Source organism: Stegodyphus dumicola, chromosome 10, assembly GCF_044657685.1.
Source record: "Stegodyphus dumicola isolate Sdum_Otavi_A_Nest chromosome 10, ASM4465768v1".
Taxonomy (NCBI): domain Eukaryota; kingdom Metazoa; phylum Arthropoda; class Arachnida; order Araneae; family Eresidae; genus Stegodyphus; species Stegodyphus dumicola.
The window spans coordinates 75,887,180-75,959,268 of NC_140777.1; the positions used below are offsets into that span (position 1 = coordinate 75,887,180).

A 72,089-nucleotide genomic window follows, 5' to 3' on the forward strand; every position below is an offset into this window, starting at 1 on the left:
TGTATATAGGACTTTAATAACATGTAGATGTGCACCTCGTATTTTGGTTGCAATCGGCCGCACCAAACGTATATAAATATATTTATATATATATCCACTCTCTTACCCGGCTCAGTGATCTCAGTTTCTTTACTCTTATATGTTTGTAAATTGTACATTTTTTGCTTTAATAATGATTGAATTATGTTCTTCTTATCTTCCGGTTAAGGTGGTTTTTATGCCTTTAGTAAACCTGTATACAATATTTTTGAATTATAAAAAATTTTAAAGTTGTTTAAGTGCCGCTAAGCCTAATAATGTTTTTGATGGCGGTCATTGCTTGTTTACATTTGAAACAGCAGAGTAGTGGATTTGATGCCAATCTAGAGAAACGTAGCTTCGCAACAACAAAGATAACGCCTTCATTTATTATTGCGAATTAAATCATGCTTAATCTTTTCTGGAATTTTTTCGAAGAAATAAGTGTTTAAGATTTACTTCGTAATTTTTAATACAGATATTTTGACTTTTTATGTATTTTTGCATTGTCGCGAAGTGAGAACTGAATTAATTGAATGAGAAATACTCAATAGGTGAAAAACTATTTCTTTTTTGTTTTGTTTGCTTAACTTCTTTTATACATCGTTCTAGATTTATCATAGTATTTGAATAGAACATGTGGCAATGATTAGATAATTATTCAAATGATATAAATTTATATGTATTCTGAGTTACAATATGGACGAAATGTAATGCTGTTAAGTGAACCTAGCGCCAGAGTGCCGCAATGGTAAAGAAATAGAGTGAATATTTAAGAATGCATTTATTCTATTTTGGTTTATGCGCTGTCGGCGAAGTAGATTTAATTCAATCCAATAAGTTTAAACGAAATGCAAGAAAAAATTCGTATAATTTAATATTCCGTACAAGGAAGTCATGTGGTTTACACATCAGATTTTTTATTTTGAAAACGCTGGTATTATAATCTATTTCAAATTTAATACGTTTTAAAATAAGGACAATTAGTGGCGGAGCGGTAAAATCGCAGAGCAATGGTGGTTCTGACCTGGATTCGAATCCAGACAAACGGGCTGGCTGCATGGACGTTTTCGTGTTTTTCAACATGTATAGCGTGCATATGAGCGAGTTTCTCTTAGAACGTTCTCCACGAAGGCATCCTTAGGCAGATAACCGTACTATATTTTGCCATAATAAGCAAAATCAAACTGTGTTAAAATATTTCAGACGAAATAAGAAGATATCAATTAAATTATTCTTGATGATTTACTCGAGACAATTTCCATTTGTGTTATAAATATAGATAAAAACAGAGATAAATAGTAATAATTATGATCATAGATAAATATATAGATTAATAAAAACAATCCGAAATAAAATAAAAGGAAAGGTAAATAAAAATAAAAGTTTATTATATAGAAAAATTTAATTAGTATTTTTTCAAAATTTGTTTCGGTGACTGACCAGTTTTCTCTATATTTCCATAAATAAGAATGTAAAAATTTGAATGTACCATGCATGAGACAATTTTCATCAAACTTGATAACTTCGTACACCAACTTGCAATGCAAATAACCTCGCAGGGGTTTAATTAGCATAGCTATCATGCTTATTATCTATATTATGACTGAAATTTTAAACTTACAGTTTTATTTTGAATTGACAACAGTACATTTTTACTGCTGCACGTGTTTACCGATCTAAAAATATGAGGAGTAAAGAAATGTATATTGGAAATTCTTTTCGATTTCAAGGCAATATTCTAAAGGAGAATGAAATTTTATTTAAGTGAATATTGCCACTTGTTTCACTTTATCGACATATGTCTCGTTACTATTGATATCTTCCAACCGATCCACTTATTGTTGTCAAGTGTTGGAGTAGATAGGAGTTTCTGCCATTTTCCCAAAGGATAAAAATTTTTTTTCGCTTGTTACTATTCCACGTGACTGACGAGTGTTATCATTCTTCAAAGGGTGGTATATAGCATAAAAGCGTTTACTAATTTACTGCTTTCTGAACAAAACTTGCGTTAGTTCAGGTATGTAAATTTTTTGAACTTATTATTATTATTATTATTCAGTTTTATTGAAATTCACAACAGATATTTTAATGCATTTCTATTCATATAACATAGCATAAAGTATTTAAACGTCAAAAATTAGTTAATATTTGGTTTCTATTCTATATTTAGTGCTTTTGGCATACTTTATTGGGGCACATGTCAGTAGTTTTTAGATTTAAGAATATGTACTTCTAAATTAGATTTTAATAAACTTGTTTGTAACAACACAACTCTTTATTGTCCTGTAGGAAGTGTTTCGCTTTTCGCAAGAACACAATTATTGAGATTGATTTGATATATAAAAAATCAAGAAATGTATTTAGTATTTTCCCTCTTTTCGATGTATTCTTAGATGATACAAAAGTGTTCAAATGTTGAATTTATATTATTTGCTATTATTACAACTTCCCCTTTTCCAATAGTTAAGTCTATCTACTGAGGAGACGTAAGATTAGAACCCATTTTTATTCATATATATTTTTTGTTAACCTGTACGTATGACATATCAAAAAATCCTTGATGGCATTCCTTTAAAAGTTTGCTTATGGTTATTTACATACATTATCAGGACTTGTATTCCTCTTTACTTGCTTTGGAAACATGAACTGTCCTGACTCGGAACAGGGAGCTTGTGATGACTTCGTGGTTTAATAAGGCACCATTTAGCAAGACGAAACAAACATTTATTAAATATATAATTCAAAGCATAATATAATAGATACTTAGAGCAGTACGTCGCTCTTACCGCATAGTACAATCTACTACCTTCCTCTTCCGAGGCTAACATGCAACTCCTAATAAATACATTAACCCTTCTCGAAGGAGAGCTACCTGCGCCAAGCATGCTCTGTTGATCGCCAAACAGTCGCCAGATATCACACCCCCGTCGTAAGATTGTTGTTGATATTATTTACAAATCAATCAGCAATCTGGAAACTAAAATCTAGCAACTGTTTGCGATCAACGTGAAAAAGAAAAAAAAACTACATATACTTTTATACATTCTATCCTAATTTTCAAATCTCAATTACTATAGACATACCTCAATTTACTACATAAACATAGATAACACATTTTTATATATAAACATAGATAAATCATTTTTAACTTCACTTGTTCCGAACCTTATTATTATTGTAACAATTTATCAATTCTTAATTCAAAGAAACCAAGTTGATATTTTCTTTTATAAACATGTTAAAATATACCCTAGTATTATTCCAATGATGACAGTAAAATTATTAAGTTTCTTATATATATATACAAAATTATATTCTTAACATTCCTTTTAATTAATGATGCTGCAGCATGATTTAAATCCTTGGGAGACAAATATCTAAATTTACCACTTACCTCGAATATTTGTTATCCAATAATTTCTCTATCTATTTCAAATTACATAAACATCTTATTTGCACAAAATTGTAAAATGATTATGAAAAGCAAAGAAAACTATCTAATTATTAACTGTACAAAATGTTCGTGAAGATGAACAGTAAATTAATGTTCAAAGTTCACAAGTGGGAAGTCTGGATAATGCATCCGCGTTTGACAGTTTTTTTCCAGGGCAGTGTTCTATTTCGAGATTATATTTCTGCAAAGCTATGGCCCATCGTTGTAATTTGGACGATTGCGGAGCATTTCTCACTATAAAGGCTAGAGGATTATGATCAGTCACACTTTTCACCGATGAACCGAATATCCAAGGTTCAAACTTCTTCAATGCCCATACTATAGCATAAGCTTCACGCTCTATAGTCGGCCAGCTCTGTTGAGGTTTCGATAATTTCTTGCTCGCGTAGCAGATGGGAAATTGCTTCTCTCCCCTTTGCTGTGACAAACATGCACCTATTCCGATTTGGGATGCATCAGAATGAATGACAAACGGATCCTGCAGTGTTGGGGTGATCAGCTCCGTTGACATCGCTAATCGTTCCTTCAGTTGTTGAAATGTTGACTCATGAATTTCTTTCCATTCGAGTATTTCCGGTTGTTTATTTTTCGTGAGTTCTGTGAGTGGGTAGGCGATCTCTGCATACCCTGGGATATAATCGCGATAATAATTACATAGTCCTAACAGACTTTTAAGATCTCTTTTCGTTTTCGGCGTTTCCAGCTTCTTGATTGCCTCTATTTTCTCGGGATCTGGTTGATGTTTTCCTGATCCAATGATGTGTCCTAAATATTTAATTTGAGGTTTTGCAAACGAACATTTCTTCGAATTGATAGTAAATCCAAGTGACTCTAGTTTGGTAAAAACTTTATCCAGATGTCGGAGATGAGTGTCGAAATCCATGGAAAATATAGCTATGTCATCAATATAGGCTCTTGAAAATTGTTGAAATTCTTTCAGCGCGTTATTCATTACTCTCTGAAAAGTTGCTGCTGCGTTCCTTAATCCAAAGGGTAGCACTTTAAACTGATATTGACCTCGATGAGTTTTGAACGATGTGTACTCTTTACTTTGTTCCTCCATGGGAATTGCCCAATATCCTTTCAGCAAATCTAAAGTTGTTATGACGTTAGCTGTTCCTATACTGTACATTAAATCAATGGCATTTTGCATAGGAAAGTCATCTGGCTTCGTCACTGCATTCAAAGCTCGATAATCTAAGCACAATCTGATATCTCCATTTTTTTTGCTTACACAAACTACTGGATGAGCTATTTCTGCATTACTTTCTTCTATTAGTCCCGATTTCAATAATTCTTCTACTTCTTCATCGACCTTGGGTTTCAATGCTTCAGGAATCCTATAAATGTAAGGTTTCTTCCTCTCCATATTGGGTATTAATCTAATTTTATGAGCTTCAACTTTAGCTATTTTCAGCTTTCCGGTGAATAGTGCTCGGTGTTTGTTGATAAGAGCTATCAATTTTCTTCTCTGCTGCGGATTCAAATTTTCTAAATTCAGATTTGCATCTATTTTAAAATCTTCCAGGGGGGTCGAGAGATCTTTTCCTGGTAAAGTTATAATTTCTCCAAATTCTTCTTCATTTTCAAATATCACTCCAACTGCATTGACACTAGCTTGGAATTTTCTAATTTTATTTGCATGAACATGTTTGATCTTTCCATCAGGTAGTTTTACTTTATAGGAATGAGGTGGGCAATGATTCACGATTTCTCCTGGACCAGTCCATCGTGCATAGAGTTTGTTATTTGAATCTGGTATGAGTAAATAAACTTGTTCTCCGATTTTGAAATTTTTTGGTATTGATCTCCGATTAAAGTACTCAGCATATTTTTGTTGTTTATCACTTGCAATTAAATTGGCTTGTTCGGCTGCTTGTTCTAACCTTATTTTTAAAAGTTGTACGTAATCCACTGCCGATTCACTTAGATTAGGTGGTATAGGTATTTCTCCTGACCATGAAGACTTCAGTACTGCTAAAGGACCTCTTGGTTGTCTTCCATACATCAGCTGAAATGGTGAGACACCCGTGGTGCAGTTTGGTACTTCTCTGTATGCAAAGAGCAGGTATGGGATGTGCTTATCCCAATTCGAAGGATCAGTCCTGATGACATGATGTAACATTTGCTTGAAGGACTTGTTCCATCTTTCTACTAATCCATTTGAAGCACTGTAAGCAGGTGTAGAGAACCTAGGGTAAGAACCTAGTCTTTTCTGGAATTCTTTAGTTAATTTTGAAACGAAGTTACTTCCGTTGTCACTAGCTATTGTATTAGGGATTCCTGTTCTCACGAAAATCTCCAAAAGCGCGTCGCAAGTGGCTTTTGCTGTCAAGCTTCTCAGTGGAATGGCTTCTGGCCATCGGGAATGTTGATCTAACAGACATAACACATATTTATGTTTCCTAGCAGAGGAAGGTTCAATAGGTCCAATAATGTCGATGTTAACTGTTTCGAAAGGTAATCCTGGCCTTCTGACCGGTGTGATGGGAATCTTGTCAGATCGCTTTTCTGGACTTTTCAACTGACAATCTTTGCACGTTTTACAAAAGGTTTCAACATCTTGTGCTAATCCAGGCCAATAAAATGAATATCGTATTCGCTCCTTTGTTTTTCTTATCCCAAGATGTGCACCGAAAATGGAACTATGTGCTAATTCCAACACTTGTGCTCTTCTACTAAGTGGAAGCACTAACTGAAAAACATTCTGTCCTAATATTTTTTCTTGGTGATGTAAAAGATGATCAATAAATAAATAATTTCCTTTTTTTTATTGCTAGCTTCCATGCTTCTCTCAGTGAGGGACAGTTAACTTGCTCTTCGCGTAGGCGTTCAGCAGACGATAAGTTTGTGTTTACATAAACACTCGCCTTCTTCCCTTCCTCCTCTTCGTTTTTCTCCTCCATAAGCATTAGCGGGGGGGGGGGAATCGACGCTGTCGTTTGACTGTGCATTGGCGAATAAAGTTTGTAAGTTTTCGCTTCCGTAATTATTTCTTTCTGCGTTTGGTTCTTCTGCCGCAGGATTAATCAACAGTTCGTATATTTCTGGAGTTATTAGGCAAGGCACATTAAGCTTATCAGTCACTGCAATTAATGTATCCACAAAATTAAATATATTGCTTCCATGATCTTTATGGTAAATAGGTATACGGCAAACTTTTGCTTCAATTGGTTGTCCGAAAGCAGGTGTTAGCAATATTTTACCTCCTTCTCTCTCCTCTAAATTTGGAATGAGCGATGAATGTACGATCGTTATCTGCGTTCCAGAGTCTACGATAGCTTCGATTTTCTCAGAGTTAATAAAAATATCTACTTTTTGCAGTGGTTGAACGATGCGTTCTGCGAATTCAGATCGTAGATGGGATGAGTCTACTTTAGCTACGATGGCTTCTTCTTTTGATGTTCTGTTTGGATTTTTTGAGTTTTGGAAACATCCTTTCCCTTCTTATTTACTGCAGTTTCGTTCTTTCTTCTTTTGTCTGGACAATCTCTCGCGATGTGTTGATAATTTCCACAAATATAACATTCTTTTCTTCTCGCGTGAAATCTTTCGTGTTTTGAATATTCTTTTCTCATGGGTGGTGGAATATATTTGTCGTGTGCACATGTTGTATCCAGGAATCTCGGTGATCGCTTAATTCCATTTCGAACTTCGTCGAAAGATTTTCCTTTGGCCGTGAAATAAATATCACATTCTGTAGCTAATTCTTGAGGCTTCAGCCATTTATTTCCTTGGCGTATTGCGACGTGTGCAGCTGTTTCTGCATCTAATGCTTGGAATAATTTATCGGAAATAATTAACTCCTTGAGTGTTTCGAAATCCTGTGTTGTGATGACTTCGTGGTTTAATAAGGCACCATTTAGCAAGACGAAACAAACATTTATTAAATATATAATTCAAAGCATAATATAATAGATACTCAGAGCAGTACGTCGCTCCTACCGCATAGTACAATCTACTACCTTCCTCTTCCGAGGCTAACATGCAACTCCTAATAAATAAATTAACCCTTCTCGAAGAAGAGCTACCTGCGCCAAGCATGCTCTGTTGATCGCCAAACAGTCGCCAGATATCACAGAGCTTACGCAAGCTATGTTCAATAATTTGTGAAGTAGACAATAAACACAGGAAGGGTATACAAAACCCTTTATTTTTCTATCTTTACAGCGATTTCCGGAACTTCGGAATACAGAGACCAACCACTTGTGGTCTGAACGTAAGGATATAAAAAATATTAACTAAAACTCTAACTAAACTAACTTTCGATTAATATACAAGTGCCTAACTTTAAGATTGGCCGTTATTTAACAAAAAATCCGTATGTAGTACAGAGAGCTGCTAAAACTACGATACGTTTGAGATTATCAAGAGGACTAAACCTCTGGCCTTGAAGGCAACCAGCAAACGAGTAAAACTACTATGGCCAGCGGCCTGCTTCTAATAACTCCTTCCTCTCTCTTGCTTGGCAAAAAGCCACAACTTAAGTACTTGGCGTTAGCAAGACAAATTTGCATAAATAAGTTAAAGCTTTTAATTCTGGCCGGAAGTAGAAAATAAGAAGTGATAGTAAAGATTTAAAACAAAATAAACGTTAGTAAAACTTAGGATCCTTACAACATCTGAATGTTATATTTTCTTATTGTAACAGAATTTTACTTTCATTTCAGCCCGTGACTTAAAATTCCTCGAATTTATGTAAGAAAAGATTTAATTGATTAATTTTATATATTTATGGCTATAAAATTACTCAAACGTATCTTTGTTGCATTTATTTGCATGAGTATTTGACATGCATTATGGGAAAATAACAACGTATTCAGTTGATATGAATACATGATATACAAGTTGGTTAAATCATCGATCAAGAGGTTGTTTGAGTCGACAGCGTGTTTCTCATGTGTTACATTATTTTGCTCTTTTATTTGCTTGAATACGCAAAACACATCACAGCTATATCTCCCTAAGTAAACTGAGGAAAGTTGGTATGCATTTATTTACGTTGCACAAGAAGAAAACAATAAAAACCTATTTGTATACAGCCTCTTCACTGGAGTTTCGAGTCTAGTCAATGAATCTATGTTTGGCCGTTTTACTTATCGACAATAACATTATTAGATCATTCTTCCATGCTGTTCATGTATGTTCATGTTCGCAAAAGCATGAGCAGCTATGAACTATAGTAACGAAAAGGTGAAATTTCTTGTACTAAGAGTAATAGTTCTCATATGATTTCATTCCAATGACCTATAAGGTCTTTTCACTCTCCTTTCCATATGCCTTCGTGGCGTAACTGTAGCACACTTGGTGCGTATTCGAGAGGTCCAGGTTCGAGTCACGGCGAAGGCGTTGCTCATTTTTCCCGTCTCCAGCATCAAAAAATCTTAAAGACTCTTCAGTGGCACCCGAACTAAAAGGTGGTGGACGATAATTCGTCACCACCAGGATTTGATGATTGGGTCTCTAATCCCCAGTCGCCCTATAAAAGTGGAAGTATGTAAGAAATTTACCCTCCTTTCTGCATGCTTTCGTGGTGTTACAGTAACACGCCCGGCGCGTATTCGATAGGTCCAAGTTCAATTTCCAGTGAGGTCATTGATCATTCTTCGCACCACCAGCATTGAAAATCTTAATGACTCTAGAAAACAATGAGATCTGAAGTTAAACATCTTTAATCTGGCGGAGATTCTGAATAAAAGAAATCTATCTATTTCGAAGACGATCACACACAGATCCATCTTTTTTCGTGAGACAAAAATATTTTTTGAAAATAATTTTTTCGTTACCCTCGAAAGAAATATTTAGGTTTCGCTTATTGAAACCTATACAAAGGCAGTACTAAATGCTCACAGTGTCATACCTAGGCATTAAGGTGTTTATTTGTGAGCACAGTGTGTGCTTTCATCTGAAGGTCTGCTACTATAAAGACGAATGCAACCTATGTAGTCCCTTTAACATACCTTTCTTTGATTCCAATAGTCCCTTTAACATGCCTTTGATGATAACTAAGAACTGATTGTTTCAAGATTCTGTCTGTGCCGAATGATGTCAACTCAATTCAAGAAGTTGGTGGCAGGTGAAGAGGGGTGGAAGACTTACGGAGAATTCCCTCCGAAGTGCTCTCTTTCAAAATTTGTTACCGAACTTCAAAATTTGGGGCCAAAGTCGTACTCTCATCTATTTGGTGCTCAAGAGTTTTGCCAACATAGGCGAAATCTTGACTACTTGTCACGATGAATTTTGTGGACTTTCTGCGATATCAGACAAGCGAGATTAGTCTCAACAACAACAAAAGCAACTAACTGTTTAATACAGAAAGTGTCTTCATAAAGCAAATGTCCTGGAATATTACTCACTAGCTAAAAGTGTACATTACTAACTTAGGAAATAATATACTAGTTTAGAATGGCAATATTTGCTAGTTTAAAGTAGGTTATATGAGAGCCAATTGAAGTAGAATTCGAGTAAAGATTCATTTTTGTCTTGTAGTTAATCACATATATACACTGTGGCTATTAAAATGGTAACACCATGAAAGCAAATACAAGAAAGATATTTATTGCACGTAAACAACATCGCATGAAGATATAATGATTCAACTTATAAGCAGTTTGGAGGTTTAAGGGGCGCAAAATTAGCAGAAACAGCTGGCAGATGAAACGGCCCTTAACTTCTTTGCAGATAAAACGGCCCTTAACCCGTTAGGCATGGAGTCAAATTGGACTTGGATAACGAAAATGGGCAAATCATTCCATACTGTTTCAAATCTATGCCGCACTTCATCAACCGTATTAGCTGGAGAGGAGTGGTGGGCCAATCTCTCAGCAACCCATGACCAAATGTTTTCATTGGGTGACAGATCTGATGACCGTGCAGCAATCGAATACCCTGTGCATTGAGGAAGGTCAAAACACTACGTGCTACATGTGGTCTTGCATTATCTTGTTGTAAGTGTGGGTGCCTCGAAGATAAGGCACAACCACTGGACGTAAAATATCATAAATGTACTTATCTGCGTTCAAATTACCACCGATCCGAACTAAAGATGTGCGTGTCATGTACCCAGTGGCTGACTAAACGATCACATGCCCAAACTATCGATATCGGCATAGGTGCCCTGCACACACCATGTGCAGGCCCCTATGCCGATATCGAATGCGAGCAGGCGACGTGCGGTCTCCTCTGTCACTCCAGACATGTATACGGCCATAGGAATACTGCAAATAGAACCAGGACTCGTTTGAAAAAGCGACATTGTGCCACTCCTGTACCCAGCTTTGTCGTCTGGCGCAAGAGTCGCCGTCTCTCTCTTTGCTGTATTGTCAAGGTAAGCCGAAGTAATGGTTACCCTGCTGATAGTCCACGCTGTTACAAACGTAGACGCATCTTAACTAATGCTGGGCGTGCTGCAAACGTCGACGCACCTTACAAGCTGAATACTGGGCGTGCTGCAAACATTCCCATTTCCTGACTAATGGTCCGTGATGTGGTCGTACGGTTTTGCAGGGCTGACCTCACAATATGCCTGCCCTCTCTGGCGTCAGGCATGGAAGGTCGGTGAGTTCCTGCATGCGATTCAGCAATTTATTTATTCCATATTCGCATGACAGTGGCTGGATGTCGACCAGTATGATCGGCAATATCACAGAACGATAATCTACACTTTCGATAGGCAATGATCCTGCCTCCGAAAACTCGAATTCCGAAACTTGCTGGTAAGCATTTTCTCTTCTTATTCGAGGCATAACACGATATTCTGAGTAAACACCAACCTTACAAAGTGCTTTTTCCGAGAAATTCACTCAACAACTTTTCATTTATACAGTATTTCAGGTGCTGTTTCTTCCTCCTGCATCGTCTAAATGCGCTGATATACATTTACATATCCCAACTTCTTTTTCTATTCATGTGATTTTGACATTCGTCAGATCATTCCTTCCTGGTGTTGCAACTTTAATGAATAGTAGTCTATGTAAAATATGAAATAAGAAATGAAATCTTTAATAAACTGCTAATTTTATTAGCAACAACTATTTAAATTTCTTTTTAGATTTTTATATGTTCCCTTCTAGCATCAGCAATGCATCAAATTTCTATCGACTGCGGCATTTCTAGATCAGTCCGATTAACTCTGATGATGTAACTAATTCGGAATTTAAACCGAAACTTTCTCTAAATAAGCAACTTAAACCGAAACCTTTTCTTGGTGAGCTTCCGTATTAGACAACTGCGCACTTTCTTCTACCTGTTTTCTTGCTAAGACGCTGCTTCTCTACTCTCTTACTATTGCAACAATATCAAACATGTAAATTCTCTTGAATAGGGACGCCGAGTAAATTGTGGCTGCCCATGTCAATTGAAATAAAGATGAATATTAAACATCGCTCTAAACTACCACTTCTTCAATATGGACAAACATTACAGCATTATATACTGTCAATGTTTTACATCATTAAATTATGTGTCTGTCACAGAGGTCTCAGTTATACACTTTGGGTAACTCAAATTTTGGGATCAGGGATCTTTGATGATTTACGAATTATGAACAGCAGACGATTTCTCATTCAGTCATCTTACCACGTTGGAATGACTCTGGTATTTTAAGACGCAACTGAGCCGTAAACTTGATAACTAACTTATTACTGGTAAGTAACAGAGTTGCCAATCTAAAACTGTAAACTATTTAGGAACATGTTGAAAGTAAATATTAATGGTAAAGAATAATCTCAATCCTTGCAAGCGAGACGAAAGACTATAAAGATCCTAAGTTTTACTAACGTTTATTTTATTTTAAAACTTTACTATCCTCTCTTATTTCCCACTTCCGGCCAGAATAAACGCATTAGTCTATTTATGCAGATTATCCTTGCAAACTCTTAAGTATTTAAGTTGTGGCTTTTTGCCAAGTAGAGAGAGAAATTGAGACTTCTCGCCACTTTACATCACGCGCGTTTCAAGTCAGTTGCTGTCCAGGCTTTAAGACCAGAGGTTTAGTTCTCTTGATATTAACCCGGCGGAAGTCGCACCAAGAAAAGTTACTAGAGTGGGCGCCTGGGGTATCACATACCCCAATATTTAAAATACAATAAAAATAGTATTATTTAATTTTAAAACTGTTTTTTTTTTGTTCTCGTGTATTATAAATAGGTAAATAATAATTGGGTTTCAAAAAATTAATTTCCGAAATAATCTTAGAGTTAAAATTAAGATAAATGAAAATAATAAACATCATGCCTCTAAGTTCATTGCATCTCTAATACACCATGTTTATTTTATTTCTTCATACTTTCAACGAAATACATTCATGTGTTCTTGGCACAGAATGTTTTCACATTTTATACATTGCATTCACGTTCTTCTGTCCTTGGCGAGAGGGCAAAAATTTATCACATCCTTCATACCTAGTTGTTTCGAATTTCATGTAGTCGTTTTAATTCTTCATCGAAACTTCTGCTTTTGCTTTGCGTGCAGTACGTCAATTTCTTAAAAAAGTATTAATCTCTGATCTTTGTTCAATACTTTTATCATTAATTGTAATACGAAGTCCTTCAAAAACAGACTTCTGTTTCTTGTTGGTGGATTAGCAGTTGAATGTAATATAATTCAAGCATTTATTACAGCAACATTCAGTGCAGGAAAGAAAATTACCATTGGCCACCTCCTTGTTATTCTGGCAATTGAATAATTGGTTGACATTTCATCCCCCATATCCACTGCTCCATTAGTCATATTATTAAAACATATAATTCCTGACGTTTTATTTTCTCCAATAGTATCATCTATAGTATGATCGTTATATAATGTTGAAAGCATAAGAACAGTTTTTCCTTTTTTAGGAACATCAGGAATTAATGTTTTATCTTTTTCGAAACCAAAACATTGTAGAAAATATTCTTAGTTTCATCTTCAGTTTCCGAGATGCAATCGTCATCGCTTTCAAATATTTCTAATAAATCTCACATGAGTTGCATCTGCAGTTCATAGGGACTCATTCTTTTTACCATAATGCAGTTAGAAATTTTTAAGAATTTAATGTCAAGTACTTTAAAATCAGTTGCGAGTAGAAATATTTACTGGTACACTCTAGAAATAAATTTCTGAACTAAATATTCGGTTAGAAAAACACTTACACGGACAGGCGCGTGGGGTGTGTCATACCCCAGTTCCAACAAAATACCGATAAATATTTTTCTGAAACACACAGGCAAAGAAAAAGCGGTTCTGAAAGTCAACCACAACTAGAAACTCAGCTACTGAAAGCAGCACAGAATTTCAGTTTCACAAGTTAGGAATATTCCACTTTTATTTAGGGTTGGGGTATAATACACCCCAAGCGGTTTCCCGCGGGTTAAAGATGTATTGCAGAGTTCCCGCAGTTTGCGTACTACATACGTAAAAAATTTAAAAGGCCAATCTTAGTGTTACTAGTCCGTTTAAAGTATTCGAGTTTAGCTCTGTTTTAATTTTAGTTAGCTTGTAGTCCTTATTTTCTTACGTTCAGATCACAAGTAGTGGTCTTTGTATCCCGAAGTGCGAAAGCGGCTGTGAATTGTGAAGAATATAGAGTAGTTAAACCCTTCCTTTTCTTGTCATCTCTTCTACAGTTTAACAGAATATAGTTTAGGTAAACCCACTGTTCTACGCAGGACACTTACATGTTTCCAAAACAGATAAGGAGAAATAGTAGTCCTGATAAGACCTTTGGAATGCTTAATCCATGCTTAATCCATGCATCAAAATCCATGCTTAATGGTTTTCGAAGTTTATATGGACAGTTCATATTTTAATGATAAAAAGTAATCAGTTGATACAGTCTTCATATTAATTTCAAAATTATAATGAATAGATTTATTATGCAATAAGTTGAGAAATTATTAATGAGGTTTCTTTCTTAGGTTCTGTAGGTAAGGAAAATGATGCTGAAAGGTCTGATATTGTTGGTGGCTATCGCAGCAGTGGCTGATGCTATCGTTTGTCCCAAAGATTTCTGCAGTAAAGTCGAATGTGAAGACCTCACCGATTGCTTAGAGAGCAATGGACAAAGAGTTAGAGAAAAAGGAAGCTATTGCCAGTGCTGTGACATCTGCATAAAACTTTTAGGTAATAACCCACTATAATATTTGCAACTTTCATCTGAAATTAATTTTTACTTGAAACTTTCATTTTGCATTTGGCGTAACTTCTTGAATATCAGTTTCTCTTGCATGATTAGACTCTTGATACGTATGCAGAAGTAAGAAAACGAGCATTTAATAAGACAGTGTATTGAGGTGTACGGGCAATTAATGCACAACTAATGCATAAATTTTATCTCATGTGAAAATTCCATGTTAAAAATATCATTTTCTGATAAAATTTTATAAAAGGCAGCCCGTTTTAATCTAGACATTAAACTCTTGAATGTTTACTTCTTGTTGCTCAAGGATAAATCACTGATTGCGAAAAGGATCAGAACGCAAGCACAATTTCACAAGAATTGTATGCAGCTGATGGCAGGGTCTAAGTGACTGCCATGAGGTAACGATAAAATGATATTTGCATATAAGATCCACGCGTCAGCATGGAGTATCCGTTTAACATATGAATCACTATCTTTTTCGCATGTATACAAAAAAGAAGTTGAACTAAATTGATTCAACTTTGTGAATGGGCAGTGGACCAAAACTCCAAGCCAAGACGTTCAAAGATAGTGAAATAAATTGAATAATATTACTGAAATTAAAACCTAATTATTTTGTATGTAATTCAACGCGCTTTATATTTTGATATACATATTAAACACTAGACTTAATCAAATGAAAATGGAATAGTGGCCTAAAATTATCTCCAATGAAAGTCTAGAGTGTTCATTCATTTTCAAATATAGCTCTCAGTTTATCGAATATTATGGAAGAAAAGGAAATTCGTGTCATTAGGCAGTAAGAAAACAGCATATCTGAAATAATGGAATAAACAGTATAGTTTTGTTTCCAGTTCGTACAACAGATGTGTTTGATGAGTAAAATTTGAGAATTGCATTTCAACAGCGAATTTAATTCTACAATCCACTTTCATACATTTGTGCAGTTGTTTTGTAAGATGAGTTACGTCTTTTTATCTGAATGATTAGATTTGATTAGATTCGGCGTAATTTGGTTTGCCCATTCTCGCATTATGCAGTAAGTTTTCCTAATCTTGAAATGTTTTCTTCATATAAGGCGAGAAACTTCCTATAAATGTTGATAATCGTGTTGCTTTTGGCTAAAAAGAGAACATATCCAATTGTTGCTCAGCTGAAGAATTTAGAAGCTGAAACTTTTTTTTAGTCTCCAAACGGCATTTTAGCGTCGAATTCCTTTAAGCGTCCGAATCACTTTTCATACTGATGCCACTAAATATTATAACCCTGCATTACACTTAAAGAAAATAAATAATGGAGCATCTACATGAAAGCATGTATGTTTCTCGCATTGTTAAAAAAAGGGTACCTAGTATCATCAAATGTTGAATAGCATAGCCCTCCACCCGAACATGGGCATCTGTGAGCCCGGATTTGGAATATGTTTTATTGTATATTTGGTAAAACTTCACGAATTTTTTATTAAAAAACTCAACCATTTCAAAGCCAGCATAGGCAACACTGTAAGGAATTAAACGTTGTTATCTCCATCTCACGGGACTCTACATCGGAAATGCTTAAGATATGCTATTTTTACATATTTTGCGATATTGCTGTTGAACTGAATTTTATTTCATTTAAGTGCGAAGAACATGATACGTAATAAATAAAAATAACATATAAATCTGAAAGCCTTCAAATTTTACTTTTAAGAATATATTATTATTATTATTTAAAGAAGCACATTGTCAAGCACATGTATCATCCCCCTCTAGGCATAGCATTACAGCAAACTGCGTTACAACACATGTTCTTCCTAGATGTATGATGGCAAGAACCTGTTTCGCTTCCGTAACGTTCGATAAAGTGCAGATATTATTTGAAACTGAACGGTCATTCTATAACGTTACCTTGAAGGAAATTTTTAGCGTCATCTTCACCCTTTTAACTGTCCAAATCGTGCAGAAGTTATATTATTGCGTTAGACGTTTGTTAATATGGAGTTCAAGGCAATAAATTCAAACACAAGCACTCTAGCCATTCATACATTAAATGCAATAAATTGCTCACTAAAATTGCTTATTTAGCTAGATTTATTTGTACAAACAAAGATCATTTAGAGAATTTAGAGAATTCTACTACAAAACAGTAGGCCAAATGTCCTGGAGGTATACAGTATTAGAAGTTATTAAATGCTCTTGAATATATTTTATTCAAGTTAGGTTAAGAATAACTGTTAATACTATGCTAGCAAATTCTCAGCGTTGGAAATACATGTAGAAATTGAAAGGTGAAAACAATTTATCTCTGATTTCTCTGAAACAATCTACTAACATAATTATTAATCTTTATTTTTAATAATAATTCTTTCCATTCATATTTAAACTGTATAATAAGATTAAAATATTTGTTAACTATTAATTAAGTTATTGGAAAAATATGCTAATTTCGTAATAATCGGTAAAATAAGCAGCCAAAAAAAAAAAAAAAAAAAAAAAAAATCGAACGTCATACACAGTAAAAGATTGATTTTAGAATTAGAAAATCGGCTTAATACTGAGAATTTGTTAAAACGAATCTTTGCATAAAAATGTCTTGAGTCTATCTTGTAAGATAGATGTGCAATGTATTTTAATTTTCAGCTTTGCCTTATAAATTTAAAATTTGTTGTATTGCTTTAAAAATTCTTATTTTTTGTCTATAACTTTTCGGAAATTTGCAATTCAAATGTATATATACTTTAACAAATCACAATACTCGTTTTTTACGATCTGTAATAATAACCTATTGTACAAGAAAACATATTTATTCCCATAATTTCATTATGGAAACTGGATTATTGAAAATACAAGATTTGTTATATTCTAAATTGTTGACGAAACTTACCATTGCCAAAAAAAATCTATATGCTTTCACATATTTTTATACTTTAAAATACTGTACTTGATTACTTTCGTTTAAATTAAAAATATCAGAATTTGAATCCATTTGGGGATTTAATTCTCATTATGAATAAATAAATAAATATTAAATATTAAATTTATAAAATATTAAATTGTACTTATATCGTGTACTTCATATTCTAAGAACACGGGATTATTCATATGCATTATAAATGAATGCACCCAACTAATAATGACTCCAATCAACTATCAGATAAGAGTACATAATAAAACTATTCCAAGCAGTATTTTCTCACGCAAACGATTTTCATTATAAAAGTTATATGATTAGTAAGGATAAGAAGAGATAAAGCAATTACAACGACTCATCTTTAAATAAAAACTAGATTTTCTTTTTAAATGTAAAACAGAAAGAATATGTAATTAAGAGAAAGCAGATAAAATAAAATGGAATATGACGAATTTGCTACTTTCAAAAGAATGTTTCGTGCAGTATTCGTTTGTTTGCATTCATAGCCTTAATGGCGAAGATTTATGTGTATTACACACGTTTTGCACAATCGTTAGTTTTATGTGAACAGAGGAACATTTTTAAGATCTAAACAAATTGTAGGTATTAATTTATAATTTATTCTGTTTTGATATCTGAGAAGATAAGTAGCAAGTGCAGTTTTATGGCTCTTTGTTTTACTACATCTCGTAGATACTGCACTGTTTTAGAAATTGGAACTAGTCTACGGGTACCATTTTGCAAACCGCATTTACTAGCTTCTTATTTCTATATTTTATTCTAATAATTTTCATAACATTTGAAATGTTTCATTATTAGCCCAAAGACCGTTACCCCAGAAAGGCTATTAGTTTTGTTTTGGCATTTTGTGGGGATTCACTATAAACGGCATTTCACTTTTCAAATTGTTGCCACCACATATTATCGCTCAGTATTATATTTAAAGAAATTAAATAATGAAGAATCTGCATAAATGTATGTTGTATGTTTTTCGCATTCAGATGAGACTACGGTACCTAGAGCCATCAAATTTTGAATAACGTGCATCTCCACCCGAATTTGGGCATGTGGAAACCCGAATTTGGAATTTTTTATTATCTATTTGATATTTTGTAAAGCATTTATGAGATTTTGATTAAGAAACTCGTAGATTTCAAAGCGAGCAATGGCAACACTGTGCGAAAAATAAGTTTTGTTTCCAGCGCGCGAGACTATGCATCGGAAATTCTAAAGATATGCTCTTTTTAAATTATTTTGTGATACTGCTGCTAAATTGAATTTTATGGCTTAAGTGCCAAGAAAATCTAAAAACTTTCAGATTTATATTAACCCCAAAAGGGCGTTTTCATCGTTTTATATGTTACCTTTGTTTAGCATGCTCTTCGCACGTAAAACACATAAAATTCAATTCAACAGCAATATAAAAAAATACTTAAAAATAGCAAAACAACATATGTGTAGAATTTCCGATACACAATCTCGCGCGCTGGAGATAAAAGCATTTTTTTTTCCGTACAGTGTTGCCATTGCGCGCTTTGAAATCGTTGAGTTTGTTGATCCGAAATTCGTTTAAAGTTTTACAAAATATGAAATCGATAATAAAGCATATTCGAAACTCAAAATTCAGTCTTCCAACTGCCCATGTTCGGTTGGAGAACTACGTTAATCAAAATCTGATGGCTCTAAATACCGTTGTTAATTCCCAATACGAAATAGCAGGTCCTCCATCTTGCCCATTATGTGAAGTGACGGTATGTGGGGTGACTATTTGGACACTTGTTCTGGCAAAGGCTGATGTTGTCGTAGCAAAGGCTGATGCTGTCAAAAATAATGGTTCTTTTTTAAATGTTTTTGAACTGTATTGGGCTGCCCATCACAGACTTAGACGGTTATACCCAAGTTAAGCGTAGGATAAAAATAAAAAATACTTAGCCGAAGTGTAAATTTCAAGATCAGAGACAAAAGCTGAAACTTAAAGGATTACTGAAAGCTACATCTTAGAGTATAACTAAAAATTAGCAAATATTTGCTATTGCTACAATGCAAGGTTTTCGTAGTTCAAATATGTAAATAATTTGCACAAGAAAGCTTTCAGCTACTAATAAATCGGCTTCAGTTTATCGAGGTTGAAGCCTTGCACACCAACAATAGAAGAAGTATCAAATCAAATACGCAAATTTGGTTGAATGTGAGCTTCTCAGGATAAATGTTTTACTGGCCTCAGAGATCATTCTCATCTTACAAATTCTTCTACTATCAGGTTCAATGTTCCGCCTTACTTTCTTTGGGAACATGCACAGACCTGACTCGGAACAGGGAGCTTACTAAAGCTATGTTCAATAAATGGGGGAAGTAGACAAGATACACAGGAAGGGTATACGAAATCCTTTATTTTTCACTCTTTACAATAATTTCCGTACTTCGGAATACAGAGACCAGCTACTTGTGGTCTGAACGTAAGAATATAAAAATATTAACTAAACTTTAACTTAGCTTTGGAATAATAAACAAGGGCCTACGTGGAAGATTGGCCGTATATTAACAGGAAGCCGTATGTAGTACAGAGAACTGTTAACACTACAATACGTTTAAAATTATCACGAGGATTAAACCTCTGGCCTGGAAGGCAACCAGCAACCGAGTAAAACTGCTAAGGCAAGCGGCCTGCTTCGACTAACTCCTTCCTCTCTCTCGCTTGGCAAAAAGCCACAACTTAAGTACTTGGCGTTCGCCAGACAAATTTGCATAAATAAGTTAAAGCTTTTAATTCTGGCCGGAAGTAGAAAATAAGAAGTGATAGTAAAGATTTAAAATAAAAATAAACGTTAGTAAAACTTAAGATCCTTACACTACTACCTGCTGATCTAAGTTGCATGCTAATGAATGCTGACGAAAGAAACAGAAGGTACAATAAAGAATTATTGTAAAATAAACACTTTAGTTAAGATAAATTTAATAACTATGTGTCACTGTGAATCCTAGTAGCACTTTTTTCTGGTAAATGGCAACTGAAGCTTGCTGTAAACCTAAATTTAAGCATTAAACTTGATAAAAACGAATAAAAGCAAAATTAAGAGTACTTTTTTTATATTAACATTATTCAGTTTAAGCAAGGTAGTAGAAATAAGTATGGGCTTATAATTTCACTTAAGGTATTCCATAACTAACCATTAAAATGTGTTAAACTTCTTATTCAAGGGAATAACAGTTAGTACAAATTAAGCATGACTTTCACTATCAGGTGGAACTGATGCTGTAAACAATTCCCTTGAAACCTATATAAACGGTAAAGGGAAATTTGCAAATTACGATTAGAGGTTTTTCATAAAATGAAGATGACAAAATTAGAATAACAAACTGCTACTAAAAAAAAAGACTTATTTTTTAAATAAGAGACTTAGTTTGTTATAAATAATTTAAAAAAAAATAGGTTGCAAAATTTTGAATAAAATTAATAACTTCTCAAAATATTTAGCTATTTCCGAATTTTAACACTTCCGAACAACTTTTAGTTGATATTCATTCAAAAGGATTTTGAAGGATAAATTATTAAAAAAATCATATTTTGTTTTGGAAACTTGAAAATACCCTCAAGTCCATAAATTAAGGATAATGCAAAATCAGGCCAAGGAAGAGGTAGAAGCAAAACAAATTTGACTTATTTGTAAAGCTTATTTATTGAACAAAAGGTAAAGAGCAAAAAAAGATGCTATATGTTTGATATTATTAAAAAAATTAGCGATTTTTTCTCCCTGGAGAAAATTACAAAAAAAAAAACCTATTTACAAAAAACCAATATTACACAGTTGGTATGATTGTTAATACATTGTATGTCTTCCAGACGATGCAATACAGTCCGTACAACGCCTAGGCACGCTGAGTATCAAATTATCGATCTGATCTTGGGGGACATTACACCACTCAAAAAGCAATGCTCTCCGAAGTTCCGGTAGACATGTAGGAGAAGGTTGAAGGGGTGCAACTCGTCGGCCAAGCATGTTCCCCACGTGCTCTACTGGATTCAAGTCCGGTGAGAATGCTGGCCAGTCCATACGAGTGATATCCTCTGATTTAAGGCATTCGCTTACGATGTTTGCACGGTGAGGACGGGGTTGTCATTCATAAACACAAATTGTGCGCCCATGGCGCCCCGAAACAAACGTACATGTTGTTCCAGGATGACGTCCCGATAGATTTGGCTTGTCGTGATTCCAATATGAACATGCAGGTCAGCTCTGGAACCCAGAATAATTCCACCTCATACGAGCACTCCTGCACCACCGTAACGGTGTCGTTCAATGATGTTTTCTTGGTGGTAGCGGGTACCTGGAGCTCTCCAAATGAAAGTCCGGCGAGAATGAGACTGCAAGCTAAACCTGGACTCGTCAGAAAACATCACACAAGCCCACTGTTGCGGTGTCCAGAATGCATGCTCTCTACTCCAGGTTAACCGCAGGCGACAGTGAGTTGTAGTAAGTGGAACACATCTGACAGGTCACAATTAGAGCATATAGACCAATCTGCCCTAAGCGTCTGTACACGGTCTGCGTTGAAATTGTCGTACCAGTGGCTGAAGAGAGCTGACGAGACAGGTCTGAGGCTGCGCTCAGCCTGTTTCTTTTGGCAGTAACTGCCAAATATCGGTCCTCATTCGGCATTGTAACTCTGGGGCGACCTGTGCTGTAACGTCTACTCACATTACCATCGTCTTGGAATCGTTGCCAAAGCCTGGAGATGACACTCTGGGCCATTCCAAGTTCGTCTGATACTTCCAGTTGGGTACGCTCACATTCCAGACGGCCGATAATTCTACCACGTAAAAAATCATCCAAATGCGTCCTTTGTGTCATAACTATTCGGTTATTGCACTGAAATGCTTATAAAGTGCCTGCGAACAATTTACTTCTTTGCCTGTATTCCTTATATATCACTTTCTTACACTCTTGTCAATGTGACGTACCATCGGTGTCATGTGGTTACTTCCTGAAATTTGCATATGATTCTTGAAGGTGTGTGTAGTGATTTTACATGTAATATATTTATTTTAGAGTTCGATTTCCGCGTGACTCCGAATTATCCTTAACTTATGGACATGAGTGTAATTATTACATTCTATTTACGAGAGATCAATGTGGTTAGAATTAATTTAGAGTGAAAGAGAAAATTATTAGAGCTCGAAGCAGTTGGACTCTTAAGATATGCATAATCCGACACTGTAAGCTTATTTCAATTACTATCCAGTTTTCCTAATTGTAATGAATTTTCTTATAAATGATGGGGATGATTTACGAGTTGATGGCGTGAACATAAAGGAGCGTTAATGCGTAGAGAAAATAGCAATCGTCAAATCTGATTAAACGTATTTTATTTCTTGAGAATCACATTTTTAACTCGTATTGCAAAGTGTAATGCGGCAGCAACGTGTTCACAAGCTTTTCATCATATAATCGCCTTTTTTATATCGTTATGACAATACACTTGATAAAAGAGCTGAAAAGTAATGACATGATGGAAGGATAGCAAGCAACAGCTAGAATGCCACGTGTCTAACGTGAAAATATTGTGCAGAGTATTTATTTCCATTAGTTAATAATAATTTATTGTTCCCAAATTTAAATCATGACTATTATGTAAGAAACACATGATACGATTAATTTTGAAATTACACAGTTTAGAGTGATTTATTATAAACTGTTACTATTTTTAGAACATAAAAGAGAAATAGCCAAATTAATAAGGAACGTTACAGGACCATATTACAATAGGTTTAGCTAATTAAAGTTATAATTTTATTTTATTTATTTTTTAGCTTATATATGTATTTATAAGATACAAAATAATTATAACATATGTTACGGTGAAACACCGAAATCTGGAGAATGTCGACTTTCACCGGTGAATGTCAACATTCACATAGTCACTTGGTGTATGTCCGAAATATTTTCCAAATACTCTTATTTCTGACTTACATGGGTCAATGTCGACATTGACCATGTACTAATGGTGAATGTTGAACATATAACAATATTATATTTTCTTCTCCGTAATTCAGACGAAAATAAACGCACTTGAGACTTGAAATAAGAACTTAAGAACATGAGAACCTAAAACACACAATACATTCAAAATGAGAAAGGAAAATAATAGAAGTTAAAAACTTACTTAATTATACAGTACGTCCTAAACGAGAAAATAAAATAACAGTAATAAAAACTTACTAAATTATGCGATTCAAATCTTATTTGTTGCAACAACTTAAACTGTTGTGGCACTTTATGACCTCTCTTTTCGACTTTCACCAGAGCATATCTGTGATTGTCGACATACACCGGTGAGAGTCCGAATATACAAGAATGTAGTGAAATATTCGGTCTTTCACCGACATATTTGGTGAATGTTGATATTCTCCGGTGAAAGCCGACATTCTCCAATTTCGGTCTTTTACGGTAACATATGTTAGTATTGCAGTATAATAAATGGATAAACAAAAAAGTGTGACAACTGAAATTAAAACAAGTGCAGAAAATGCGCCACTCTTGTGTAAATATAAAAGTAATTCTGGAAAAATAATGTTCATACTATTGTTGACGAAACAAAACTTTCTCTGCATTCAAAATCTCCAAAACTCTGACGGCAATGCATTATTTACGAACTTCTGGTGAGTGAAAAATATTTGCAATGAAATATATGCATATACACAGCATCCAAGCGAGGGAAATATCTACAATTTGCACTTCATGAATGGTTTGAGGAAATTACTACGACCTTTACGTCGCGAAAGCGAAAGAGAGAATTCCTTCCATGATAATAACTACTTTTAGTGGAGTAGCCTTTGGATAGGAAGGAAGTCGTACTTTTCTTCAAAGCACGCGAACACAATCTCGCGGTAATTAATGTTATTATGCCGTGGCGTTGTTAAATATAGCTATACAATGGCTCTTCTATTCTCTCTCTTTTTATTCTTTTTATAAAACAGTGATTTAAGGCACAGTTATTGAGTATTATGAAAGGAAAATAAAGGACATCTTTCGCTCTATAAAATGAAAAATCTATTGAATGATTTCACCATGAAATGTCGTGTAGATTTAAGATCTGGATATCATTTATTCAGAAATGAATTATTTATTACGAACTACGTTATGTAAATCTCAAGTCAGATTATATTTCATTCTTATGTATTATCCTGGGATATGGGGGGTTGCGCAACCCGACCCTCCTGGCAGACTGTACGTAATTCTGTGGTCTTTTTATGACCTGCGCCAGAAAATCCCCAACAAAACAAAAAATTTTGAAAGCCTTTCATGTTCTATATTACGCCCAAACGGGCGTTGTTTTCATTTACAGACTCACACACGTTTCGAAAGCATTTAGGCTGACACCAGTTTTGTCTAAAAATATTTAAAAACAGCATATCTTTCGGGCTTCCATTCAGGCTGCCAGGTGCCCATGTTTGGGTGGAGGATACGAGCAATATTTGTCATAGAATGTATGGTCGGAACACAAACTTCCAGCCGCTAGGTGGCATTGTAAATGAATGATATACGACGGGTCGATTCTCGCACTTAACGACATTTTCTACCGTGGATTGCTGGTTATAAGGTATTTATCCCGCCTTCTTAGCATGCCTTCGTGGTGTAGCGGTCGGCACGCTCAGCGCGTACTCCAGAGGTTTGTGGTTCGAGTACCAGCGATGGCATTGCTCAATTTTCATCTCTCCTCCTTTCAAAAAATACCTAGTACCTCTACAATACGAACCATGAAATTTCCAGGGCGATGAGCTGGTTGAGGTGGTCCCATAGCTTGGTCATCAAGATCACTGGATCTCTCGCGTTTCGGCTTAATGTTCTTTCTCGTGTTTGGACCATATTGGTTTCAATGGACGAATGCCTCAGTGAAACCAATAAGGATTAAGTCGCCAGGATCTCTGTTGTTTCCGGCGATATTCGTATATTGCCTGGTGTCTTCGCAAATATGCCTCAATCCCCTATCCCGCAGGTTGAAGCTTACATTACAGCTGGCGGAAGACCATTTCAGCAAATTCTGAGCATGTTATGTTAACAAAATGTTTTCTGAAGTATCGCCTCTGATTTTCGTGTTAACTCTTTAAATGTGACAGTGGAAAACTACCCTGTAACTTCTCACCGCTTGCCAGCTTGCTTCCGCCAGCGATCGTGCATTCTATAACAAATATTACTCATATAGTGCTTTCTGTCCCCCCCTAAAGTTTCGTCCACTTGTTCAGATTTACCATGTATATCATTCAGATTCAGCATGTAATAAAATTAAAACTACGTATTAGGATAGCTGATAAAGTATACCATTTTGGTATGTTTTGAAATTAAAATATTTTGATTCTTAAATGTTTAAATGAATAACTGAGCTTTTTCCGGAACAGGTTAATCTGTTTAAAACAGAGATGACTTGCGGTACAAATTAACGTGTTTAAAACATAACTTTCAAAATTAGTCTGTTACTAAAGCAAACAACTAATTACTATGAGTTACGATGCTCATATATTTTCCCATTTTTACTCAATTTACATCCTACGTGTGACCACTTTTGATACTTTAATTTCTATGCCATAAGTTGAATATTATGGCATAGAAATTAGATTAGAATATAAAGTAACATTTAAGTACTATATAAACGTACTATTGATATTTTTTAATTTTCATAAGTTGATAGAAGTTAGAGTAAGCTAGATATGTAGCTGAGATAAACCAAGTAGCTGAGATAAGACACTCTCAATAATGAGGTTTTAAATATAGAAGCGATAAAATACAATTATTGCATCTTTTTTAGAGTACGAAGAAAAACTTTGTAATAAATAGCTATTTATTAGTAAAGAAATAACCTTGTATTTGGTTTAGATTTAGACAAAAAGCTGAACTCTTCACCAGGAGCAAAGAAATTTGCAAGACTGATGAAAATCAGTTAAATGATGGGTCGCCTCTTCATAAAATGCAAAGAAATTTGCGAGACTGATGAAAATCATGTTAAATGATGGGTCGCCTCTTTATAAAATGCAAAGAAATTTGCGAGACTGAAGTTACAAGACTCTGTCTTGTAAATTTCTTTGCTTTTGATGCAGAGGGGCCGGTTTGCTCTCGAAATCGACTGAGATTTTTGTCTAAATGTACGTCAAATGAAGGTTGTTTCTTAACTAATTTTAAGTGTGGCTTGTTTCTCTTTTGATTTACATAGCTTTTTATTGAGAAATTGTAAATGTAGTTGAAACTGTAATTAAAAGAAAATTCAACTTTTTCCCTGAGAAAAATAATAAATGTTAACAAACCTTAAATTAGATCTATTTTCTCAGTTAGATAAATTAAATTCATGAAATTGTTTCTGAGGAAAATCTAAAAGAAAATGCTTTTGAACATTATTAGTCACATTTGGGACGATCATAAACATAATGCGCAGTTTAGTCAATCATTTTATTTTAAATTTTTACTTCTTGTACAAAGCAAAAGGGAAGTATTGTAATCGCGAAAAGTTTCAGGCAGCATATTTCAAAGAAAATATCCATTTTGACCGCTTTCGAATGCAATTTAACGATGTTTTTGCGTGATATCTGTACGAAAGGGCAGAATAAAAGACTCTTTTCCTCCAAAAAATTATAAAACTGCTCTAAAATGAATTCTGAAGAAAATTTTTCGTGGCGTCTGTGCGAACGTATGTACGTACGTACGTATCTCGCATAACTCAAAAACGATTAGCCTCAGAACGTTGAGATTATGTATATAGGAATACTATAACATCTAGATGTGCACCTCGTATTTGGGTTGCAATCGGCCAAACGTATATAAATATATTTATATATATATCCACTCTGCTACCCGGCTCAGAGATCACAGTTCCTTTACTCTTATATGTTTGTAAATTGTACATATTTTGCTTTTAAAATGATTGAATTATATTGTTCTTATCTTTCGGGTTATGGTTTTTATGCCTTTAATACATCTGTATGCAATAGTTTTAGAATTATAAACAATTTTAAAATGTTTATTTAAATGATTACGGCAAAGCCTCGAGGGCTAGCTGTCTAAAGGGAGGGATGCCTTCGTGGAGGGCTTTCCAAGGGAAACTGGCTCGTATATATATTAACACATGGGGAAATCCACGGAAACGCCCATGCAGCCATCCTGTTCGCGGAATTCGAACCTCAGACCTAGCTACCAGTGTTCAGCGACTTTACCGCTCGGCCGCTGGTGGGCCTGTTTTTTTTTTAATGAGTACTTTGGAAAACTGTGCGTATGGAAGTTCTAAATGCTTTATTTTTATTCTGAAATGCCTTTCGAGACATCCGGACAAAAATTAATAGAGCTGAAGGAATGGGCTTTTATAAATAAATACAAAAGGTAAAGCAGAAAATGCAAATTACAGTTATTATTTGGTTTATGTGATTATGGGAGAGCCTCCAAGACTCTCTGTCTAAGGAAGGATGCCTTTGCGGAGGACTTTCTAAGGAAAACTGGCTCTTATACATGTTAAATATGGAGACAACCACAAAAACGCCCATGTAGTCAACCCATTTTTGGAATTTGAATCTCCAACCGAACTACCAGTGATCAGGGACTTTACCGCTCGGCCTCTGGTGGGCCAATTACAGTCAGAAGTTATTAAACAGTATAATACAAGGAGGCACAATTCACTCCCGTTCTTCACGGAAACAATAAGAAAGATAAACAGAAGCACGGAATAAACCTAAAAGTTTGTATTTAGTGGTAAATTCTCTAATTAAAAATTAGTCTCTTAATGATTACTTAATTATAAATTGAATGATTGTTCAGCTAAGAATTATTAAGATTCATTTTACTCAAGCAAAGTGAAGAAATCTGTGCAAAAATAATCCTTTCTTTTATTTACTTAAAGGTGAAAATGAACGGTGCATTCCTGAAGAAGACCTTCTCGGGGTGATCATTACATCAGAATGCGCATCAGGTCTTATTTGCGATCCAGGCACACGCAGGTGCATCCGACCAGCTATCTATTAAGCTACTTATGTAACAAAGAACAATAAAAACTACTCTTGTACTTTCAACTCTGTTTATTGTATCTTGTTGTTACTCCAGATAATAGTATTCTTATTTGAGATTAATCTATTTTCTTTTTAATCAGCAGGAATACGAGACAGAAGCCTGCTAAACTAAAGAACTTATAATAACTTCTTTCTTTTTCCGTTTAATTTATTTTGTTTCACGACCTGAAAACAAATGTTTTTTTTTAATCAATCATAAAAATCAATGCGTTGTATTAACTGAGCAGTGTTATTACTATTGCATTAAACAACAAGAAACATTTATTTAATTGGATATGCTATTTGCTCCATCGTTTATCTTATTAGCCTAAAAGGGACGTTAATCCGAATGGGATACTAGCCTCGAAACGGCATTTTACGTTGATTCACTCTAAACGGAGTATCACTTTTCAAGCTATTGCCGCCAAAATATTATCTCCCTACATTGTATTTAAAGAAATTAAATAATGAAAAATCTACTTGAATGTATGAAATGTTTCTCGTATTGAAAAAACAAGAATGTCTAGAGCTTTCAAATTTTGAATAATGTAGTCCTCCAGGTAATAGGTGACGGAGGACGGGGACGCCTGGTGTTTAACAGAGGTAAACAGGCATATGTCCCGCGCCCTCCACTATCCAGAGGCTACAACTCCCTGGAGCCGCCCGAGGCCGTACCGGGAGCTTATTTAAGATTTAAGAAATGTTTACAAAGCCATACAGAGGGCAATTGTTTTACATAAGTTGGTGGATTACATATGTGGTTAAGGTGACATACAAAGTACTTTACATAGTGAATAACACATAAAAACAGAAAATAGGAAACAAATAAATACACGAACGCAGCCAAGTAAACATACAACACACACTGAACACAGCACATATACACACACATAACACATAAAATAAAAACATAAACACATAAAGGCATATAAAAGGAGGATTGAACGCCTAAAAATTACCCTAGGACGTGGTACATATCGCAGGGATAAATACTTAAAGTTGATTTAAATACATAATGCGGGGCTTAATGCATAGTACATAGCTGTTTAATGCATTACTTACTTCAATACTCATTACGTAAGATATTATATATTAGTACAACTATATATTTAGTACATTATGGTGACACATTACACTGCACACTATTTATTACAAAACGCATTAGTTAAGATGCAATATATTAGTACAACTATAAATTTAGTACAATATGATGACACAATACATAATACTATACTTCATACAGTATGCATGACTTAAGACATTATTATGCAGAACATAGTACACGGTACGTTGTGCGGAAGTATGTGCAGGATGCCACAGTACTTAAAATATAATCCGCTATACTTAATATTTAAGTCATAATACTGAATGCTTAATTCGGTAGGTATATACAGGATACAGGAGATATATACGGGATGACACAGTACTCAAAATACGATGCACAATAATTAATAATTACGTCATAGTACTTAATGCTTAATACTTATGATATGTACAGGATGATACATGTAGGATACAGGAGTACTTAAAATATAAAATGACATAGTACTTAAAATATAATGCGCAACACTTAATACTTAAGTCATGATGCTTAATACTTAGTACTTAAGATATGTACAGGGTGATACATGCAGGACACAGGAGATGTATACAGGACGACACAGTGAACGTAGTCCTCCAGCAGAACATGGGCACCTGGAAGTTCGGATTTTTAATTTCGAATTTCTTTAACAAACACAGCGATTTCAAAGCGAGCAGAGCAAACGCGATACGCAAAAATTTTTTTGTCTCCAGCGCACGAGACTGTGTATCGGAAACTCTAAAGATATGCTGCTTTTAAATATTTTGTGATATTGCTGTTGAATGAATTTTATGCGTTTGAACTGCGAAGAACGCGATATTTAATCAATAAAGGCAACACGTAAAACGTTAAAATGACGTTCTTTTGAGGGTAATATAAAATCTGAAGGCCTTCAAATTTTGTTTATATTTTTTATTTATTTATGTTTAATTAGGATATAAATTTTAAATATTTTGAAATAAAGTCTGTAAACTGATCTCTCTGTTTCTGGAGGGGCGGAGAAATCTGATTTTGGCACCTATTGGCTTTCTTACACGGCCTACTACATTATACACATTTTTTGCTGCATTTCGCTTAAACTTATTTTCTCGAATTTCATTAGAGATATATTTCTCATTCAAGTAACTGAGTTCTCACTTCGCGGCAAGGCAAAAATACATAAAAACTCAAAGCATCTTCATTACAAGTAGTAAACTGCAGAAAAACTTAAAACATATACAGTTAAAAACATAAAGTTAAAATAATACAGTTAAAAACAGTTAAAAATACAGTTAAGTACAGTTAAAAAACTATACAGTTAAAAACAGTTAAAAAAACTTTTACAATTAAAACTAGAATTTCTAGGCAAAAACAAGGAATCCGACCAGCGGGCAGGAAGGCAGATTTTTCGATGCACAAAATTGAAAGTCTAGTTTTAGTTCCATTAGGAAAAGACATTGAACTTGGTGCGGAAACTGACTTAATTCACTATTCTAGTAGGAGTTTCAAATGTAAAACAATGACAACCTCGTTAGGTTTAGTACAACTTAAACAAATTTTGAATTGTTGATAATTCTACAACTATCGCATGCAGATTAACTAATGGCATAATAGGTTAATTAATTCAAAATAGGTAAATTGTTTCAGTTGGCACATCATGTATGCATTTCTGCCTTCTTTTTCTCAATTTAAGAAAGCTTTACTTATAGCTTCTTCAAGGAATCCCTTCCCTTTAATTTTTGCCACTTTGGACGTTCTTTGTTGTAAGTTTTAAGCAACTTGAAGAACATACGAAGCGTATAAACGCTATTATTGCTAAAATATATTATGCAGATTTGCCTCTCATTTCAATTTTCTTCTCTTTAGCGTAAAACCAACTACATCATCACTCACTTTTAATTTCAGCCGCGGATACAGATGGATGACAGAGGTTAGAACAGATTCTAATCCTTCTTATGATGGACCAGGCTCTCTATTAGACGTTGATTTAGTTAAATATTGCTTCTTATCACCAAGAAGTTACCTATTTTCTCATCCAGAAGAATTTTATCATATTGACTACATTCACTTTTAAAACTATGGACATGTGTTTAAAGATACGATTATATTAAAAATATAACAATTCGAAATATTTTAAAGTCTTTTGTCCAACATTTTGATTTTTTTTTTCAAAATGATGTGTGTCATTCACATGGAACAATAATTCAATAAACATGAAGAATAAAATGACGTCTTCCATATACATGAAAAACATTTATTTAAGCTATGAAGACGTCGAACAGCAGAGTAGAAACATGATATTACACAGCGTTTAGCACTTATCTCTTACATGCGATACTCACGATTGACTTTGGCTAACTGCCTAGAAAAGTATTACTCAGTAGAGAACTTGTTTATCATGCGCATGCGCTAGGGAAATCAACGGCGGTTGCCAAGAAAACAAATAGTACCTATTGAGTTCGAGGACTATGTACTAATAAAGAGAGTAGCTTAATTTTAAATAATTCAAAATATTTATTTGAATTTTCTCAAGATAGTTAAAGCTCTTTTATGCAGAATTTGAGTTATCAATGTTACTTCTAATTCGGATTTTGATAGTAAGTCTTAAAAATTTACTTTTAAGTGTCTTTTTTGTTTACACTCTTTCTAGATATATATAATTATCATGCTTTGAAACGTTTGACCACATCGCCGTAATAGCTAAATAAAACTCCGGTTATGCTTTTATGTTTTAAAATTATAATTAACTATGTATATTTTAAAATTATAACTGGAATTTCAAAGTTATGTAGTAATTAAAAATAAACAAGTATATTATTGAAGAAATATTAGACAGGCAAAACTTTTCTGACACCAGTCGGTACAAGTTTGTTAAACATGAATGCGTATAGAGAGTGTCTCAAAAGTTAGTTGCCAAACTTAACATGCTGATCTGTAATATCATGACAAAGCAAGATTTGCATGGGAACTTGTGTCCGAAAATGCGACCGGCGACTCTACAGGGTAATGTTCGCAAACGTAGAGGGGAAGAAAGAATATCGTAAAAAGGTATTAGTATGACTTTTATTAAAGAACATGGTTAAATTATAGAAGATGTTCAAAATTCCTTCCATTCGCCACAATACATGCTTCACTACATCGACGCACTCGTTCAAAATGGGCAGGTGTGTCACGGAGACGTGCCGCTGCTTCCACGAACCTGGAGACAAGATCCATGTCCGATGTTCCTGTTGTCTCGTACATCATGGATTTTATGTATCCACACAAATAGAAATCAAGCGAAGTCAAGTTGGGGATTGCGATGGCTATGCAGCTGGTCCACCTTTGCCTATCCAGCGATCAGGATCGAGATATTCCCGCATAGTGGTACTAAAATGAGAAGCGCTTCACCATGCTGAATCCAGATGTTTTGGCGTGTAGTTGCTGGAATGCCAACCATGAGATCCGGCAACGCTCTTGCCACAAAATGTCCACTAAGAATTGATTTAGTAAACCGATCCATCCTTCTTCTGCAACGTGCTAGCCTGAATTGATTACACTTTCCACTCTCCCATAAGCTTGCGAACATTGCCCTCTAGCCTTCGCCGTTCGCATTTTCGGACACAAGTTGCTATGTAAATCTTGTTTGTCATGGTATGACAGATCAGCATGTTAAGCTTGGCAACGGCCTTCTGAGACACTCTGTATAATATGGTGGTGTGGTGGTGTATTTAATTATAGCAAAGCACACGAGGGCTATCTGCCTAAGGGAAGGGATGCCTTCGTGGAGGACTTTCTAAGGGAAACTGGCTCGTATACACATTACACATGGGGAAAAACCACTAAAACACCCATGCAGCCAGCCCGTTCGCGAGATTCGAAACTCGGACCGAACTACCAGTGTTCAGCGACTTTACCGCTCGGCCGCTGGTGGGCCCTGTATAATATGTCTCAACGCTATAATATGGACATTAAGAAGATCCAGGATACAAAATTTTAAGTTTTTCCTTTATGGCTACTTTTTAATTAGTTTTCCCCCAGAATTTCATATTTTAATAACGATCACTACACATGTGAAAAATTATTCAGTAATTAGAAAATCGTATTTCAAAATATTTAAAATTTTGAATGTTAAATAGTTTTTAAACATATATAGTATATATAATGTTTTTATACAACCTTGAATTACTCACTAAATTAATTTTAAATTTTATAAAAATAATAATTGCAATTTTTACTTCCTTGTACGAAGTAAAAAGGAAGTCTTGTAATCGCGAAAAGTTTCAGGCAGCATATTTCATCTAAAATATCCATTTTGACCGCTATCGAATGCAATTTAACGATGATTTTGCGTGATATCTGTACGTAAGGACAGAATAAAAGACTCTTTTCCTACAAAAAAATTATAAAACTACTTTAAAATGAATTCTGAAGAGAATTTTTGGTGGCGTCTGTAAGAACGTATGTATGTATGTACGTATCTCGCATAACTCAAAAACGAGTAGCCTCAGAACGTTGAAATTATGTATATAGGACTACTATAACATGTAGATGTGCACATCGTATTTTGGTAGCAATCGGCCGCATCAAACGTATATAAATATATTTATATATATATATATATATATATATATCAACTCTGTTACTCGGCTCAGTGATCTCAATTTCTTTACTCTTATATGTTTGTAAATTGTACATTTTTTACTTTAAAAATTATTGAATTAAGTTGTTCTTATCTTCCGGTTAAGGTTTTTATGCCTTTAGTAAATCTGTATGCAATATGTTTAGAATTATCAACATTTTTAAAGTTGTTTAAAGGCCGCTGAGTCTAATAATTTTTTTGATGGCGGCCATTACCTGTTTACATTTGAAACAGCATGATAGTGGATCTGTTGCCAATCTAGAGAAACTTAGCTTCGCAACAACAAAGATAACGCCTTCATTTGTTATTGCGAATTAAATCATGCTTAATCCTTTCTTGAATTTTTTCGAGGAAATAAGTGTTTTAGATTTACTTCGTAATTTTTAATACAGATATTTTGAGTTTTTATGTATTTCTCCTTTGTCGTGAAGAGAGAACTGAATTATTTGAATGAGAAATACTCAATCGTCTGTGAAAAACTGTTTCTTGTTTATTTTGTTTGCTCAATTTCTTTTATACTTCTTTCTAGATTTGTTATATTATTTGAATAGAACATGTGGCAACGATTAAATAATTCTTTAAATGATGTAAATTTTGTGCATTCTGAGTTATAATATGAAAGAAATATAATACTGTTAAGTGAACCTAGCGTCAGACTGTCGCTATGGTAAACAAATAGAGTGAATTTTAAAGAATGCAATTTATTCTATTGTGGTTTAAGCGTTGTTGGCGAAGTAGATTTAATTCAATCCAATAAGTTTAAATGAAATGCAAGAAAAAATGCGTATAATTTAATATTCCGTACAAAGAAGTCATGTGGTGTACACATCAGATTTTTTAATAATTATAAAAGCGAAATTACCGTATATGACGAATGATTTTGCTTTGGAAAATATCTATTATTTCACTTAAGCCAAAAATCCTGAAGATCCGACCGACAGTCTCTTGAGTTGGAGATAAAAGTATTTTACTCTACACAGTGACGCCACTGCTCGCTTTCTAATCTTTGAAAGGATTAGTCAAAAATCATTACAGAGTTTTACAAAATATGAAATATAAAATTCGAAATTCAAATTCAAGATCCCAGGTTCACATGTTCAGATGCAAGACAACGTTTTTGAATATTGAATGGCTCTAGACACCGTCGTTTTTTCACAATGCGAGGAACTTACATACATACATGTGCATTCTTCATTATTTAATTTCTTCAAAGATAATAGAGGAAGATTTAGTTTGGCCGCTACAATTTGGGAAGTGGTTCGCCGTTTATAGTGGATGACGCAAAATCCCTTTTCGAGATTAATAGCCTTTTCAAGCTAGCGCCCGTTTGGGCTATAAATCTTCTACTGTCTACTGATGTAATCAAATATCATATATATCATGTAAATTTTATGTTTATGTCATATCAACAATGTAACTAATGTAAACCAACTAACATGTAAACCAATGTCACTCTGAAATGAAATAGCCCCTGTATGGCCATGTACACCTTTTGTGAAGTATCAATTAACTTCCGATGCGCTCTTATGGGGCTCCAGGGAGTTGTTGCGTCTGGCTAGGTGAAGGTGTGGGACATATGCCTGTTTACCGCTGTTAGACGCCAGGCGTCCCCGTCCTCCGTCACCTGTCACCTGTCTACTGATGTAGTAAGCTTAGATACAGTAAGACCCCGCTTAACGCGGTGGATACGTTCCATCAAAGTAGAGCGTAATACGAAACAGCGCTAAACGAGGCTATCTTAACATGTAAATAATGGGGTTAGGGGAAGATGGATAGAAAATTGGTTAGGTATTAAATTTAATAATTTTCTTAATAAAAATAAAACCAAACATTTGTTTCTTATAAAAATAAAAACGATATAAACGAATATACTTATAAAAAAACAAATAAAATTCCCAGTAAGTCAGATCATTCAGTCTATTCTGTGTTTCCAATTTTCTGCTTTTTTGTCAAGAAGGCATCTAATGAAGTTGCCAAATTCAATGCAGCACTGATTTGAGATTGACGTTGACCAGAATCTAATCTTCTAATCACTTGCATTTTAGTTTCCAGTGAAATGTTTTTTCTGGTTGCTTTCTTTTCTTGCTTTTTATTATCACCCATGATAAAAACTAAAGATCATAATATTTGTCACTGTACTAAGCGTTATAGTATTATATAAATTTATACTTAAAATAATGTCAACAAATGTTTCAAATGATAAAAATGCGTCCGTACAGCACCGCACCAAACAAGAAACACAACTACGCTGTTTCGAATATGTTATTTGGAAACCTAGCGCTGCGCACAATTTCAGGGAATCCCCGGGTTGAAATAAAAGAGCGCTAAACCGAAACAGCGCTAAACGAAACAGCGTTAAGCGCGGTCTTACTGTATATTATTTTGACTCTAAAACCCCTGCAGTAATTTTCAGTTGAAAAAATAAAACAAAAAATGATGCGAATTATTTGAGAATTTTGTGTTCCTTTTAGTAGGGAATCCATTAGTAGCCATAGTGAGGCCAGTTGTAGTCCCCATTACTAGCCGAGTAGTTAAAAATGGTGAATGCTGGAAGTTAGACCTGAGTTCGATCCCAAGTGAAATGGCTGGCTGTGTGGTTGATATTCGTTGTTTTCCTCACGTGTAACAAGCTACTTTCTCTTAAAACATTCTCCAACCAGGCATCCTTCCTCTTAGAAAGTGGTGTGGTGTATTTAATTATGGCAAAGCACACTAGAGCTATCTGCCTAAGGGGAGGGATGCCTTTCGTGGAAGACTTACTAAGGGAAACTGGCTCGTATACACGTTACACATGGGGAAAACCACGAAAACACCCATGCAGCCAGCCCGTTCGCGGGATTCGAACCTCGGACCGAACTACCAGTGTTCAGCGATTTTACCGCTCGGCCGCTGGTGGGCCCTCTTAGAAAGAGAGACTTTGTTTGCTTTGCCATTATTCGAATAAACCAAACTTAGCTTAACCTAGGCATCTAGAATTTTATTCAATTAGAAGTATTGCTTCCCAGAACTGATAAGTTATATAGTTTCATACAGCGGAATTTTATCATATTAACTGCTGCTTTTAAATTATGAACGTGTGTGTAAAGATTTGATTAAAATTTTAAAAAGTAGCAATTTTAAATTTAAATTCTTTACCTAACATTTTAATTTCTTTTTGAAGTAGCGAGTTGGATATTTCCTATGAGACAGATAGAAAGACTTAAAAATAGTGCTTTTGGTCGTCACATTTACTCCGTCATGAAAAGAAAAATCAGGTCGGCGTAAGAGAATTAAAAATATTTCTTAATCCCGATAGTTCTGTCTCTAATGACTGGGCACATTTTTGGATAAATATTGATTAGAAACCATCAAAGGCAACGGTCTTTATAGCCGAAATTGCTGCCTAAGGTATATCCTAATGAATTCATACCGAGTAATACACATATTCATTCTTGTGCTCGGCACACCGGAGTTGATTATTTACTTAATAATCTTGTAGAGACATTAGTAATTTTTTGGAAGCAGGCAAGATGAAAAATTAGCAAACGCCTTCGCCGGGAATCGAACCACGGACCTCTGAAATACCGGCTCAGTGTGCTGACCACTACACCACGAAGGCACGCTGGGAAGGCGGAGAAAATACCTTACAATCTAATAATTCAGAATTTACAGATTAAGGCACACAGATGTTCCCACCAGTAGTCCTTAAACACTAACCCAGGTGAGAATCCCAACGAACGGATAGTCTGCATGGATATTTTCGCGATTTTTCTCCCTTATATGTAACTTAAAAATATATCAGTTTCCCATATTTCCCGTAGGAAATCTTCCGTGGAGGCATCGCTGTCTTAGACAGTGATCAAATCTTTGCCATGCTCGAATAACAGATACATTACAGGAAAGATCTTGGTGTTGCAGAAATTTTATCATGATTAACGATCTACGGGTTGAAGACTTTGATAATATACTCACTGAAAAGCGCCTTTATTAAAATGAAAAGATCTATAACTATATCTAGCATAACTAGTATCTAGCATTTAAAGAACATAACTAATATCTAGCATTTAAAGAACCTCTTGTTGAAGAATAAAGCAAAATATTTTAAATGCATCTTCACAAAATAAACTGGGAAATAGAATTTTTCACAGGTTCCAAATTGTGTTAATCCTGTTTATTCTGAGGTAGTCGCAATGACACTAGGTTAACCTTGCTTACTGTAAGCTGAAGCATCACAGCAGGTAGGATAATTTTGAAGTTTACTAGATCTCGTGGCTAAATGGAATCAAATGTTTCATTCGCCAGTTCAATCTAAAATTCAAACCATTTCAGGTTAACTTTAGCTGTGAGACCGAGAACAGCAATCAGAACTTTTACAGACTTCAGAATATCTCCAGTTAACAGGTGAATAAAATCTAGAAACCGCCCAAATAGGCCTTTTTTGAAAATGATGCGAAGTTCTTAAAGTGGCATTTTCTAATTTAACCCATTCAGTATTACACATCCCATAGCAATACAGTTTCCATGAGATCCGCTATAATACAAAATCAAAGAATAATTGAACACATTCATAGAATTTCAGTGAAACGTTTACATTATTTATATAAATAAAATCTGAAAGGCTTCAGATTTCAAATTACGTGCAAAGGGCCGTTTTTTTAACATTTTGTGAGTTACCTTGATTTATTAAATTATCATGCTCTTCACACTTAAACCATAAAATTTAGTTCAAAAGCAATATCGCAAAGTAATTTTAAATTGAGTATATCTTTAGAATTTCGGATACACAGTCTCAGGCGTTGGAGATAAAAAAATGTTTTTTCTGCACAACGTTGCCATTGCTCGCTTTGAAATTCTTGAGATTGTTAATAAAAAATTTCTTAAAGTTTTACAAAATATGAAATCGATAATAAAAGAAATTCTACATTTCAAATTTGGGCTTCCAAATGCCCATATTCGCAGTAGGATTACGTCATACAAAATTGGATGGCTCTAGGTACCGTTGTTTTGTTACAATGCGAGAAACATACACACATTTATGCAGATTCTTCATTATTTAATTTCTTCAAATATAATACAGGGGCATAATATTTGGTGGCAACAGTTTGAAAAATGAAACCGACATGATTCGACGCAAATCTCAAAACGAAAACAATAGTCCGTCAGGGACAAGGCCCCTTTGGACAAATAATCGTTTTACGAACTTGTTTATTTTGTAGTTATTTCATTGTCTTGTTTAGAAAAAATTCTGGAGAGTTGTTACTAATAGCTTCATCTTTGCTCAGCCTGAAAATAAGACGGTGTTTGATAGAATTGTTTTTCGAAATGATTTTATTAAAAGTAGTTTCTGAAAATTTTTAATTGGAGGTATATATTACCAAGGTATCCAAATCGTGATGTATAACAGAATAAATATACGGACAGAGTAAACAGAAACCGAGAAATGAAAACGTTATTCAATTTTTTGTCAAAGAAAAAGAATGCGGAAAAACACTTTGAAAATGACTAAGAAAGATTGAAGTAGTTAAAATAAAAGAACTAACGGCGCGTGCCGAAGCTAGTGTTCGTCTCTTACGTATGCTTTGTTATTTGCACTTGTCATTAAAGATAACATTTCGTCTTCGTTTTCGAATAAAAACTCAAATTTGGTTACAACTTTTCCCAAAGAAATTTCATCCATTTTTCGATTGTCCGTTTTTTATTTTTAATTTTTTATTTTTTTGTTAAACCTATTCGGTAGCAATAAAGTTTTTTAAGCTATTGATATAGAATTTTTCTATTCCCCGGAAGATTTTTGGTTCGTTTTATTAATAGGCTGATTGTATATTTATATCTCTAAAGCCATGCATTATAATCGAAAGAATCTCGTGTTGACGTTGATGTTTTATCTTCGTTATCATTTTCTTTCCTTGTTTAAAAATGATCATACCTTTCCCTCGTCAAAAGTGTATTTTTTAACATTTGGTGAATAACTGTGTATGTTAAAATCTTTCTAATGCCTAAATCTTATGGATGGATAAAATTTCTTTTCCTGCTTTCTGGTCATTTAAGAATTATGTTCATTTGGGCATTTAATTGCAAATTTGTTGCATTGAAAAATAAAGAAAATAAATTTATATACTTGCAAAACGCTCCTTTAGTTAGAACTATACAAAGAATATATATATATATATTTCAAAACTGTAGGAATATATATATAGACATCAGAAAATCGGAAAATTTAGTAAACGGAAAATTTATCAAGTTTACCACTATATAAATAAATTCTATACAATTTATCTTACTATTGACTGTATGTATATATACAATCAAGGGATATATATAAGCAAAAGGTAGGTACATATATAATCAAAGGAGATATATCTATCTATCTATATATCTATCTATGTAGATACACCTTATTAAACTATAACCATCTGGAAATTATTTTAATTCAGAATAAAAACTAAAATTATTTTTAAAACCTAGAACAAAATTGAAAAAATAATTATGGTATATTTCATTTAAAAAGTTGGTGCAAAACTATAAAGAGGCTTACAGTGCCAGTATACAGAAAGAAACATTCAAAACAAAGACAAAAAAATATTTTAAAAATAATTAAAAATTAATTTTATTATTTTCAGCTAAAAATGTCTTTAGGTGGTACCTTGATCTAAACTTAATACTTTAATTCATATTTGGCACTCTAAATAAATCTCTATTTACCTTAATTAATCTGAAGAATAAATTTTAATTAAATTATTTGCTCATCTGAAAATTAAGGATACCCCGATTACACATTTAGTTTACCATTAACTAAATTCAAAACCATGAGTGAAAATTAAATTGTAAATTTTATGTCTGTGAATGTTAGATGAACAAAGTAAAAAAAAGAAAAAATATGTTAAAAAAAGCGACAAAAGCTTTAAGAAGTACTTATATGAAAAAATGTAAACGAATTCAAATAATAAATGTTTACTACTATATAGAGTTTGGATAATGAATTAAAAATTTTGTAACTATTCATTAGTAATCGAATCTTAATTACACACACAATCTAAAACAAGGATTAGGAGCTATAAAAAGTAATGTTATTTCTGTAGCTTCTTTGCTAAAATAACAGATACAATTCATAGAAGGGAGCAAAGAAGATTGCAAGAAGGAATGTAAAGATGGCTTGGTATCGGCGAATTGAAATGGACGCATGCTGGTGACGAAAGGTGTTGTAAACTAGAAAAATTGCAGATATCTACTAAAAACGAAAGCTGGAATTCTGGCTTAAAAGTATGGATAAATAAAAATGAATGAATAGAACAGGGAGAAAGGCGGCTGCTCAGTGACTTTCAAAAAAAAAAAAAAAAAGATTCGGTGAATCTTCGGATTATGGTAACTTGGCGATTTTTTGGCGAAATTTTGGCGACTAACTCTGTTACAGCAACCTGGACGCCATTTTGTTTTCACGAAGTAAAGGCGTTTTTTTTTTTTTTTTTTTTTTTTTTTTTTTTTTTTAAATCAACATTTTTTCCAACAATCTGCTAACATTTATGGAACAAAAGTGCTTAATCATGACGAAGATTAGGTGCGAAATTGGGAGAAGGCGTAGAATCATCCACTGCTTCGCGCGTTTTTAAGAATTGCACATACGTGGTATCCATGTACATGTTGACCTATTTTCACTTAAAAAAGCATCCCAGAATTGCACAAAATTGGCATTGCGCACACTCTTGACTTTTTCCATGTATACATCGACCTATTTTCACTTAAAAAGTCAAAGAAAATTGACAAAAAACCAGCTCTTTTTACTCTTGTAAAAAGCGACAAAGAAATAAATGGAGGATTCTGCACTTTAGCAGCGAAATTGTTTCTAAGTGCTTATTAGCTAAAATCACGATCGGAATTTTCCGGAAAATGTCACATGACATGTCTCATCATCTCTCATTTCTCTGAGACAAAATAATCTGTGATTCGAACTGTGTACTTCTCAGATTATTGCTAAAGTCCTACCTAGTAACCTTTATCGCCTTACCAAAATGTCGCCAAACTACCTGTTACCATATTCCAAAGATTAGCCAGAGATTCAATGGACCAGAGATTCAAGTCAAGATTCAGATAAATATGTTAAATTTATAAACTTACAGTATTTTTTACGAACGGAATATAACTAACTTTACGGGTCCACCCCTATCTTTTTTGCGGGTTAAAATACGGCTTCATATGGTAATTAAGTATTTATAGTTCGTAGATGATGTCGGCCCACCAGCGGCAGAGCGGTAAACTCGCTGAACACTGGTAGTTTGGTCCGAGGATCGAATCCCGAGAATGGGCTGGCTGCACGGGTGTTTCGTGGTTTTAACCATGTGTAACGTGTATACGAGCCAGTTCCTTTAGAAAGTCCTCCACGAATGCATCCCTCCCTTAAGGCAGATAGCCCTCCAGGCTTTGCCATAATTTCACACACACACGTAGATGATGTCAGGTTCTATGAGTTGCTATATTATAAAATACTATGGAAGTAAATATATCTGTGAGCGATAATATATCTTTAGAAATGTTGAGAAGATTTATGTACCTTTAATTTTTAAATTTGGATTTATTAAATAATTATTAAGCATAATCAAAAGTGAGTAAGAGACTTAAAATGAATTAACAGTCGAAAAATATTACAGGAAAAATATTGCTTCTATTTCTAAAATTACGATTTAAAATATCAGACATCATTTGACTACTTCTGAACATTCAGTAGCCCAAAAGTTTACTTTAATATATTCAAAATAAAATTATTCTGCAGAATATTTTTTTTTTCAATTTCATTTAATTTTTATTCAAAGTTAGATAATAAAATGAACTTTTTACTTAATAATCTTTCCATATTTAATTGGTCATCACTCTCTAATATATATAAAGAGTTTGTACGCTCATGATGAAATTTGATTAAAAATTACTTTTAAAACTAAATAAATTTTTTGTCACATAAATAAATGGTGTTTTTTTGGTGTATTTATTTATGGCAAAGCACACGAGGGCTACCTGCCTAAGAGGAGGGATGCCTTCGTGGAGGACTTTCTAAGGGAAACTGGCTCGTATACACGTTACACATGGGGAAAACCACGAAAACGTCCATGCAGCCAGCCCGTTCGCGGGATTCGAACCTCAGACCGAACTACCAGTGTTCAACGACTTTACCGCTCGGCCGCTGGTGGGCCTCACATAAATAAATGATACTTCAGAATGTTGCAAGTGTTTTTATATATTTAACACTTTGTTGTTAAAATTATATTCTTGATATTGCTGAGACTATAAATCCTCTGGTTTCTTAAAAAATTAAAAATAAAAAAAAAAAAAAAAAAGGAACCTCTTTTAAAATTCTAGCTTTATATGGGATTTATTGCACTGATACATGAAAGAGGCAAAGAGCATTTTGAAAATTATTTGCAATGGTTTATTGATATTTGTTTATAAAAAATTCAATGAAATTAAACTTGTCAATTGAAATCAGCGCCAAATTAAAACTGGGTTTTCTAAATAGTTAATGCGTATTTGTGAGATCCTACATCCTATTATTCTGTTATAAAGTAATAATTAATTTCAAAGGAAAATTAAAATTCAATAAATTCAAAAGAAAAATAGCTGAACATTTTTTATTTGAATTCAGTTTGCAATCGTGCTGAAATTTTAAGGTATAAAGGATAGAAAAAACTCAGCAATTCATCAATAAGCTGGTCGTCATCAAACTCATGTCTTCGCTGTTCACATATATTAATGAGATTCCTGTCTCTAAACTCTTCACAATTGAATTCAATAGCTGCTGCTCATTTTCAGAGTTCGTTGAAATGTAATTAATGTCGAATGACTGTAATTTCATTAACAGCTGCGACAGTTGCTGGATACGCTGAACATAATCATATAATCTAATATAATCATAATCACTCATTATACACAAGTGAACACAGATCCTTGTAATCAAGCATACAAATTGGAATATGAATGTTACTCAGTTATAAGTCTTATTTCTATAAAAATATTGTTAGGACAATCAATGTTAAGCGAAATTCTCATCATCTTAAGTTAAAAAAGTCTAATGTGTACACCATATTGACTTCCTTGTAGGGAATATTAAATTATACGCATTTTATCTTGCATTTCCTTTAAGCTTATTGGATTGAATTAAATCTACTTCGCCGACAGCGCATAAACCACAGTAGAATAAATGCATTCTTTAAAATTTACTCCAGTATTTGTTTACCATAGCGACACTCTGGCGCTAGATTCACTTGACAGTATTGTATTTCATTCATATCATAACTCATAATGCACAAAATTTATATCATTTAAAGAATAGAATTACCTACTCGTTGCCACATGTTCTATTCAAATACTATAATAAAGCTAGAATGATGTATAAAAGAAATTAAGCAAACAAAACAAAATTGAAACAGTTTTTCACAGACGATTGAGTATTTCTCATTCAATTAGTTAAGTTCTCACTTTGCAAGAAGGCAAAAATACATAAAAACTCAAAATATCTATATTAAAAATTACGAAGTAAATCTTAAACACTTATTTCCTCGAAAAAATTCCAGAAAGGATTAAGCATGATTTAATTGGCAATAATAAATGAAGGCATTATCTTTGTTGTTGCGAAGTTAAGTTTCTCTAGATTGGCAACAAATCCACTAGTCTGCTGTTTCAAATGTAAACAATCAATGGTCGCCATTAAAAAAAAGTCTTAGCGGCACTTAAACAACTTTAAAATTGCTGATAATTCTAAAAATATTGCATGCAGATTTACTAAAGGCATAAAAACCTTAACCGGAAGATAAAAACAATATAATTCAATAATTTTTTTAGCAAAAAATGTACAATTTACAAACATATACGAGTAAAGAAACTGAGATCACTGAGCCGGGTAACAGAGTGGATATATATATAAATATATTTATACACATTTGGTGCGGCCGATTGCTGCCAAAATACGATGTGCACATCTACATGTTATACTAGTCCTATATACCAAAATTTCAACGTTCTGAGGCTACTCGTTTTTGAGTTATGCGAGATACGTACGTACATACGTTCGTACAGACGCTACGAAAAATTCTCTTCAGAATTCATTTTAAAGCAGTTTTATAATTTTTTTGGAGGAAACGAGTCTTTTATTCTGTCCTTACGTACAGATATCACGCAAAAACATCGTTAAATTGCATCCGATAGCGGTCAAAATGGATATTTTCGTTGAAATATGCTGCCTGAAACTTTTTGCGATTACTTCCTTTTTACTTCGTACAAAGAAGTAAAAAGCAAGTTGCAATTAAGAAAAAATATTTATTTCTTTGAAAATGAACCATGCTCAATAAACAATTTCAAGGGGGCCAGCTACAAATTTCGCAAAGAATTCTGTTTTAATTGGCATTCAGGCATTGCTTAACCAAGCTTAACGGTATTTATTTTACATCGTTCCGTAAAGGTACCTCAAAATCTTGACTTTTGGTTGAATAAAAAATTGGTAACTGAATAAAAAAATTAATTAATAAAAAAATAAAATTTGAAAGCTTTCAGATTTTATAGTACGCTGAAAGGAGCGTTTTTTTTTTTTTTTTTTTTTTTTTTTTTTTTTTTTTTTTTTTTTGACTGACACATACATATACGTTTTGAGAGCATTTAGACTTACGCTTCTTTGGGCTAAAAAGATTTAAAAACAGCATATCTGTAGAATTTCCAACAGTCTCGCGTGCTAGAGATAAAAATATTTTATTCCGTACAGTGTATTGCCACTGCTCGCTTTGAAATCGTTGAGTTCCTAAGTCAAAAATTCGTTAAAGTTTAAAAACTATGATATAGATAATAAAACAAATTCAAAATTCGGCCGGTGCTCGTATTCGGTGGAAGACTACGTTATTCAAAATTGAATGGCTCTGAGTATTATTGTTTTTTTTTCACAATGCGAGAAGCATGCACACATTCATGTACATTCTTCATTACTTAATTTTTTTAAATATGATACCAGGCGATAATATTTAGTGGCAACAATTTGAAAAGTGACACAGCCATTTATAGTGATTGGACGCAAAATGTCATTTCGAGAGTAATAACCCTTCAAGGCTAACGCCGCTTTGGGCTAATATTAATTCTCGATTATTCTTCGCGAAGTTTATGTTAGAGAGAGAACGTGTTTATTTCAAATTCACGAAAACTTAAAGGATTTTGGATTACCTTGGGTTTTTATTTTACACGGCTTCAGATTTACGAAGCCTTTCCGTTTGAAATGCTGAAGTTGCATAAAATTCTCTACCTTTCATAAGATTATAAAATTAGTGGATTCGTAAAGAACTATATTATTTAAGGAAACAAAACCTGTAGTCACTTTTTCGAAACTATGTACGTGACATGGATCAAGATAGTTGAAATTCTGAGCAGCTACAGCTCTCGAACAGAATAGCATTTGTGTATTCTTTGCGTCACTTCTGAAGGGACGTAGGCCATTTCGCACACACAGAAATTTTGAATCCATGCATATGCCCAATTACTTAATGTATAAAAGAAATTACTGCAAGAGTCAGGGATTATAGCATTTTTCTTTTAAGTTTAACCTGCAGTTATGCTGAAAATTTTTAAGGTGCAAAAGAAGAAAATATCTTTCAAATTAATATAAAAATGCTATTTTTCCAATTAATATTAATGGATCGTAATATTATGTTATGGCTCATACCTTAATTTAATGGCGTATGCAATTTAATTTATTTATTTGAAATTTGTATTTTAATATAATTCAATGGTTAGAAACTTTTGAAAGTAAAATGTCGACTAATATAAAAATATTGTTTTCAAGAAAAAATTTGATTTCATAGTCATCGTAAATGCTACTTTGCACGTACTTCGCATATATTTGTATTTTACAAATTAACATTTCACGCGTATACATATCTGACTGCTGTTAAAATTATTGCGTTATCTGCATCATTTTGATCCTACGAAATCCAATTCTTTTCATTAATTTTGTATACATAAAGTAGTAACAAAATTCTGAATTTCTGAACTTCACAAAACTGAAGTCCTTGCTGCGCTGCTGAATCTAGCTAGAGTGCAAAAAAAATTCTCGACTTACTGTTTATTATGCAGTCACTAATATATTTAAATCAATGACAGAGATTCACAAATCACTGGGATCAAATCGCAAATCAATTTATATTTAATTAATTTAAGTTATATTTATTTATTTAAATTAATGCTTATTTGTCTAATGCATTAGAAATCCTATAGATGGCAGCACCACATTACTCAATGACGAAATTTTATTGTGCTGCCATCTCTTTATGGTACTGTAAGTTAAATATTTTACACCTTTAATGCTCGAGATACCGAAGTGAAATCAAATAACGTTAAACCCCATGGTTAAGAAAAACATGTGGGTTTTCAGTGTCATGAAGCAAGCATGTAATTTATTATTAACGCCTGGATTTTTTGGCGCTACCCAAAATTTATATTTATTTAATAGAAGTTGTTAAATGAGAATAGGTTTGAGAGATCAAAATTTCATCAATAATTTAAGCTTTTCCCAAATATGCAATTTCGGCCATTTCTTCACTAAGAACGGAATATGAGAAACAAAATGAAAAAGAAAAGAAACAAATATCGATCATCTTAATGTCTATCCGGCTTGTTAAATATCCGCATGCTTAGTTATGCTCTTTAGCAAGTGTTTAAGCACTTTTAGCCCGAAACAAGAGAATTAGATTGGATAGTTAACTGTGATATCATGAACATGGAAGTTGGTGATTCCCATCTTTTTTCATCGGAGCATTTCTCGTAATTTTCCTCCTTAAAAGAATCATAAATCCTGTATCTAAAGCTAACTATGATAGAACACTAAGACTACTTTTATACGAAAAAGGCTTTTGAGGAGAAAATCTAAGAGAACCTGTCTCATATTTATGCCTCGCGAAAGCAAAGGTAGTTAGTCAAATAACATATTGTTGCGTGCGTACGGGTTCGTTATGAAATGAATGCACAAGTCCGATGCAAAATGAACAAAAATTTATTATGATCACAACAAAAATGCTTAAATCTTCTCAAATTATCATGCAGTGTTACAATATCTCACAGTAGTTATCTTTTAACTACTCAAATGTCCAATAGAACGTAATTCAAAACAGCTAAAGAAAGCTAATCCGCGAATTCGCTACAATCAACAAGAGCAGTTTTCTAAACAACAACAAACTAAGCAACTACTACAAACTGAGATGTTTTCCTCCTTTTATAACATTTTAAAATCACGCGCTAGAATTTTCCAGTACTTTCTCGAAATCAAAATGAGATATTTATTTATTTAACGCACGCGCTCTTGTATTTTTAATTTTTCCGGCTTAACTTTCTTTTAATATTCGTCACGCGCTGCACTGCGCGAGAAATAAAACCATTTAATTTATAATTGAACTAATATTAGCTTTTTAAATACCAAATTCGTAACACTGCCCCCTTCCCAAGGACTGCACGTCCCGGGCAGTACAATCCCTGGACCGGAAGCTAAACTTACAACTGTGGCATAAATGCATTAATAAGCATTACATTACAATAATAAACAACATGAACAATAAATGCAATAAATAAAACAAATCAAATGCTATCAAATAAAAATCAAATATTAAATGTAAATCAAATACTAAATACAAATAAAATCAAATACACATTTAAAAACAAAAAGGACCATGGTCTTATACTATTTACAATTATTTACATTACGTACTATGGCCATAGTAATGAGCTAACCTGTCGTAATGAACGACTTTAGAGTTCGAAGACTTACGGATCCGAACCACGTCGTCATTCAGTCTGTTCAGCACTGTATATGGACCATCCGAAGGTGACTGTAATTTGGGACTAAGTCCTTTTCGTTGAATCGGCTTCCACAACCACACCTTGTCTCCTTTGTTGGATCTATGTCTAGTAGCTCTCCTGTTGTATCTGGACTTCACTTTCTCCGTCGCCAGGCTGACTCGCTTTCGTACGTAACGGTACGTCACTTCAAAACGGTCCTGGATATCTTGGATGTATTCCTCAGGCGATGAAGGCGCATCCGTATGTCCTGTCCGATCGCCATAGCGATCAAACAGGCGGTCACAAGGCAGACGAAGGTCACTACCGAAGAGCATTTGTGATGGAGAACAGTTGGCAGTCTTGCATTTCTTTTCGACCCTAGTATGATTTCGGCAACTTCCCGAGCTGGGTCTTTCGGACAAGGCGTCGGCATTTCCAGGTGAGGATCCCTTCTGAGGATGGATAGTCATGTCTTCAGATCCTGAAAGTAGTTTATTGTTTTTGAAGTCTAAGGAAAAATTGTATTTCCTTAAAAAGTCCAGTCCGAGTATGCATGGATCTGTAATATCCGCCACATATGCCGTGTGATGGTAGGCGGCACTTCCAAACGTGATGTTCACGTTTAACTTCCCAGCTATGTCGATCTTGTCACCACACGCAGTCTGAAGGGTAACAGAGGATGGCGTCCAAATAAGTTTATCTTTAAACTGTTGAGCTAAATCTCTCCGAATGATGGTAACATTAGCTCCTGTGTCAATGATCATATTGCAAGGAACTCCATCGACATGGCTATTGATGGACAGTCCGTTACTGTTGCCACTCACTGTAGAAATCTTGAGCGCTTTAAAACAAGGTTTTTCATTCTCTGGCAACCTCCGTTCCTTGATATGGTCATTCATTTGTTTCCTCCATCGTCGCTGGGAAATGGTCTCAATTTCCGTGCTTCGGGGTATTCTGCAGTTCCTTCGCACGTGGCCTTCTGCTCCGCAGTTCCAGCACTTTGGTTTCTTGTCAGTCCTTTTCCTTCCCGTGACATTTAATTGTCTGTTTAAATCGTATGCCTTATTTTCCGTGCTCTGGGGTGTTCTGCAGTTCCTTCGTAGATGGCCTTCAACACCGCAATTCCAGCACTTTAGGGTCGGTTTCTTTTCACCACGATTCCGTCTTAAAGCATTCACTGGTCTAGTTAAATCGTCTAGACGAGCGGTGACTTGATCCCCTGGCTCTTGGACTTGAGCAGCTCTGACTGGGTGGCGGTCTCGACGAGTGGTTTGCTGGGCTGCCTCGAATTTCATGGCGTACACTAAAGCGCTTTTCAAATCTTTAACATCCGCCATTCGCAGTGCTTTCTGTATTTCAGGGTCCCGGACGCCATCGATGAAATATTGCAGCGACAGAATTTCCCTCGTTTCTCTCGGGCACTCCGTAAAGGCGAGGTGGGACAGCCTTTCAACATCCGTGGCAAGTTCCTGGAGTGATTCGGTGGGCTTCTGTTGACGGGATTTTAATTGAAGCCTGCTGTAGTCTTTTAAACATTTCTCGCCAAAGCGCAGCTCCAATGCGCCGGATAGAGCTTCGAAGTCAAGTCTTTGGTTTTCGGGAAGCGTCTGCAGTATATCCGCTGCGTCTGCTCGCAGAGAAGCGGCGAGATGACAGGCCTTAGCTTGGGAATCCCATCCATTCGCATCCGCAACTATAGAAAATTGGGTCTTATACACTTGCCAGGATGTTTTCCCATCATATGTGGATAGCTTCAGAGGTGGACGAGCAGGCAGGCATCGGTAAGAATTTAAAATCATCACTCCTGCTCCTTGCCGTCGCTACAAATTTCTTTAAAGTATCGACTTTTTTCGCAACGGCTGAAACCCATCAATTAGTTGCTCGATGGCAGAAACTCGCTCTTCTATATGTTCTTTTACAGAAGAAACTCTTTCTTCTATTTCTTCTTTCACCGAAGAAACTCTTTCTTCAATTTGAACTTTTACGGAAGAAACTTTTTCTTCAATATGCCCAACTTTATTTTCAACCACATCTATTCTACCTTCCATAGCATCGAATTTGGTTTCTATTATGCAGGAAATTTCTCTTTTCATTTCGTATTGACTTTTTTCAGTCTTTACTTGTACGGATTTTATTTCTTCTTTAACAGATTCCTTAACACTTTTATTTCGTCTTTAAACGTTAATTGACCAGCTTCCAACTTTTTCTGACCAGCTTCCATTTTTCCTGACCAGATTTCATCTCATCTTTCATTTCTTCTTTAAATGCAGCAAAGGCTGATATCATCTGTCTTAACTGCTCTTCCATCGCTCTTGTAAATGGCATTCAAATCCCACTTCTGACACCAAAAATTGTTGCGTGCGTACGGGTTCGTTATGAAATGAATGCACAAGTCCGATGCAAAATGAACAAAAATTTATTATGATCACAACAAAAATGCTTAAATCTTCTCAAATTATCATGCAGTGTTACAATATCTCACAGTAGTTATCTTTTAGCTACTCAAATGTCCAATAGAACGTAATTCAAAACAGCTAAAGAAAGCTAATCCGCGAATTCGCTACAATCAACAAGAGCAGTTTTCTAAACAACAACAAACTAAGCAACTACTACAAACTGAGATGTTTTCCTCCTTTTATAACATTTTAAAATCACGCGCTAGAATTTTCCAGTACTTACTCGAAATGAAAAAGAGTTCTTTATTTATTTAATGGACGCGCTCTAGCATTTTCAATTTTCCGGCTTAGCTTTCTTTTAATATTCGTCACGCGCTGCACTGCGCGAGAAATAAAACTATTTAATTTATAATTGAACTAATATTAGCTTTTTAAATACCAAATTCGTAACAATATATTTACACAGACTAAGTATAGTAAAAGTATTCATTTTTCTGAGCTGAATTCGACATTTTTCTCTTTTTAAATATGAGTGAGCTATTACTCACAAAACTGAAAATACAGTAAACCTTCAGATGATTTTGGTTTTATGGCCGTCTTAGAAAATGATTTTCAATACTAATTTCTTTAAAGTTCTCAGATACACAGGTCACTTTTAGAGAGGTTGCTGAAAGTGAATAATATTACATCGCTTTAACTGTAGAATAGCAATGGAAATGTGATTTACATGGAATTTTAGCGGTAGAGTTGTAAATATTGAATAAAAGCGTCAGCGTGTTCTAATTACGTTTCACATCCAATGTACAACCAAAATCGAAGTATTGATAATCAGAAAAGTAGAATCTTGTTACTTTAAGCCCAGTTCGCCATATTTTCACCAACGTGTAGGGACCTTAAATAAAAGTAAGTCTTAATTTAAACTACGGTGTTAGTTCTATTTTTGATTTGAATTGCGTATTTAGATTATGGAACGACGAGTATTACTATCGAATTTTACCCAATAATATACTTAGCGATTTGCTAAGCAGTGAAATTAAAGATGAAAGATAAAACTTTATGTTTTATAACTTTTATGGTAAAATTTGAAAATCTCAAGTCATGGATTCAGGACCGGATTTAAATTTGAAGAGATCATTAACCCTTTAACTGCCACGGAAAACGTTCAAGATTCATTTCCCAGTGAAACGGTTTTTCACACAGGCGCGCGTAGTTATGCGATGTATGAGGGGGAGAATAAGTGCAAATTTTACTTTCTAAAATCTGTTTACTTTTTCAAAATAAGGAATAAAAAAAAAAAAAAAAAAAAAAAAAAAAAAGAATGCACAAAATTTAATGTTTTGAGTAAAAGTATAGTAAAAAGATGTAAGTATAATAAAATGATGTTTTTATAATAAAAAAAGATTCCTAAAATGGAGTTTCGATCAATTCATTTTTAGACCAGTAAAGTGTAATATCAGGTTTCAGTGTTATACCTTGTGAAATCAGTATGCTAAAAAAAAAACATACATCTTCTTCTGAACTGGTTGAATGCCACAATTTTGTTCTTGATTTTTCGTTTGCAAGGTATTGGTTCATGTACAAAACGGTTTGTTCATATACAAAACGGTTAGTTTCAGTAACAATATGAAGCATGAACAGTTCATCAAAAAATAATTCAAGAAAGATATATGGGTTTGAAACATCCGTTATATATTTCTTTATTTCTTTATTACGTTTTACTCATACAACACCAGCCAATACCCGGCAGTCATAACTTTCACCGCTTTAGACACACCCATCTGTCCAATTTCTCCCTACACGTCTCTGAAATAGTATCCTTCTTCCCATACTTTGTCAAGGTCATTGTGGTTTTGCATTCCAAAACTTTGCGAATAATTTTACGAGTAGCAGCGCAAAGCAAATGATAGTAGTTTAGAAGGGCGTATATATACGCCCGAGGCAGTTAACGCATCGGCTGAGCAAGGCGTATATATACGGCCGCGGCAGTTAAGGGGTTAATGAGGAATATGAGTAAATTTTTTTCATATGGGTTATAGTATAATTTTTTGGAGTGGCCTTAAAAAAGTGGGGGGCTTTAAGCTATAGCTTGTGCAGCGTACACGTAAATCCGTACTGTATGGATGGTTCAGCTATATCAAAACCTTCTTGTCAAAGAAAATGTAACAGAAGCAGAATTTGAAGACTAACTGATTAAGACGAAGAAGCATACTCTTAAATTTTATAAAGAGAGAGAGAGAGTTAAGTTCAGATTTTAGATAAATGAGAAAATGTTGAAGTTTCTCATGTCTGAGATTCTAGAAACCTTTCATTACCTCAATTAAAGAAATATGACAAAGACTTTAAAGGCTGGATCAAGTTTGGGGCTTAGTTTAAAAAAAATCATAATGATGAATCTGTTAGGGCTGAGGATAAAATTTAATATTTATTTTAATTTCTAAAACAATTCACCAGCTTCTAAATTATTAGAAGATTTTCTCCCCTCTAAAGAGAATTGTGGAAATGCTATTGAGTTTCCGAAATCTATATTTGTCAAAGAATAATTTTTAATTGAATATTACATGCATGAACTCTTAAGTTAAGCATTAACTCTTTGAAATCCAGACTCTTCGCTAAGCTGTATCCTCAAAATACCTGAACCGCCCGAAATACTTTTCCAGTTTCACAGCAATTTCCTCCCCTCCCTGTTAATTAACGCAGAAAATAGGTGTGAAGAATTCCAATGACATCCTTTGTACTTTCTAACAAAGATTACATTAGCCTTTGACTCCGTTCTTTATAAAACTATTCTGAAGGTCAGATCAACAAGCCTTTCCGCCTTTGTTATGACCACTACTGAGATTTGTTTATTTCCGTTATTTTTATCGGAAGGAATAAATCGTTAAAAAATAAATATAATCCTTAAATTTTTAAACTGTTCATTTACTGCTGTTTAAAGCTTAAAAGCACACTGTTCCACAAAAGAATCAACAACGGTGGTAAAATAATTTCTTTTCTACACATGATATGTACAAAACTGAGTTATTAAAACTTGATTCTCAAATTCATTTTTAATTTGACATAATTGGATCTGATCAGATTTGCACTAACATACAAAATTAAGAAATTAGAACGTTTATTAAATCCTTAAAAGTAAAGGCATTGAAATAAGTGATTATTTAAAAGATAATCAATATTTGGAAGACATCCATATATTATTAGGCACTAATGCTTGAAAGAAAATAACAATACTTGATGGGGTTTCTATTGAAAAGAACCTTAGTTGCAGTTAAGACGACTTTAAGACGGGTTCTTTTAGGTAGTAGCCACTATAACTTTTGTTTTCAGTTTGCTTATTTCAATGATCTGCTCTGCGGAAACATCGAAAGTTTAGAAGTTAGATACACTGGGCATTTCAGATCCTGTTGAAAGAATAGCACAAGAAGAAAGAGGTAAACAAGTACTCAAACTTTTTAGAATATTACTAAACGAATGGAAGTTACTGGTCGTTACGTAGTACGTCTTCCATGGATTGCGTGTTGCCTTCCCTTATAATCTGATTAAAATGCTACTGAAAACAGAAAAAAATGAGAATTTGGGGAAACTAAGGACGTTTTAAGAATACGACCGTGACTTAAGACTGATGAAAAATGAAAATAGTTGAAATTGTACTAGAAACAAATGTTAATGAGAAGGTTCATTACTTAAACTAACTGATTTTGAAGAATGCATCATTACGAAAATTAGGCCCGTATTTTGAGGAATCAAACAAAGATAAAAATGGATCTTCTCTGAAGAAATTTTCGCAATTTGGGCCAAGTTTTAATTGATTTCATTCCAATAGCTGTAATTAATTTTAGAATTTATGCAGTCGCTGTAACTTCTGATTCAGAAAAGACCTTTCTACATATTTAAATTGATCCAGAAGACAGAGATTTTCCTGATGTGAGAAAGAGAAAATATTGTTGAATTTAAAACACTGAAGAGTAGGTTTTGGTATTTGCTGTTCGTCATCTCTTCTTTGAGAATACCTAAATAATTTGTTAGAAAATCCACCTGAACATTTAAGCAAGAACGCAGAAAAATTAAAAGGCACATTCTACAGGCATAATTGTATTATTGGCGTCTTTGGAAAAGAAGAAATTGAATGACACGGTAATGAAGCTGAGGAAATGATGCCTTCAAATATGGGTTCAACCTTAGAGGTTGGAAGCATCGTTTGGCTTTAGGTGAAGTTCCAGGAAATGTATTATGTCTTCAGTAGTACCGCCCATCAGATGAATTGGGATGTCGAGCAATATTTTGGTCTGAAGTTTCAGAGTTGATTAGTGTTTTCAGAGTTTTTAAGTAATACCTCGGCTGATTAAAGATATACGAAGATGAGAACTGTCGAAATGGCATACCTCTAATTTTTGGAATCAAGAGGTACCTTTCAATCTCCCGCCGTCCCTGAGGACATGATGTTAAAAATAAACAGACAGACACGCCACAGATTTTAAAAGTATAGATCATGGTTTCTTAAATGTTTTTCAGTCGCGACGCCCTTTTTATCACTGATATTTTTTCGCAACCCCTAGGACCCCATATTATTTACAAAAACTTTGTGGGACCCCATAAGTATTGCGCAAATCCGACACACGCGTGAGTAAAACTGTCAATTTTTTCACTTGTGCTGATGTACTATTGCAGTTTCAGGTCATTAACTTTAATTTCTAACTTTAAGACATAGAGCAATGCGAAAATTTTAAATAAGTAACAGACGAAATGACAGCGTCACGTGCAAAGCAAGGAAAATGAACGTTTATGTTATAAAAAGAACGCGTCGAAACGTTTTCGTTCTTTTTCTTTTGTCTGTATTGTCTTATCTTTACCTATTTTCGGATACGTTGTGTAAAAATACTTGGTAATTGTAAAACTATTATAATAAGTTAAAGAAATATCAAAACTGCTAAAATTTTTGGCGACGCCCTGCTGTAGGTTCCGCGCCCCCTTGGGGGTCGCGGTCGCGACCGGCAGTTTAAGAAATCCTGTATAGATTATTGCATGTATCATAGTTTCAAAAATACTGTGTTTTAAAATCCGTTTAGTCGGTTCTAACAGTCCCATAAACTTTAATTTGCTATCAGTAGGGCTTTGGCTAACTCATTGCAAGTTTGACAAAAAGAAAGGCCAACATTGAAAAAGATCTTAACTTTGCTTTTAATGATTTTCCCAGAAACAAGTTTCTTGGTCGACGAAAGAGGAATTTGCTATTTAATGGTATAATTATTAAAAATTAGGTTTATCATTAGCACAATCATTAATAGATAATTAGAAATCATTTCGAAAATTTCCTTCGTCATCAAAATAAAATAAAATAAATGAAAATAAAAATAAAAGCATAGAAATATATAACTAAAATCGTGTTTCTCATAAAATAAAAAATAAATAAGATTTAAAAGCCAGATGGTCTGTTTTTTGCTTTTAATTACTTGTATCAGAAGAAATGTGTATTTATTCGTAATATGACTGATAAAAGCTATATTTTATCATTAGCATCATAATTAGTTATCATTAGTATATAATTAGAAATGTCTCAAAAGATTTCCCTACTTAACAGCAATAAAAAGCAAATGAATAATTTGAAGTAAAAAATAAAGATTAAAATAAAGATTAAAATAAATCAAGAAGTAGTAATATATGTAAAACATGTAATTATAAAATTTTCTGAATTGTGTAATTTATATATATATATATATATATATGAAGAAGAAAGTCTGTTTGTTTGTTCGCTAATAACTGAGCCATTACTATAGCTATCGTCACCAAATTTTCTACAATACTTTTATGGCTCCTGAAAAAGGTTGACGCCCATTTAAAAAAAAAAAAAAAAAAAAATCAGAGATATTAATTAAAAACTCGGAAAAAGGATAATTTTTGTCCCTAATATTCCGAGTGGCAACAGTCTCGTAAGCTAGAGATGAAAATCTATTTTATTTCGAAAGTTATTGCCACTGCTCGCTTTTAAAGCGTAGAGGTTTTTGATAAAAAAATTATAAGTTTGACAATGAAATAAAAATAGTATTGTCAAACATTAAATAGATTAGTCCTGATTCCATAAATTCTTAGGAAGCCATTTCGACTGCGTAAGATTTTAATCAGCCGATATATTAATTAAAAACTCCGAAAACATTAATTTTCGCACTCATTTTTTCTGAGTGGCAACAGTCTTGCGCGTTGAGATAAAAGTGCTGTACTTCGAAGAGTGTTACTACTGCTCGTTTTAAATCGTAGAGTCTGTTAATAACAAATTTGTAAGTTTTACAAAATTTCTATACCATAAGGAAGAATGTCTGCTTGTGGTGTTTGTTTGTTTGTTCGCGTTATTGATTTCTGATTAATTATGATAAATTTTTCGCCACATTCAACCGCCTAAAATTGAATATAAGTGAAACATTGGATGGAACTTTAGCTTTTACATCCATTTGATTAGAAAGACGAAAATCATTAAAACCTGCGTGCTACTGTTGCGGATATAATGAGAAAGAATTAGTTTATTTTTCTATCGAAATTTTTTATGTGGCCCATATTGCATCAGAGTGAAGAATGTCTGACTATGAATCGTTTTTTTTTGCATCGTTAAAAACTTGTCCTGGTTTCATCGCTTTGGCAGTAATAACTGCATGTATTTTTTAACGTGAAGTATTGATATATCGACAATGAAATTTTTGAGTCATTGAGATAATACTCATTTTAAAATGACTTATTTGTTTATTTTTATGCCCATTAATAATGCAGAATCTTCGTAGACATTTCTTATTACAATAAATCTTAAGATAACTAACTACCCAAAATTCAATGTGGTTTTGATCTTCTACCGAGCTAGTAATTATAAAGCAGTTACGTTCAACATACTGATGTTTATGCTGTGAAGTACTGAAAACTTTTGGAGACAGCTGTCTGAGGGATATGGTAGCCACGAGAGAATTCATTGTCTGTCTTAATTATAACTAATAACCGTGCTAATATTATTACGAATTTCCTATATATATAATTAACTTTCGTGAAATTATATGCGAAACTGTAATATTTTTTTTAAATATAATGCAACATGGAAATCTAAGGAAGCGAAGCTTTACCGGAAAAGTAAGAATACAGGGCAAGTCTTTTTACCATTAAGTATCACCACTGGCCATTTTGCCTAATGATTGCTTGATAGTTTTGGCAACGAATTTTTGTTTCTAAATTTGGCGAGAAATCTCGAAACGTCGACAAGGTTGGCGACCAGGTTTACGATATTTTGATTCGGTCCCTTTGTAACTGTGATGGGTATTATAATTGAATAACTGTAACTCATCCTCTATATATTTGTAACCGTATCCGACCCTCACGTGTCTTCCAGGAATTTCGAGAAGTGGAAGGTAATAGAAATTTCCCGGTGGTGGGGGGGAACGATATAAGACATGAGAGAGCATTAGTCGAAGAATATATATATATATATATATATATATATTCTTCGTCAGCTGGCGTCAGGAATTTCTCCCTCCTCGATTTAGCGGTACAGCAGTCAAACTGGTTTACGTTACGTCTGTGGAAGCTTTCCTTCTTTATATATATATATATAAAGAAGGAAAGCTTCCACAGACGTAACGTAAACCAATATATATATATATATATATATATATATATAAAGAAGGAAAGCTTCCACAGACGTAACGTAAACCAATATATATATATATATATATATATATATAAAGAAGGAAAGCTTCCACAGACGTAACGTAAACCAGTTTGACTGCTGTACCGCTAAATCGAGGAGGGAGAAATTCCTGACGCCAGCTTTCATCGCCAAATTTCTACGTGTTCAGTGAATTGAGGAATAAAGTACAAATTCAAAGAACTTACGGATTCGCTCTTATACCAAACGTTTTGCGATGATTTAAACTCAGATTTTCGTAGATTTCTTTTACTCGAAATAAATAATCCGTCAATTAAGTTTTTTGATCACTGGTTTGATTTACATCAATACAGAAGGAAAAAAAAATGGTTTCGCAGAAGTATAAACTCTTGACAAAAGCGACCTTCGACACAAGTTAAACAACTATTCCGCGCATGCGCAAAAAGATATTAAGATTGAATTTCCTTTGACAGCTATTTCGAGCATGCGCAATTGTTTCCCTCTACTATATGATGGAACCACTCCTGCTTTGGCAAAGATTTTCTTCTTAACAATAAAGATTCCTTGACATTAGTTTAGGAGAAATTGTTTTTTAGTCACGCGCAAATTCGAAGTATTGACATATCTCCATGTTTGCTTCGCTCTTTAGGAACGATTTGCATTGCTTTGTGTTTAACGTTCTTAGTTGTTTGAAGTGTAACTACTGATTGCGCTGTGTGACACTGTGAAGAGTTGTACAAGTACTTTTGTGGAAATTTCTACAGCTCTGAAGGTTGTTTTTTTTTAATAAAAAAAATTAATTATCAAGCTAATTCAGACATCAAACAACAAAAATCAGCGTTATATTTTCAAAATTTTCGCAGGACTAGTTTCGATGGTTTTTACCGAAACACCATCCTCAGCTGCAAAACCGCAAATGAACAAGATAGGAAATAATGACTAAATAAGACAAGAAAGCCTGGACAGGAATAAGCAAGTGGCGCCATCTGTTGATGAAACCAGAACTAAAACTTAATTTCTTTAAAGGCCGAAGGCAAAGACGGATTGGAATTAGGATCGTTAACTAGAACAGAAAGATTTTTTTTTGAATGTGCAATGCCTCTAGTCCAGGCTTTCTTATCTTAGTTAGTCATTATTTCCTATCTTGTTCATTTGCGGTTTTGCAGCTGAGAATGGTGGTTCGGTAAAAACCATCGAAACTTTTGAAAATATAATGCTGATTTTTGTTGTTTGACTTCTGAATTAGTATTTATTAGGCGTGTTATTGTGTTTTAATTATCAAGCTATCAACGGTTCTGCATGCATTCAATCCGTTACAAACCCATACGCGTGCAACAGTATGTTACTAACAGTTACACCATGAAATATTAAATACGCCTTTTTCGTTCAGAAAAAGTCGAATTAAAAAAGACGTCTTAGTTTTAAGATCATTAATTTTACTTATTTTCATTACGTTTACTTTTAATTTATTTTTATTTTTCTATTTTACTTTACTATTTTTATGGTACTGAGAAATCTTAATAGTGATTTTTAGTATTTTTCTACTATGTCATTTTTCATGTTACCAAAAGCATCCAAAATTATCATTGTCTTAGAAATATCAATTTATGTTACCAATTTTCGTGTGAAAAAAGAAATAAAAGTGTTACCAGAATTCAATATTTTAATTTCTTGTTACTAGTACAGTAATGATTTTTAAGAAGTGCAGTTTTTAAGTGTTATGTTACTCTAGCGCTGTGATTCTTAAAATAGCTATATAATTTTATGCCGTCATTTTAAAAATTAAACTTCAAATTACTACAGTATTCCGTGTTGCATAAAATTCATACTGCATTTGTTGGTTGTCTTTAGAATGGTATCAGACTCTTTTAATGTAATGCTCTTGACTACTCAGATCTCTATTTTATTTCAATTATATGGTCTCAAGGTATAATTGGTAATCAGTTTTCGAGCTCTAGATATAATCAGTCATACACTAAGTCTACCGAATTTTCGTCAAATTCTGCCATTATCGCTGCGGAAGTTTTATTGTAAGTAGATTATTAATATACAGAGCAGTTCTGGAAATCGACAAAGAGGAAATTTAAATGCATTGAGACTGCAGAGGAAGTGGTTGAGAATTGCTGTCGATGCTTAGTTAAAACAGATAATTGCTATTAACCAAATAGAAAGCGTATTTACGTATTCCTCTGTGTATAATGACCTGCATGTTAATGGGAAGGTAAATACATTTCTGCTATTGAATATGCTAAATAAAGAAATGCTAATTGGTAATTTACGTTAAGTGATTCCCGGTTGTTTAAATGCTACTACACCTGAAGGTTAGATATTACTTTAGTGAAACTTATTTAGCATACTTTCTGACTCTACTTTTATAACAACATTGCGTCTATTCAAAATATTAAAAGTTACACTAAGATATCTTAGATATACTACTATGCTAAGATAAAAATGTTATGACCTAATCAATCGTAATTAAGACTCAACACTATAAAAATACAAATTGATACAATAAATTAAATAAAACTTAATCCATTTGGTTATTTACAACAATAATTTATATGCGGTCTGTTTTAATAAAAGCAGAAAGTGCAAAAATTAAAGACGTTGTTGTTTACAGAATTCTCTCATCAAAAGATTGTAATTATTTTCGCCTAATGTTGTTCAATACGAGCTTTCAAAATAACTAAATACACCAAAGAATTAATTCAGTAGGGCGAAGCACTCAAGCTAGGCGAAACTACCTATCGAAGAGAATGGATACTTTGTTGAAGGACCTGTAAGTATTATTTTAATTTTTTAATAGTTATTTTTAATTTTGAAACCCTTTCCTTTAAATTCTGGTTTCTCACCTTCAACTATCTGCCAGAATACGTTTTAGTGCCGAGTTACATATATATGAGGTAGAAAGAGTATTTAAAGGAACGTTTGCTTACTTCAGAAGAAGAGCTTAGGAGTCCTTAGTGGTGCGTGTTTGCCATGAGGCTGCTTCGTTGTTTAAAACTAACTACGCTCAGGCGTATCGAACGTGACTGCTGATATTCGCCGGTTAATATAATCCGGTCCAATTACGTTCGATAATTTTGAGCAGCTTCGGCTGAGTTCAGTTTGGTTTAGCATTAGATTGGTTTCTTACTTTCTTATCTTGATTTAAACTACAAGTGGAGGCATTTCTGTAAGCCCGAGAAAGGGGCCATCTGTATATTTAGTGTGAGATAATAAAAGGTGAGTTTAACCCGTCTCTGGACTTTGTCGTTTATATACATAGACTCAGCAATAAGTTGATACATAGTTCAATTAGGTTTCTGCGAAGTGAAGCATAAATAAACTAGTCAGAAACATTATAGACCTTGCTTGCTCTAAACCTGGTATTTTGAAGAAAAATTGGACTTTTTTTGAAATGACATGGCAATTTTTTTCCATATTTCGATTTTACCACTCAAATTATGCCTAATTATTAAATTTTATAAAATTTGGTGCAAAATTTACGGAGAAATTCAAAAGTTTACTTTGGCGTACTGTTTTCAAGTTTGTGCCAAGAATAGTTCACTTGGCGAGCTTTTTAATTTATAACAACCTATTTTCCTTTCCATTTTTTTTCACTGCAGAAGAGTGGAAAGAAAAAGTCATCGTTCATACTTTCAAATAATTTTAACAATATGCGTAAATCACATTTGCCATTATTATCGCTTCTAACAAGTATGTCACTCGCCAATATGTAAATTCATGCGTATCTTAAAAAATTTTGAATAACAAACTCTAATTTTTTGCACGTCTGCCTAGAAGTACATCTACTTTAAGATGATGTTCAAAATTTTATATGTTATAATTCAAATTTTTTTTCGAAAAATTTATAGAAACTACTTAAAAATACAAATTTAAAGAATAAATCATAAAAAAATGGGGGTATTTCGCTAAAATTTTGAGAGCTCATTTTTCAAAAACTTTTTGCGATTTTTACAAAATGTGGCAGTTTGACTTAATTTGAGTCAAGGAATCGAAATATGGAAAATATTGGCAAATTTTTCCATATTTCGATTATTTCAGAAATCGAAATTTAAAATATTTAAAATTATTTCAGAAAAAGTCCGAATTGTGTGAAAATACCTATGTTAGAACAATGCTCTATAAAACTAATATATATCCTAGGTTGCGCTTTTGCGACACGAAAAACGCAAGTTGAATTTCGTGAATCGGCCCAGTAGAACGGGAGATATACATAGAACTGTCCCTTTTTTTTGTCCAAAGGAGCTTTGACTCTGAAGGACTATTGTTTTCGTTTCGCGATTTTGCGTTTAATTACTATGAACGCCCGTTTCACTTTTCAAACTGTTGCCACCAAATGTTAGACTCTTGCATTGTATTTGAAGAAATTAAATAATGAAAAATCTCCATAAATGTATGTCTATTTCTCGCATTGTATTAAAAAAAGGTACATATAGCCATCGAATTTCGAATGACATAATCCTACGAATACGGGCATGTGGAAGACCAAATTTGAAATTTGGAATTTCTTTTATTATCGATTTCATATTTTGTAAAACTTTAACGAATTGAGTAACAAACTCAACGATTTAAAAGCGACAAATTGCAACACTCTACGGCGGGGGAAGCAAACCTTTTTATCTCCGACGGGCGTAGAACTGCGTATCGGAAATTATAAGGATATGCTCAATTTAAAATTATTTTGCGACACTGCTACTGAACTGAATTTTATGGTTTAAGAGCAAAGAACATGATCTCTGTAAACAATAACTAGTTGTCTTCTGCGAAGTAGTCTTTTGTTGCCCAACGTTGTTGGTCCGAAAATCACATTTTCAATTTTTCTGCTGTGAAAATTATTCAAAAACACCTTCCGTTGGTGAACTGGATTTTCTAGAGGCATTTCACGTTCAAGAAATCTTTCTGTTCTAGTTAACGACCCTAATTCCAATCCATCTTTGCCTTCAGCCTTTAAAGAAATTATATTTTAGTACTGGTTTTATCAATAGATGGCGGCAGCAGCTTATCTCCTGTCCAGGCTTTCTTATGTTATCATAGTATCTTATCTCGTTCATTTGCGCTTTTGCAGCTGAGGATGATAGTTCGGCAAAACTATTGAAACTAGTCCTGTGAAATTTGAAAATACAACGCTGATTTTTGTTGTTTGACTTCTAAATTAGAATTTGAATTTGTCTGAAAATTTTTTATTGCAGAAGAATCTTATTATTATCACTGGTAAACATGATTTTCATATCATGAGAAATTTTCATTTATTCTGATTCTGTAAATAGCCTTTCATTCTAGTTACTGATACTTAAAATCAGATGTTTTTTCGGAATTACAGTAATTTGCGTAAATTCAGAAGAACAAGCAAGTCAAAAGATTATTCTGGAAAATATAACAAGAATACCCAAATTCGCAACCTGTATAAATCAGCAGAGAGTCTCGTACAAATTATCAGGAGCACCATCACAATCCTTTATTTTCAATTCCTTATAGTAGGTATTAGTAAAAAAACAGATACTACAGATATGTATTTAAAATATTTTTATTCGTTTTGTAATTTTCTATTTTTCTTAAAATGCTTTATCAACTTGAGGAACTTATGTGTGGTTAGGAATTTCTATCTTTTCGTTTATTAACTTGAAGTTTTATTTAATTCACAAGAAACTATATTTTTTTTTTATTATTCGGTGCTGTAACAACCCAATACCTAAGCACTGGTTCAATACTGCCTTCAAATTTATTTTAAATTCTTTGTCAGTTTTTAAATACGTTTTTCACAATAACTAAATATTATCTTAATCTTTGGAGGTCTTTACAAGGCAGAGCCATTAAAGTTCACTTCGAGGAACTCAATTTTTAGAGATTTTAAGATTGATTTGAAAGACAAAAATGGGGTTGCGAAGCCGGAATATTTTGGTGTTTTATTTTCTTCTACCAACTCTGTTTTAATGAGGTAGTTTTATAAGGACTCAATTTGTTTAAGCAAAACTTCGGTTTTGCAATAGAATTTGCTTAAACGTTGTGTCTTGTTTAGATACACATTCCTGGAAAGTGCATAAAAGATTATTTGAACATACTATGGAGCCTCTTTCCTACTGTGGAGATTTATGGAAACACCATTTGAAGTAGAATTTACAATGTTTCATCTCGAAACTGCTCTTGCAAGTCTTTTAAGTTGCAGCCCCAGTGGAATGATCGTAAATTTTCGGAATGTGTTATCATTGTTACTAAGCAACGGATAGCTTGTAGAAATTTTGTTGAAGTATCTCTATTTTCGAGAATATTTTCTTTGTTTTAAGGACAGCGCTGTTTTTATTGCAGTTTCTGAATAAAGAAATCTGTCCTTGTAAACACAAATTGTTCCAACTTCAGTTTTATGACTGCATTTTATGCAGTGTAGGGAAATGGCTACTAAAATAGAAAGTGTTATTTCCAATCTGTTCAGTTCTGAATAAATGGTGCGACACGCCATTTTTAGATTTTTATTACCAGTGAGATATATCAGGTTACAGTTTGTTAGGAACGGAGAAACAAATCTAACATTTATTGATACGCATCTGTTGCTCTTCAGAGGAAGAAATGATGCATTCTTCAGAAAAGTTTTGACATTTATTGCCTACATTTACCAAAAATTCGAGCAAGATTTTTTTTTTTTGCTTTATTAAAAGCTAATTCAAAGAATGTCTAGATTTTTTAATAAATATTTTAGCAAATAAGTTAAAATATATATAACAAATGAATTTGTGGTTTCCTGAGTTTTGAACATTTGAATAATAACAAGCTTCTTTGTGAAAATATTTTTGTTGATACTTCAGGTCACATTCTATCACGAGTGCTCACTAGTATTTCGACCCGGGTCCGAATCTTAAGGTTTGGCCTACATATATATTTCCGTTTTTTTGTCCCCGATGTGTATCTTAACCGTGAGCCAGTTTGTCTCGCTGTGCTATAAATGATTAAATAACATGCACACACTTGCTAAAAGTTTTAAAGATTTGAGGAGTTAAATAAAATAAGGTGTAGGTGTGTAGGTGTAGGTGTATTTAATTATGGCAAAGCACACTAGGGCTATCTGCCTAAGGGGATGAATGCCTTCGTGGAGGACTTTCTAAGGGAAACTGGCTCTTATACACGTTACACATGGGGAAAACCACGAAAACACCCATGCAGCCAGCCCGTTCGCGGGATTCGAACCTCGGACCGAACTACCAGTGTTCAGCGACTTTACCGCTCGGCCGCTGGTGGGCCTAAATAAAATAAGATTTCTGTAATATGTAAAATATAAGGAATATTAAATAACGCTTTTGAATGGAAGTATATAAAATGATACATGATAATTATTACCATAATCCAGATTATTGGCTTGGTAAATGTATCATTTTTTTTCCCTTCATAAGAAATATAATTGGAAAAGGCTTTGATTTTTTTTGGACGATCACCATTTTAAAGTGAAAATTCTATAGAATATTCTGAGTTATTATGAAGGCAAAAATATATTATCACCTAACAATCATATGATGTATTATAACAGTTTAGACGATTTCTTATTACTATTTTTTTTTTTTTTTTTTTTTTTTTTTTTTTTTTTTCATCTGGGCAATTTTCAGTTCCGTGTTCAGTGATTAAATGATTATCGATTTTTTTATCGTCGAGGGTATAAAATCCAATAAAAGAACCAATTCAATTCTAAACCCACCAGTAAGAAAATGGCGAAAAAAATTCTTTCCAAAACTCGATAAATAAAAAATCTTAAAATCAGTTGAATTTTGGACCAACTGAAGTTCTATTCTTTGAAAAAATCACATTTTTCATAAATTTGAGATGTTAGAAATGGCATTAAAGTTACTAAACGCATCAACAAGGACATGGAAATGAAGATTCATGAATATTCATGAACATTTTATTCACAAATAGAATAAAAGTATACTTGATATTAAAACACGTAAATTCTGACACTAAGTATTAAATTATTTACGATATAAATACTAGAGAAAGAAAGAATATAATTTGGAAAGTAATTGTGTCTTTTTAAATGAAATGCATGGAGACATTCTCGTTAATTTTACAAGACGCTTTAAATAAAACTTTTTGATTGAAATTTTTAATTTGAATGTTTGAATCAAGTGGTGTGTAATCTCAATTTTTGTTTCTTTTCTTCTTATGATCATCGTCAGGTGAAGATGTTTGTAATCATGTAAGTGGTTAAAAACCCTAACAAGAGCCACGCACTTTCCAATATTACTCAGCGATTATATTCTTTTACTTTATCAATTAAATTAAAGAAAGAAATGCAAAATTGAAAGAAGTAGAAATTTGAAAGAATAAGTAAAAGTATTCCAGTCTAAATTATTCGACTGCTATAACTCAAATTATTAACATCCGAGTTTTATTTAAGTAATGATTCATTTAAATTATCATGCAATAGATAACAGCATAATGACAAGTTCTCCTCAAATTATTCTATGATTACTATCATACACAAACACTAGAACTGAAAAAAAAATATTGATTTGCAAATGTTTGTAAATGTAGTGTTAATTTATGCTTAAATTAATGTAATTTACTGGCTTCAAGAATTTGTGGTAAGGCTAAAGTGTAAATTCAAATTAAGAAGAATACTTTTGCTTTTTTCTTTGGTAATATCGTTTTAACTTTCTGTTATTAATTGATATATTATTGATTTAATTTCGAAAATCATTTTCTTTCACAAGTTTCTAGCAACAGATTTCTGTGATCGAGGGAAATCAAATATTTAAAGCACTGCTCATTATAGTTGTTCTATAATAATACAGTCAATGCATTGTGAAAAACAATATTTTGATAATATTGCTTTCATAGGGCTCCAAGACCTTGTCCATATAACTCACACCAGTCACAGAACCTCTGTCAAAGACGTGGCGAGGTGTGCGAACATCCAATGTGATGCCTGCCAAGACCATTACACCACCACCGCCATAATTGTTGATTTCGCGGACATTGGAGGGTAGGTAGCGGGTTCTTGGCTCTCTCCATATGTACGGCGATAATTGGTGTTTAGGCTAAAACGGGACTCGTCGGTGAACAAAACGGTCGCCCATTGCTCCGTACTCATATGCTGTCTGCACCATGCTAATCTGACTCTCCTGTCCGTAGATGTGAGCGGGACGCAAATAGAAGGTCTTCTGGACAAATAGTGATCTTCTGTGGGTCTTTATCGTGGCTCTTGGATGACCTTGCCCAGGCTTTCTCTCGATAGTATTCTGGAACTGTTTTCATAGGTTACACACGACGCCAGGTCTTAAATTAAACACTCTGCATATCTGGATTTGCGATTGGCCTGCCTCTAGTCTCCGCACAATTCGCCACCTCATTCCATCATCTAAACGTTGGTGGTTACTCAGTTTTACTGTTCCGGTGTGAATTTAACCGATTCCTGCAAGGTAACACCAAGAAACTCGCCGAGGTGTGCTAGCGAACGCAATTATTCTTACCCTTCACGCGCTTATAAAGCCTGTTTTTCAGATGGCTCTGCCTACACACACGTGTACGCTGACGTATTCGCCGTACAAGATGTGCGTTTTTATCTAGAAGCAGTGGTTTTTTTTTCAGTTCAGTTCTTTTCATGCAATTCGATAAAATATCCAAATTCTCTTAATTTATTTGACCACTGTATATTTCTCTTCATCTGTTAATGCTGTATCTCTTAAAAAGACTTTTCTGTCACTAAGCTCTTTTCTCCTTAAAGGAGGATAATATGTAAAATAAAATATGTATAAATCAAAATTATAACTTAAATTAACAATAGACCCTTAATTTCTCATTTTAATTTGGGCTTTTCCTCTTTCTATTTTAAATGTAGGAATTGATTATAACAGATTTTCTGGGCTGCGTGATTTCTAGATTAATTCATATTATATGTTTTTTACATAATGATAACAGCTAATGACAATAATAATGATAACAGCAAAATTTAAAATTTCCAACATCGAAAATTTCCTCTTCCATACTGGATAATTCCATACTGGGTACTCTATCAAAAATGTAAATGCTTTGAAATAGGCAAGATTAGCGTGCCAAGGGAATTGTGACCACAAATGTCAATAGAAGTATAATTGAATACTTATTCTGCCTCGGCCGGCAAGCTTGTTGTTCATTATCGATTAACATCTACGCAAACAATAATTCCACATCATTACATACAGGCACATATTTGTATGTTATTTCACTGTAAATAATATTTCTTTGCATTAGCAATCATCTGTTTTTGAAATGGTTTACAACTGAACGCAAGAGTTCGTGTGTTCCTGTTCAAGAATTTGTGAAAAAACGGGCGTATTATATAATTATATGTAAATAAATGTAATATTACAGTTTTATTTGTTTACTTATTTATTCTCTTGCCATATGGTTTGGGAATTTGGAGAAATTCACTTTGTATATAAGACTAGAAAGTCCGGTGGTCATACGAAATGACCGCTGTTCTAGATATTATAAATTGCAAATAAAATGGTTTGCGCAAAGGTGTCTGCTAATTCAAACTGAATTATGCAGGGCAGGCGGCGAGTACATCCCTTTGCTTACTGCCCCACGGAGTTTCCCACTTCTACTTGCTTAATTGCTTAAAGTAGGATGCAACGAAGGAAACCACTGGTGGTACATTTCTTGAGAGCAAGGCTAGCTCGATAAATATAAGTGATTTAAATAATAAAATCTTAACTCATATAAAAGATCTCTTTGTACACAACATTTCTTGTGTAGATCTTTCCATCATTTTTAAGCTCGCGTTGCAGAGGTGTAAAATTAATAATTGATGGTCAATTATTTTTAATTTTACGCCCGTTTTTTCACAAATTCTTGAACAGGAACACACGAACTCTTGCGTTCAGTTGTAAACCATTTCAAAAACAGATGATTGCTAATGCAAAGAAATATTCAAGTTCCCCCTGACACTACGCATAACACGTTAGTTAGTTTCGTCTCCTTTAATTTCTCTACGTTTAAAAGTTTCTAGGTAATTTATATGTAAATACAATTAAATGCATAATAAGCAACAATTGGGCGAATTAAAAATATTTAAATACCATGATAATTTAATTAAAACAATGATAACTGCATGTATGGTATCAGTGTATATGGAATATTTGAATGCCGCTGCAACTTCACCCCAATTGGCTAGTACAGTTACGCAAGCAACCAATAAACTATCGGCGACAAACAGACACTTAAGCCGCATATATATAAGATTTCGTTTATTGTACTTTTAATTTCTGAAGAGCTAATTTTTAAACTTTGAAGTTTAAAAATGCTATCATATTTGCTCAGCGCTTAAAATTTTCTCAGGTGTTAAACAGACTATATACAAGATGAGATCAAAATTTCTTTTAAATCGTAAGATATTTGTATTCCTTTTTTAATTACGTATAAAGTAACTACTTAAAAATTTAATGATAAGATCTTTGAAAAGGTAGACTGTAATCTGAAGTTTTCAGATTGCATTTTTTATTTAAAATTTATTCACCCTCAATGATAAACTATTTCTAAAGCGAACCTTGACTTTTGCGCTAGAAATTAATGGCACAGAAAGTCACTTGTTTTTTCTCGTTGTATTTCACTTAAAAATCAAAAGTAATTCTAGTCAATCACTTTTCAAGGCAAAAATTTTATGTTTATGCTGCATATGAACTAAGTTACACGTTTCGTTTTTCCAGAATGAAAAAAATAAATCTGCTCCAAGGGTAGATACGAATTTGTAACACGACAAAGAGTTGCGAGGAGCATGTGGTCGATAAAGGCAATGAGAAATCAATACCTTCTATTTGCTAATGGAGACTGTTCTCCATTGATTAATCATCAACTTCATTCTCCAAGTTCAAGATTCATGATGAATCTGTTTTGTTTTCTTTTCTTAAACTGCAGATTTACGAAGTGACAGTGAACTGGTACAGGAATTTTGATGTTTGAATTAAAATTGATTACTAAATTTTACAGACTCTCAAACAACTTGAACAAGCATAATTTTTACAGAGAAATGTCACTTAGAAAGTTTCGGTTTTCGAAATTTTCTCCGGAAGTCAAGATAGGGTTCATAATATTACAATCCGATTTTACCTCAATGTGTCAAGAGAATATTGTATAATTTTCTGTATGTTCCTCGTATGCGAGATTCGAAACTTGAGCCGAATTACCAATGTACAGTGGCTTTACCGCCACTGTACCGGTATCGAATGCAATTTAACGAAGTTTTTGCATGACATCTGCACGTAAGGACAGAATAAAAGACTCGTTTCCTCCAAAAAAATTATATAGCTGTATTAAAATGAATTCTGAAAAGAATTTTTCGTGGTGTCTCTACGTAGGTATGTATCTCGCATAACTCAAAATCGAGTAGCCTCATAACGTTGAAATTTTGTATGTAGAACTGCTATAACATGTAGATGTGCACCTCGTTTTTTTAATAGCAATCGGCCTCATCAAACATATATAAATAAATTTATATATATATCCATTCTCTTACCTAGATCAGTGATCTCCGTTTCTTTACTTTTATATGTTTGTAAATTGTGCATTGTTTGCTTTAAAAATGATTGAATTCCGTTATGCTTATCTTTCGGTTAAGGTTTTTATGCCTTTTGTAAATCTGCAAGCAATATTTGTACAATTATCAACAATTTAAAAGCTGTTTAAGTGCGGTTATGCCTAATTTTTAAATAACATGGCGGACATATTTGTTTACATTTGAAAAAGCAGAATAGTAGATTTGTTGTCAATCTAGAGAGACTGAGCTTCGCAACAACAAAGATAACGCCCTCATTTATTATTGCGAATGAAATCATGCTTAATCCTTACTGGAATTGTTTCGAGGAAATAAGTGTTTAAGATTTGCTTCGTAATTTTTAATATAGATATTTCGAGTTTTTACATATTTTTGCCTTGTCGCGAAGTGTGAACTGAATTAATTGAATGATAAATACTAAATCGTCTGTGAGAAACTGTTCCTTGTTTGTTTTGTTTTATTAATTTATTCAATACATCCTTCTAGATTTATTATAGTATTTGAATAGAACATGTGGCAACGATTAGATAATTCTTCAAATGATATAAATTTTGTTAATTCTGAGTTATAATATGAACAAAATATAA

General features: G+C 33.7%; 1 protein-coding gene across 1 annotated transcript; it reads left to right on the plus strand.

Annotated features, from left to right (window-relative positions):
• The first annotated feature begins 1,883 nt into the window (after positions 1-1,883).
• On the plus strand, positions 1,884-28,530 carry LOC146995005 (uncharacterized). The gene is made up of 3 exons (XM_085825089.1): positions 1,884-2,038; positions 14,371-14,575; positions 28,362-28,530. Exons 2-3 carry the CDS (start codon positions 14,389-14,391, stop codon positions 28,481-28,483), a joined length of 309 nt encoding a protein of 102 aa, XP_085681215.1. The 5' UTR covers positions 1,884-2,038; positions 14,371-14,388; the 3' UTR covers positions 28,484-28,530.
• Positions 28,531-72,089: the final 43,559 nt, after the last annotated feature.

Coding starts and splice junctions, on each gene's coding strand:
- LOC146995005 (XM_085825089.1), top strand. CDS start 14,389: ATGATGCTGAAAGGTCTGATATTGTTGGTGGCTATCGCAGCAGTGGCT. Junction 14,576..28,361: donor CATCTGCATAAAACTTTTAG/GTAATAACCCAC, acceptor ATTTACTTAAAG/GTGAAAATGAACGGTGCATT.